At 44.5% G+C, this 72,089-nt stretch overlaps 1 protein-coding gene across 3 annotated transcripts; it reads left to right on the top strand.

The window, feature by feature from the left end:
• The first annotated feature begins 40,841 nt into the window (after nt 1–40,841).
• Nucleotides 40,842–55,697, top strand: LOC123111583 (uncharacterized). Of its 3 annotated transcripts, none has more exons than XM_044532390.1 (4): nt 40,842–41,205; nt 41,305–41,367; nt 41,730–41,784; nt 55,296–55,697. In XM_044532390.1, exons 1-4 carry the CDS (start codon nt 40,882–40,884, stop codon nt 55,553–55,555), a joined length of 702 nt encoding a protein of 233 aa, XP_044388325.1. In that variant the 5' UTR covers nt 40,842–40,881; the 3' UTR covers nt 55,556–55,697. The 3 variants fall into 3 exon arrangements, with proteins under 3 accessions (XP_044388325.1, XP_044388328.1, XP_044388326.1); XM_044532393.1 differs by lacking the exon at nt 55,296–55,697 and adding an exon at nt 42,711–43,840; XM_044532391.1 differs by lacking the exon at nt 55,296–55,697 and adding an exon at nt 42,445–43,840.
• The last annotated feature ends 16,392 nt before the right edge of the window (nt 55,698–72,089 follow it).

The raw sequence follows: 72,089 nt of genomic DNA, 5'->3' as shown, positions 1-72,089 counted from the left end.
GGCCGCACCCCTTCCTGGGAGGAAGGGGCAAGGCTGCGCCTCCCCCTCTCCCTTGCCCCTATATATAGTGGAGGGGAGGGAGGGCAGCCGCACCTGAAGCCCTGGCGCCTCCCTCCCTCCCGTGACACTTCCTCCTCTCCCGCAGGTGCTTGGCGAAGCCCTGCAGGATTGCCACGCTCCTCCATCACCACCGCGCCGTCGTGCTGCTGCTGGATGGAGTCTTCCTCAACCTCTCCCTCTCTCCTTGCTGGATCAAGGCGTGGGAGACGTCACCGGGCTGTACGTGTGTTGAACGCGGAGGTGCCGTCCATTCGGCACTAGGATCTCCGGTGATTTGAATCATGACGAGTACGACTCCTTCAACCCCGTTCTCTTGAACGCTTCCGCTTAGCGATCTACAAGGGTATGTAGATGCACTCTCCTTCCCCTCGTTGCTGGTTTCTCCATAGATACATCTTGGTGACACGTAGGAAAATTTTGAATTTCTGCTACATTCCCCAACAAAAATCTCTCAACTCATTCGTTCCCCTCCAGCATCCTTATCCATCTGCATGCACCACCTCTTCCATTAGCTGGATGATTAAGATCTCGCCGCTTGCCATCACCAAATTGATGCCCAAACCATCACGATTGATTCATTCCTTCCTATTTCTCTTCGTGTAGGTAGCGAAGTTTGCCATTGAGCAGAGTATGCGGACGCGTCCGTCGCGTTCTCGAGGATGTGGATCCTCAATGACCTCGTGGAGTCCGGTAGAGCGTTCTCAATGGTTTCGGCCAAGATGGTGACCTCTTCTTGGCCTACAGCTAGAGCCTAGAGGTCCATGGCAGAGGTGTTGTAGTTTGGCCGAGTGGAGGAGGCTGCGAGGGAAATCATTGAGTCACCTGATGAGTGAGTTATTAGATCTGACATCTGGAAAATGCAAATAGCAGTCGATGACCATGAGATGCTGGCCTCCTCATTGTTCTTGCTGTCAGGCTACCACTAACTATAAGTGCGAACTGAAGATTTTTTCTTGCGCTTTATCCATAGCAACTCTATAGTGCCATTTCTCTTAAAAAGGCTTATGCACTGGAAGTTGGTTCTTATGTGTCAATTCTTTTCTTAAACTACCTTGTGTGTGCTAATCCATCGCCTTGGATATTTATTTTTGTTATAGGTTTGTTGAGCAGCTCACTTGCGCCAGCAAGACGCCATTGATTTGCTTGTATCCAGTCTTTCTATTAAGTTATTGATGAAGCAAGGTATGTTCCTTACTATTGTGCTGGTGTCATATAGATTTGCCAAAGTATTAGTTTCTTCAAATTGTGAAGTAAATCCTAATTTGTGAAACTCTAGTATTGTAGTATGTTCCTGTCGATTGTGCTGACCTCGTAAAGATTTGCCTGAAATAACATGTGCATAAAGGAAACTACATGAAGAAAGTTATCAATCTGTTTTAGAGTAAGAACATTGGTAACATTCACACCCTTAATCTAATAAGTATCCGTCTTATCATGGTTGATGTCAATCAAATACTATACTTATCTTGGCCGATACAAATAGATGGTCGCACTATTTATTTCGTAAGCTACTGATCCACTAATTATCTAGATAATATCCTTTTTCTCCTGGCCTTTGATTTCGGTACTTCATGTTCAAGCATTGTTTTTTTGGCTTCTACTTTAACATGTTTCTTGTTCCCACAAACACCTTTTTCCTTTTGTTCAGGAATATTCGGCATATTCGTCTCAATGCATTCATCCTCTGACTCATCTGATATTACAACAGATCTCAGTCTCCTTTTAGTGCCACTGCGGAGCTCACGTGATGACGATGATATTTTGTCTCGACGCTTATCTTTGTTTAATGTAGTTCCAGTGCTATCATGTGGCTCCTCTTTCACAGGCACCAGTTCACATGAAAGTTTGCCAGGTGAAACTTTATTATTCTATGACTACAAACATATACATTTTGAGAATTAGACACATTTCCAAAATCTAAAGTGTGTATATAGTTAAAAAAACAATCACCTTTTTGTCTGGCATATTTTGCTTCTTCATTAACACGGTGTCCACCTCATCATCCATCAATTCATGTGAAACATATATAAGATGAATTAGTTAAGGAGTTATGAATATGGTAAAAAGTTAATGCAGCTTTACCACCTCGGCTTTATTGTCCAAATAGAGCATCTCAAGCCTATCATTAGGCACAAATGTTCTTTTTACTGCATAGTTTTGTGTGCCAAATGTGAGATTATTATCATTGAGCTTGAATCTAAATATAAGTTTTCTTCCACATAATTGTTGAATAATCTTTGGCGCTTCTTTCGATTTCCCATCCTGTGTGTCCAACAACTTATATGCAGATGTATTAAGCAATCTTGCAGCCTCCTCGTCAAATAAAGTGCAACTTGTAGTAGATGTATGGTCACTAATTTGGAGTCGAACACGATACCTAACATAAGATTCATGTTAGTGGAGATTAAATATATATAACAGTTCTTGTTCATATTTTAGTAATATAATATGCTTACCGAGGTGTGACCTTTTCTGCATATATACCACAACTCTTGCAATAATAATTGCCGGTTTCCTTGGTAGCCAATTTGTGACACTTATCAAATGACATGTACCACCATTGAATATTTTCTTGCAAACGATCCACTGTAGCTATTGCTGTGAACACAAAATCCTAAAAAAAACAACGTTAGCATTTGGGTGGGGTGTGGGATTAAGAGGCATATATAATCATAATATGGTTTTGTTGTAACTAATATTAAACGAATTGTCCATGCAGGTCTTATCTCGTATCACGGAGATTGATGGTATCATTTATTGGAATTCTGATGCATTACCTGGTCTGACTGGTTTCCGCGCCTCATTGTAGTAAGTTCTTGTAATGTTCTCCTCTTATAAAACATCTGTTCTTCTAGTGTTCCTTGATTACTTCTATCTATACAAATCATCTTTGGTAAGATTTCTTCTATTGAGTCCCTGCACATGTATGAAGTAAATAAGAATATACAATCTTGAATTACTAATTATGAGTGAAAAGTAAATAAATTGGTGGTGTTTCATACCTATCAAGAAGTTCTTGTGTTTCTGGTATATCCATATATATATATTCTTGTCGCACTCGTTGACTTTAGGCACAAACCTATTTAATCAATTAGTTAGAATTTGTAAATGATAAGAATTTCATGTCAGTCTATGCACTTACCATTAAATCTCTGCACCATCGTTGATGTGATAATAAGGACAGTTTGGCTGCCGATTAGATCCTCAGTCAAAAAATAAGCAAACTTTCCCCACAACGTGATTCTGATTTTATCAACCCTAACGAATTGAATCCTAGAAGTTAGTGCTAACGACATGGGGAGGTTTAGTTAAATTCGAGACATGCATATGCATATGCACTTACTCTGGCATTAGGATTTCAATCTCGCGGATATATGAAGGTTGTGGGTTCCTTTTTGTTATTCTTGTCTCCACTGGCTTCATTTGAGTTAGTAGTCAATGACATCTACATATTTGGAGATTAGTGATACAAAAATTAGAAATATCAATTCTTTGGAGGTTGTAATTACAACTATAATCATACCTGAGCATTGTGTGTCTTTTTCTGCCCTTTCTTCTAGTGTGTCCATGGTAGCAAACTCAAAGTAATAATCCGGGAAAACTTTCGAAGATCCTTTTATTTCCTTTACCTTTGTATTGTATGCAAAAAATATTTTAACTTCATTGTTCACTGGCCTATATTTTGTGGAATCCACGACCTTAAAACTGCTGAATGCATATATAGATTTTTCATTGTTCTTTGATCTAAAAGTGTCTATAAGATTCTTCCAGATAGTAGCATGGATTGTTTAACCCTGTTAAAAGAATCAAATTTGGTTAGTTACTTGCTTTATATGATAGAATAATTCTAATTTGAAATATTAGAAAATGGATCTGCTCGTCCATCAGTATCATATCTAGGCTAATAAGCTCATTGGTCGTGGGATTCACTGAATTCCACATTCTCATTACTTTCACTTGAATATTCCAATTCTGTCCCCTTGTAGTTAAAGTCGCTCAACTTCTTGTATGCCATATTCTTATGCCTTCAAAATTAACAGGGAACAATTTATCAATTGATATAGTGTTTATGTAGATTCTATACATAAAAGTAAGCTTGTGAAATAACAATTACCAAATCTGATGAATCAGGCCAGGAGTGCTTTGGCGTCAATTCTTTCGATGGTGATTTGAGCCGGCGTCGCTTCGTCGGGCATTGAGCGTGCTTTCGCATGACTTTGCCGGGTGTCGAGTCAAGTGGCTGGAGGTGGTTTTTCGTATGGATGTTGAGTCGCGTGTGGCGTTCTCAAGTCGTGGGCATCGGCTTGTAATTGTTTGGTGGGTACTGGTGCGGCCGTGTGTACTTATTTATATATGGGTTTAGGTGTCTTTGGTTGTAGTGGCCGAGACCGGCTGGAAATCAGATGCCAACACCGTGTGCAACTCAGACTTGTTTTATTTGTGTGTATTCGTTCCTGATCTGGAACTTTCCACACGTGAGGTGGTTGTCCTTGTTGGTTAATAATAGGTTCCTTATTTGTTTAGGTTTGACTAATATTCTTTTCCTTATCATTGACCCATCGATGGCAAGTTTCTTTTGTACGGGCTAGTTATAGACGCGTGATTTGGAACCTATGTGCACAACTTTTACGTGACATGTTCTACTATTTGTACATGTATTATATTCTTAGGTACCGCTTGCATCTTTTAATCTCAGCCGTTAATACATAAAATTGAGGATCATGATAATTTAGTCTATGTGACGCACGTGGTGGCTTGTTTGCCTATCGTTTTAAGTAAATAATAGATTTTTGGCGTCGGTTTCACGTCGGGGGGGTCTCCGAGTTGTCCATGAGATGGGGGGGGGGCGCCCTCCACCCTCGTGGACAGCTCGGGACTCTTCTGGTCCATCTTCGGTGCTCCGTGGGCTTCTTCTGGTCCATAAAAAATCATCAAAAATTGGCATGTCAATTGGACTCCGTTTGGTATTCCTTTTCTGTAAAACTCAAAAACAAGGAAAAAACAGAAACTGACACTGGGCTCTAGGTTAATAGGTTAGTCCCAAAAATCATATAAAATAGCATATAAAACATCTAAGATGGATAATATAATAGCATGAATACTTCATAAATTATAGATACGTTGGAGACGTATCAGTGGTAGAACTGAAATACTAAAGATTCTGGAAGCACGTATAATCTGTCCCATAGATGATAGTAGATGGGTAAGTCCCATTCATTGTGTCCCTAATAAGGGAGGTATTATTGTTGTTCCTAATGATAAACATTTACTCATTCCACAAAGAATTGTCACTGGCTATAGAATGGTAATTGATTTTAGAAAATTAAATAAAGCAACTAGAAAAGATCATTACCCTTTGCCTTTCATTGATCAAATGCTAGAAAGACTATCTAAGCACACATAGTTTTGCTTCCTTGATGGATATTCTGGTTTTTCTCAAATACCTGTTTCACAACCTGATCAAGAGAAGCCCACCTTTACTTTCCCTTTTGGAACTTATGCTTATATACATATGTCTTTTGGTTTATGCAATGCACCTGCTACCTTTCAAAGTTGTATGCCTGCTGTATTCTCTGATTTTTGTGAAAAGATTGTTGAGGTCTTCATGGATAACTTTTTCGTTTACGGAACTTCTTTTGATGATTGCTTAAGCAACCTCTGATCGAGTTTTGCACAGATGTGCTACCTCTTGAGCATTGCGTTGGGTTTCCCTTGAAGAGGAAAGGATGATGCAGCAAAGTAGTGTAAGTATTTCCCTCAGTTCTTGAGAACCAAGGTATCAATCCAGTAGGAGGCCACGCTCAAGTCCCTTGTACCTACACAAACAAATAAGAACCTTGCAACCAACGCGATAAAGGGGTTGTCAATCCCTTCACGGCCACTTGCAAAGGTGAGATCTGATAGAGATGATAAGATAATATTTTAGGTATTTTTATGATAAATATTAAAAGTAAAGATTGCAAAATAAACGGCGAAAGAAACAACTTGTTGACGGGAGATTAATATGATGGAGAATAGACCCGGGGGCCATAGGTTTCACTAGTGGCATCTCTCAAGATAGCATACGTATTACGGTGGGTGAACAAATTACTGTCGAGCAATTGATAGAATTGAGCATAGTTATGAGAATATCTAGGTATGATCATGTATATAGGCATCATGTCCGTGACAAGTAGACCGACTCCTGCCTGCATCTACTACTATTACTCCACACATCGACCGCAGTCCAGCATGCATCTAGAGTATTAAGTTCATAAGAATGGAGTAACGCTTTAAGCAAGATGACATGATGTAGAGGGATAAACTCAAGCAATATGATATAAACCCCGTCTTTTTATCCTCGATGGCAACAATACAATACGTGTCGTTTCCCCTACTGTCACTGGGATCGAGAACCTCAAGATTGAACCCAAAGCTATGCACTTCTCCCATTGCAAGAAAGATCAATCTAGTAGGCCAAACCAAACTGATAATTCGAAGAGACTTGCAAAGATAACCAATTATACATAAAAGAATTTAGAGGAGATTCAAATATTGTTCATAGGTAATCTTGATCACAAACCCACAATTCATCGGATCTCGACAAACACACCGTAAAGAAGATTACATCGAATAGATCTCCAAGAGAATCGAGGAGAACTTTGTATTGAGATCCAAAGAGAGAGAAGAAGCCATCTAGATAATAACTATGGACCCGAAGGTCTGAAGTAAACTAATCACACATCATCGGAGAGGCTATGGTGTTGATGTAGAAGCCCTCCGTGATCAATGCCCCCTCCGGCGGAGCGCCGAAAAAGGCCCCAAGATGGGATCTCACGGGTACAGAGAGTTGCGGCGGTGGGAATAGGGTTTTGGCTCATGTTCTGATGTTTCAAGGGTATATGAGTATATATAGGCGAAAGAGGTCGGCCAGGAGAGCTACAAGGGGCCCACGAGGGTGGGGGCGCACCCAGGGGGCAGGCGCGCCTCCCTGCCTCGTGGCCTCCTCGTTGATTTCTTGACGTCCACTCCAAGTCCTCTGGATCACGTTTGTTCTGAAAATCACGTTCCCAAAGGTTTCATTCCGTTTTGACTCCGTTTGATATTCCTTTCCTTCGAAACACCAAAATAGGAAAAAAATAGCAATTTGGGATAGGCCTCCAGTTAATAGGTTAGTCCCAATAATAATATAAAAGTGTATAATAAAGCCCATTGAACATCCAAAACAGATAATATAATAGCATGGAACAATCAAAAATTATAGATATATTGGAGACGTATCAAACATCCCCAAGCTTAATTCCTGCTCGTCCTCGAGTAGGTAAATGATAAAAACAGAATTTTTGATGTGGAATGCTTCTTAGCATAATTTTCAATGTAATTCTTTTATTGTGGCATGAATATTTAGATCCGAAAGATTCAAGAAAAAGTTTAATGTTGACGTAAAAACAATAATACTTCAAACATGCTAACCAAGCAATTATGTCTTATCAAAATAACATAGCCAAAGAAAGCTTATCCCTACAAAATCATATAGTTTGGCCATGCTTCAATTTCGTCACACAAAACGTTCTCATCATGCATAACCCCAATGACAATCTGAGTAATTGGTTCATACTTTTTAACGCGCTTCAGCCTTTTCAACCCTTACGCAATACATGAGCGCAAGCCATGGATATAGCACTATGGGTGGAATAAAGTATAATGATGGGGGTTATGTGAGAAGACAAAAAGGTAGAAAGTCTCACATTGACGCGGCTAATCAATAGGCTATGGAGATGCCCATCAATTGATGTCAATGAGAGGAGTAGGGATTGCCATGCAACGGATGCACTAGAGCTATAAATATATGAAAGCTCAACAAAAGAAACTAAGTGGGTGTGCATCCAACTTGCTTGCTCACGAAGACCTAGGACATTTTGAGGAAGCCCATCATTGGAATATACAAGCCAAGTTCTATAGTGAAAAATTCCCACTAGTATATGAAAATGACAACATAGGAGACTCTCTATCATGAAGATCACGGTGCTACTTTGAAGCACAAGTGTGGAAAAAGGATAGTAACATTGTCCCTTCTCTCTTTTTCTCTCATTTTTTTATATATTTTTTCTTTTCTCTTTTTTCTTTTTTCTTTTTTCTTTCTCTTTTTTGGGCCTTTTTTTTCTTTGGCCTCTTTTTTTTAGTCTGGAATCTCATCCCGACTTGTGGTGGAATCATAGTCTCCATCATCCTTTCCTCACATGGGACAATGCTCTAATAATGATGATCATCACACTTTTATTAATTACAACTCAAGAATTACAACTCAATACTTAGAACAAAATATGACTCTATGTGAATGCCTCCGGCGGTGTACCGGGATATGCACTGAATCAAGAGTGACATGTATGAAAAATTATGAATGGTGGCTTTGCCACAAATACGATGTCAACTACATGATCATGCAAAGCAATATGACAATGTTGGAGCATGTCATAATAAACGGAACGGTGGAAAGTTGCATGGCAATATATCTCGGAATGGCTATGGAAATGCCATGATAGGTAGGTATGGTGGCTGTTTTGAGGAAGATATATGGAGGTTTATGTGTGATAGAGCGTATCATATCACGGGGTTTGGATGCACCGGCGAAGTTTGCACCAACTCTCAAGGCGAGAAAGGGCAATGCACGGTACAGTAGAGGCTAGAAAATTGTGGAAGGTTGAGAGTGCATATAATCCATGGATTCACATTAGTCATAAAGAACTCATATACTTGTTGCTTTACTAGCCCTCGAAGCAAAGTACTACTACACATGCCCCTAGAGGGATAGATTGGTAGGAAAAAACCACCGCTCGTCCCCGACCGCCACTCATAAGGAAAGCAATAAAAGAACACCTTATGAGTCAAAATTGTCACACAACTTTTACCATACGTGCATGCTATGGGACTTGCCAACCTTAACACAAGTATTTCTCAATTTCACAATTACTCAACTAGCACACTCTAATATTACCACATTTATATCTCAAAACACTTATCAAGTATCAAACTTCTCATGATATTCAATGAACTCAATATGGAAGTTTTTATTATGCTCATCTTGGATGCCTGTCACATTCAGATTAATTTCACAATTAAAGCAAATTACCATGCTGTTTAAGACTCTCAAAATAATATAAGTGAAGAATGAGAGATCAATAATTTCTATAAAATAAAACCACCACCATGCTCTAAAAGATATAAGTGAAGCACTAGAGCAAAAACTATATAGCTCAAAAGATATAAGTGAAGCACATAGAGTATCCTAACAAATTCCGAATCATGTGTGTCTATCTCAAAAGGTGTATTCAGCGAGGATGATTGTGATAAACTATAAAGCAAAGACTCAAACCATACAAGTGTTGGAAATATGCCCTAGAGGCAATAATAAAAGTATTATTATTATATTTCCTTGTTCATGATAATTGTCTTTTATTCATGCTATAACTGTATTATCCGGAAATCGTAATACACGTGTGAATACATAGACCACAATATGTCCCTAGTGAGCCTCTAGTTGACTAGCTCGTTGTGATCAACAGATAGTCATGGTTTCCTGGCTATGGACATTGGATGTCGTTGATAACGGGATCACATCATTAGGAGAATGATGTGATGGACAAGACCCAATCCTAAGACTAGCACAAAAGATCGTGTAGTTCATTTGCTAGAGCTTTGCCAATGTCAAGTATCTCTTCCTTCGACCATGAGAGCGTGTAACTCCTGGATACCGTAGGAGTGCTTTGGGTGTATCAAACGTCACAACGTAACTGGGTGACTATAAAGGTGCACTACAGGTATCTCCGAAAGTATCTATTGTTTTATGCGGATCGAGACTGGGATTTGTCACTCCGTGTAAACGGAGAGGTATCTCTGGGCACACTCGGTAGGACATCATCATATGCGCAATGTGACCAAGGAGTTGATCACAGGATGATGTGTTACGGAACGAGTAAAGTGACTTGCCGGTAACGAGATTGAACAAGGTATTGGATACCGACGATCGAATCTCGGGCAAGTAACATACCGATAGACAAAGGGAATTGAATACGGGATTGATTAAGTCCTTGACATCGTGGTTCATCCGATGAGATCATCGTGGAACATGTGGGAGCCATCATGGGTATCCAGATCCCGCTGTTGGTTATTGACCGGAGAACGTCTCGGTCATGTCTGCATGTCTCCCGAACCCGTAGGGTCTACACACTTAAGGTTCGATGACGCTAGGGTTATAAAGGAAGTTTGTATGTGGTTACGAATGTTGTTCGGAGTCCCGGATGAGATCCCGGACGTCACGAGGAGTTCCGGAATGGTCCGGAGGTAAAGATTTATATATGGGAAGTCCTATTTTGGCCACCGGAAAATGTTCGGGATTTTTCGGTATTGTACCGGGAAGGTTCTAGAAGGTTCCGGAGTGGGGCCCACCTGCATGGGGGGACCCACATGAACGTGGGTAGTGGGGGCAAGGCCCCACACCCCTGGTCAAGGCGCACCAAGATACCCCCTTAGAAGGAATAAGATCATATCCCGAAGGGATAAGATCAAGATCCCTAAAAAGGGGGGATAACAATCGGTGGGGAAGGAAATGATGGGATTTCTTTCCTCCCACCTTGGCCAACGCCCCAATGGACTTGGAGGGCAAGAAACCAGCCCCTCCACCCCTATATATAGTGGGGAGACGCATGGGAGCTAGAGACGAAGTTCTGGCACAGCCCTACCTCTCTTCCTACTCCTCCTCTCCCATGGTGCTTGGCGAAGCCCTGCAGGATTGCCACGCTCCTCCACCACCACCACGCCGTTGTGCTGCTGTTGGATGGAGTCTTCCTCAACCTCTCCCTCTCTCCTTGCTGGATCAAGGCGTGGGAGACGTCACCGGGCTGTACGTGTGTTGAACGCGGAGGTGCCGTCCGTTCGGCACTAGGATCATCGGTGATTTGAATCACGACAAGTACAACTCCATCAACCCCGTTCACTTGAACGCTTCCGCTTAGCGATCTACAAGGGTATGTAGATGCACTCTCTTTCTACTCATTGCTGGTCTCTCCATAGATAGATCTTGGTGACACGTAGGAAAATTTTGAATTTCTGCTACGTTCCCCAACAGTGGCATCATGAGCTAGGTCTATTGCGTAGATTCTTTGCACGAGTAGAACACAAAGTAGTTGTGGACGTTGATGTTGTTCAATATGCTTACCGTTACTAGTCCAATCTTGTTTCGACGGTATTGTGGGATGAAGCGGCCCGGACCGACCTTACACGTACTCTTACGTGAGACAGGTTCCATTGATTGACATGCACTTGGTGCATAAGGTGGCTAGCGGGTGCCAGTCTCTCCCACTTTAGTCGGAACGGATTCGATGAAAAGGGTCCTTATGAAGGGTAAATAGCAATTGGCATATCACGTTGTGGTTTTGCGTAGGTAAGAAACGTTCTTGCTAGAAACCCATAGCAGCCACGTAAAACATGCAAACAACAATTAGAGGACGTCTAACTTGTTTTTGCAGGGTATGCTATGTGATGTGATATGGCCAAAAGGATGTGATGAATGATATATGTGATGTATGAGATTGATCATGTTCTTGTAATAGGATTCACGACTTGCATGTCGATGAGTATGACAACCGGCAGGAGCCATAGGAGTTGTCTTTATTTATTGTATGACCTGCGTGTCATTGAAGAACGCCATGTAAACTACTTTACTTTATTGCTAAACGTGTTAGTCATAGAAGTAGAAGTAGTCGTTGGCGTGACAACTTCATGAAGACACGATGATGGAGATCATGATGATGGAGATCATGGTGTCATGCCGGTGACAAGATGATCATGGAGCCCCGAAGATGAAGATCAAAGGAGCTATATGATATTGGCCATATCATGTCACTACTCTATTTGATCAGCACCACGTGATGATCGGGTGTGATGGATTCTTACGTTCACATACAACGGGTGTAAGACAGTTTTACACAGCGAAAACACTTAGGGTTAACTTGACGAGCCTAGCATGTACAGACATGGCCTCGGAACACGGAGACCGAAAGGTCGAGCATGAGTCGTATAGTAGATACGATCAACATGAAGATGTTCACCGATGATGACTAGTCCGTCTCACGTGATGATCGGACACGGCCTAGTTGACTCGGATCATGTAATCACTTAGATGACCAGAGGGATGTCTATCTGAGTGGGAGTTCATAAGATGAACTTAATTATCCTGAACATAGTCAAAAGACCTTTTGCAAATTATGTCGTAGTTCACGCTATAGTTCTACTGTTTTAGTTATGTTCCTAGAGAAAATACAGTTGAAAGTTGACAGTAGCGATTATGCGGACACTAGAACGCTTATGTCCTTAATGCACTACTTAGTGTGCTGAACCCCAAACGTCGTTTGTGGATGTTTCGAACATCGAACATACATGTTTTGATAACTACGTGATAGTTCAGTTAAATGGTTTAAGTAGAGGCACCAAAGACGTTTTCGAAACGTCGCGGAACATATGAGATGTTTCGAGGGCTGAAATTGGGATTTCAGGCTCGTGCCCACGTCAAGAGGTATGAGACCTCTGACAATTTTCTTAGCCTACAAACTAAGGGAGAAAAGCTCAATCGTTGAGCTTGTGCTCAGATTGTCTGAGTGCAACAATCACTTGAATCGAGTGGGAGTTGATCTTCCAAATGAGATAGTGATGTTTCTCCAAAGTCATTGCCACCAAGCTGCTAGAGCTTCGTGATGAACTATAACATATCAGGGATAGATATGATGATCCTTGAAATATTCATGATGTTTGACACCGCGAAAGTAGAAATCAAGAAGGAGCATCAATTGTTGATGGTTGGTGAAACCACTAGTTTCAAGAAGGGCAAGGGAACAAAGGGATACTTCATGAAACGGCAATTCAGCTGCTGCTCAAGTGAAGAAACCCAAGGTTGAACCCAAACCCGAGAATAAGTGCTTCTGTAATAAGGGGAATAACCACTGGAGCAGCATTACCCTAGATACTTGGTAGATGAGAAGGCTGGCAAGGTCGATAGAAGTATATTGGATATACATTATGTTAATGTGTACTTTACTAGTACTCCTAGTAGCACCAGGGTATTGGATACCTGTTCGGTTGCTAAGTGTTAGTAACTCGAAATAAAAGCTACGGAATAAACGGAGACTAGCTAAAGGTGAGCTGACGATATATGTTGGAAGTGTTTCCAAGGTTGATATGATCAAGCATCGCACGCTCCCTCTACCACCGAGATTGGTGTTTGCGTTGAGCATAGACATGATTGGATTATGTCTATCGCAATACGGTTATTCATTTAAGGAGAATAATGGTTACTCTATTTTTTGAATAATACCTTCAATGGTCTTGCACCTAAAGGAATGGTTTATTGAATCTCGGTCGTAGTGATACACATTTTCATGCCAAAAGATATAAGATAGTAATGATAGTACCACTTACTTGTGGCACTGCCATGTAAGTCATAATGGTATAAAACGCATGAAGAAGCTCCATGTTGATGGATCTTTGGACTCACTCGTTTTTGAAAAGTTTGAGACGTGCAAACCATGTCTATTGGTGTATATGCATGAAGAAACTCCATGCAAATGGACCGTTCGGACTCACTTGATTTTGAATCACTTGAGATATGCAAATCATACCACATAGGCAAGATGACTGAAAAGCCTCGGTTTCAATAAAATGGAACAAGATAGCAACTTGTTGGAAGTAACACATTTTGATGTGTGCAGTCCAATAAATGTTGAGGCATGCAGTGAATATCGTTATGTTCTTACTTCACAGATGATTCGAGTAGATGTTGAGAATATTTACTTGATGAAACACAACTCTGAATTATTGAATGGTTCAAGTAATTTCAGAGTAAAGTAGAAGATCATTGTGACAAGAGGATAAAATGTCTATGATACGATCATAGAGATGAATATCTGAGTTACGAGTTTTGGCACACAATTAAGACATTGTGGAAATTGTTTCATAATTAATACCGCCTGGAACACCATAGTGTGATGGTGTGTCCGAACATCATAGTTGCACCCTATTGGATATGGTGCGTACCATGATGTCTCTTATCGAATTACCACTATCGTTCATGGGTTAGGCATTAGAGACAACCACATTCACTTTAAATAGGGCACCACGTAATTCCGATGAGATGACACTGTATGAATTATGGTTTAGAGAAACCTAAGTTGTCGTTTCCTAAAGGTTTGGGGCTGCGACGCTTATGTGAAAAAGTTTCAGGATTAAGCTTGAACCCAAAGCGGATAAAATACATCTTCATAGGACACCCAAAGCAGTTGGGTATACCTCCTAATTCAGATCCGAAAGCAATATGAATTGTTTCTAGAATCGGGTCCTTTCTCGAGGAAAGGTTTCTCTCAAAAGAGTTGAGTGGGAGGATGGTGGAGACTTGATGAGGTTATTGAACCGTCTCTTCAACTAGTGTGTGGCAGGGCACAGGAAGTTGTTCCTGTGGCACCTACACCAATTGTAGTGGAAGCTTATGATATTGATCATGAAACTTCGAATCAAGTCACTACCAAACCTCGTGGGATGACAAGGATGCGTACTACTTCAGAGTGGTACGTAATCCTGTCTTGGAAGTCATGTTGCTGGACAACAATGAACCTACGAGCTATGGAGAAGCGATGGTGGGCCCGGATTTCGATAAATGGCTCGAGGACATAAAATCCAAGAATGGATCCATGGACTTTGGTGGACTTGCCCGATGATCGACAAGCCATTAAGATAAATGGATCTTTAAGAAGAAGACGGACGTGGATGGTAATGTCACCGTCCATGAAGCTCGACTTGTGGCGAAAAGTTTTTCACAAGTTCAAGGAGTTGACTATGATGAGATTTTCTCATCCGTAGCGATGCTTAAAGTCCGTCGGATTCATGTTAGCATTAGCTGTATTTATGAAATCTGGCAGATGGATATCAAAACGAGTTTCCTTACCAGTTTTCGTGAGGAAAGGTTGTATGTAATACAATCAGAAAGTTTTTGTCGATCCTAAGGATGCTAAAAGGTATGCTAGCTCCAGCGATCCTTCTAAGGACTGGAGTGAGCATCTCGGAGTTGGAATGTATGCTTTGATGATGATCAAAGATTTTGGGTTTGTACAAAGTTTATGAGAAACTTGTATTTCCAAAGAAGTGAGTGGGAGCACTATAGAATTTCTGATGAATACATGTTGATCAGAAATGATGTAGAATTTCTGGAAAGCATATACGGTTATTTTGAAAGTGTTTTTCAATAGAAAGCCTGGATTAAGCTACTTGAACATTGAGCATCAAGATCTATAAGGATAGATCAAAATGCTTAATAATACTTTCAAATGAGCACATACCTTGACATGATCTTGAAGGTGTTCAAGATGGACCAGTCAAAGAAGGAGTTCTTGCCTGAGTTGTAAGGTACGAAGTTAAGACTTAAAGCTCGACCACGGCAGAATAGAGAGAAAGGACGAAGGTTGTCCCCTATGCTTAAGACATAGGCTCTTCAGTATGCTATGCTGTGTACCGCACCTGAAGTGTGCCTTGCCATGAGTCAGTCAAGGGGTACAAGAGTGATCCAAGAATGGCTCACAGGACAGTGGTCAAAGTTATCCTTAGTAACTAGTGGACTAAGGAATTTTCTCGATTATGGAGGTGGTAAAAGAGTTCGTCGTAAAGGTTACGTCGATGCAAGCTTAACACCTATCCGGATAGCTCTGAGTAGAGAGACCGGATACATATAATGGAGCAATAATTTAGAATAGCTCAAAGTAGAACAGTTATTTGGAATAGCTCCAAATAGAGCGTGGTAGCTGCATCTAGGAGATGACATAGAGATTTGTAAAGCACACACGGATCTGAAAGGTTCAGACCCATTGACTAAAACCTCTCTCACAAGCAACATGATCAAACATAAAACTCATTGAGTGTTAATCAGACTACTGACTCTAGTAAACTCTTGGGTATTAGTCACATGGCGATGTGACCTGTGAGTGTTAATCACATGGCGATGTGAACTGGATTATTGACTCTAGTGCAAGTGGGAGACTGTTGGAAATATGCCCTAGAGGCAATAATAAAAGTATTATTATTATATTTCCTTGTTCATGATAATTGTCTTTCATTCATGCTATAACTGTATTATCCGGAAATCGTAATACACGTGTGAATACATAGACCACAATATGTCCCTAGTGAGCCTCTAGTTGACTAGCTCGTTGTGATCAACAGATAGTCATGGTTTCCTGGCTATGGACATTGGATGTCGTTGATAACGGGATCACATCATTAGGAGAATGATGTGATGGACAAGACCCAATCCTAAGACTAGCACAAAAGATCGTGTAGTTCATTTGCTAGAGCTTTGCCAATGTCAAGTATCTCTTCCTTCGACCATGAGAGCGTGTAACTCCTGGATACCGTAGGAGTGCTTTGGGTGTATCAAACGTCACAACATAACTGGGTGACTATAAAGGTGCACTACAGGTATCTCCGAAAGTATCTATTGTTTTATGCGGATCGAGACTGGGATTTGTCACTCCGTGTAAACGAAGAGGTATCTCTGGGCCCACTCGGTAGGACATCATCATATGCGCAATGTGACCAAGGAGTTGATCACGGGATGATGTGTTACGGAACGAGTATAGTGACTTGCCGGTAACGAGATTGAACAAGGTATTGGATACCGACGATCGAATCTCGGGCAAGTAACATACCGATAGACAAAGGGAATTGAATACGGGATTGATTAAGTCCTTGACATCGTGGTTCATCCGATGAGATCATCGTGGAACATGTGGGAGCCATCATGGGTATCCATATCCCGCTGTTGGTTATTGACCGGAGAACGTCTCGGTCATGTCTGCATGTCTCCCGAACCCGTAGGGTCTACACACTTAATGTTCGATGACGCTAGGGTTATAAAGGAAGTTTGTATGTGGTTACGAATGTTGTTCGGAGTCCCGGATGAGATCCCGGACGTCACGAGGAGTTCCGGAATGGTCCGGAGGTAAAGATTTATATATGGGAAGTCCTATTTTGGCCACCGGAAAATGTTCGGGATTTTTCGGTATTGTACCGGGAAGGTTCTAGAAGGTTGCGGAGTGGGGCCCACCTGCATGGGGGGACCCACATGAACGTGGGTAGTGGGGGCAAGGCCCCACACCCCTGGTCAAGGCGCACCAAGATCCCCCCTTAGAAGGAATAAGATCATATCCCGAAGGGATAAGATCAAGATCCCTAAAAAGGGGGGATAACAATCGGTGGGGAAGGAAATGATGGGATTTCTTTCCTCCCACCTTGGCCAACACCCCAATGGACTTGGAGGGCAAGAAACCAGCCCCTCCACCCCTATATATAGTGGGGAGACGCATGGGAGCTACAGACGAAGTTCTGGCACAGCCCTACCTCTCTTCCTACTCCTCCTCTCCCATGGTGCTTGGCGAAGCCCTGCAGGATTGCCATGCTCCTCCACCACCACCACGATGTTGTGCTGCTGTTGGATGGAGTCTTCCTCAACCTCTCCCTCTCTCCTTGCTGGATCAAGGCGTGGGAGACGTCACCGGGCTGTACGTGTGTTGAACGCAGAGGTGCCGTCCGTTCGGCACTAGGATCATCGGTGATTTGAATCATGACGAGTACGACTCCATCAACCCCTCTTTCGTCTTCGTCTATCGGTAACTTTACTTGGAGCTATATTTTATTCCCCAAGCTTAGGCTCTTGCCAATCCTTGTTCCATAATCCATCAAATCTATACCCAAAACTTGAAAACTTCACGACACAAAACTTAACAGAAAATCTCGTGAGCTCCGTTAGTGAAAAAAAAACAAAACACCACTCAAGGTACTGTAATGAACTCATTCTTTATTTATATTGGTGTTAAAACTACTGTATTCCAACTTTTCTATGGTTCATAAACTCCATTACTAGCCATAGATTCATCAAAATAAGCAAACAACACGCGAAAAACAGAATCTGTCAAAAAAACATAACAGTCTGTAGTAATATGTAACTAACGCAAACTTCTGGAACTCCAAAAATTCTAAAATAAATTGCCAGACGTGAGGAATTTATCTATTAATCATCTGCAAAAAGAATCAACTAAATAGCACTCTCCAGTAAAAAGTTGTAGCTAATCTCGTGAGCGCTAAAGTTTCTATTTTGTACAGCAAGATCGCAAAGACTTTCCCCAAGTCTTCCCAAAGGTTCTACTTGGCACAAACACTAATTAAAATAGAAAACCACGTCTAAACAGAAGCTAGATGGATTATTTATTCCTAAACAGAACCAAAAGGCAAAAAACTAAAATAAAATTGGGTTGCCTCCCAACAAGCGCTATCGTTTAACGCCCCTAGCTAGGCATAAAAGCCAGGATAGATCTAGGTATTGAAGGAAATATGCCCTAGAGGCAATAATAAAGTTATTGTTTATTTCCTTATATCATGATAAATGTTTATTATTCATGCTAGAATTTTATTAACCGGAAACATAATACTTGTGTGAATACATAGACAAACTAAACGTCACTAGTATGCCTCTACTTGACTAGCTCGTTGATCGAAGATGGTTATGTTTCCTAACCATAGACATGTATTGTCATTTCATTAACAGGGTCACATCATTAGGAGAATGATGTGATTGACATGACCCATTCCATTAGCTTAGCACCCGATCGTTTAGTATGTTGCTATTACTTTCTTCATGACTTATACATGTTCCTATGACTATGAGATTATGCAACTCCCGTTTGCCGGAGGAACACTTTGTGTGCTACCAAACGTCACAACATAACTGGGTGATTATAAAGGTGCTCTACAAGTGTCTCCAAAGGTACATGTTGGGTTGGCGTATTTCGAGATTAGGATTTGTCACTCCGATTGTCGGAGAGGTATCTCTGGGCCCTCTCGGTAATGCACATCACTTAAGCCTTGCAAGCATTGCAACTAATGAGTTAGTTGGGAGATGATGTATTACAGAACGAGTAAAGAGACTTGCCGGTAACGAGATTGAACTAGGTATTGAGATACCGACGATCGAATCTCGGGCAAGTAACATACCGATGACAAAGGGAACAACGTATGTTGTTCTGCGGTCTGACCGATAAAGATCTTCGTAGAATATGTAGGAGCCAATATGAGCATCCAGGTTCCGCTATTGGTTATTGACCGGAGACGTGTCTCGGTCATGTCTACATTGTTCTCGAACCCGTAGGGTCAGCACGCTTAACGTTATGATGACAGTTTCATTATGAGTTTATATATTTTGATGTACCAAAGGTTGTTGGGAGTCCCGGATGTGATCACGGACATGACGAGGAGTCTCGAAATGGTTGAGAAATGAAGATTGATATATTGGAAGCCTATGTTTGGACATCGGAAGTGTTCCGGGTGAAATCGGCATTTTACCGGAGTACCGGGAGGTTACCGGAACCCCCCAGTAACCTAATGGGCCTTAATGGGCCTAGTGGAGGAAGAGGAGAGGAGGCCTAGGGGCTGCCGCGCGCCCCTCCCCCCAAGTCCGAATTGGACAAGGAGGGGGGGCGGCGCCCCCCTTTCCTTTCCCTCTCTCCTCCTTCCCCCCAAGTCCTAATCCAACTAGGGAAAGGGGGGAGTCCTACTCCCAGTAGGAGTAGGACTCCTCCGGTGCGCCTCCTCCTAGGGCCAGCTGTACCCCCCTTGCTCCTTTATATACGGGGGCAGGGGGGCACCTCTAGACACAAAAGTTGATCTTCGTGATTGTTCTCTTAGCCGTGTTCGGTTCCCCCCTCCACCATAATCCTCGATAATATTGTAGCGGTGCTTAGGCGAAGCCCTGCGACGGTAGAACATCAAGATCGTCACCACGCCGTCGTGCTGACGGAACTCTTCCCCGACACTTTGCTGGATCGGAGTCCGGGGATCGTCATCGAGCTGAACGTGTGCTAGAACTCGGAGGTGCCGTAGTTTCAGTGCTTGATCGGTCGGGCCGTGAAGACGTATGACTACATCAACCGTGTTGCCATAACGCTTCCGCTTTCGGTCTATGAGGGTACGTGGACAACACTCTCCCCTCTCGTTGCTATGCATCACCATGATCTTGCGTGTGCGTAGGAATTTTTTCGAAATTACTACGTTCCCCAACAGTGGCATCCGAGCCTAGGTTTTATGTGTTGATGTTATATGCACGAGTAGAACACAAGTGAGTTGTGGGCGATATAAGTCATACTGCTTACCAGCATGTCATACTTTGGTTCGGCGTTATTGTTGGATGAAGCGGCCCGGACCGACATTACGCGTACGCTTACGCGAGACTGGTTCTACCGACGTGCTTTGCATACAGGTGGCTGGCGGGTGTCAGTTTCTCCAACTTTAGTTGAACCGAGTGTGGCTACACCCTAGAGGCAATAATAAAGTTATTATTTATTTCCTTATATCATGATAAATGTTTATTATTCATGCTAGAATTGTATTAACCAGAAACATAATACTTGTGTGAATACATAGAAAAACTAAACGTCACTAGTATGCCTCTACTTGACTAGCTCGTTGATCGAAGATGGTTATGTTTCCTAACCATAGACATGTGTTGTCATTTGATTAACGGGATCACATCATTAGGAGAATGATGTGATTGACATGACCCATTCCATTAGCTTAGCACCCGATCGTTTAGTATGTTGCTATTGCTTTCTTCATGACTTATACACGTTCCTATGACTATGAGATTATGCAACTCCCGTTTGCCGGAGGAACACTTTGTGTGCTACCAAATGCCACAAGTAACTGGGTGATTATAAATGTGCTCTACAGGTATCTCTAAAGGTACATGTTGGGTTGGTGTATTTCGAGATTAGGATTTGTCACTCCGATTGTTGGAGAGGTATCTCTGGGCCCTCTCGGTAATGCACATCACTTAAGCCTTGCAAGCATTGCAACTAATGAGTTAGTTGCAAGATGATGTATTACAGAACGAGTAAAGAGACTTGCCGGTAAGGAGATTGAACTAGGTAGAACATGTAGAAGGGAACAAAGGGAACAACGTATGTTGTTATGCGGTCTGACCGATAAAGATCTTCGTAGAATATGTAGGAGCCAATATGAGCATCCAGGTTCCGCTATTGGTTATTGACCGGAGACGTGTCTCGGTCATGTCTACATTGTTCTCAAACCCATAGGGTCAGCACGCTTAACGTTATGATGACAGTTTCATTATGATTTTATATATTTTGATGTACCGAAGTTTGTTCGGAGTCCCGGATGTGATCACGGACATGACGAGGAGTCTCGAAATGGTCGAGAGATGAAGATTGATATATTGGAAGCCTATGTTTGGACATCGGAAGTGTTCCGGGTGAAATCGGCATTTTACCGGAGTACCGGGAGGTTCCTGGAACCCCCCGGTAACCTAATGGGCCTTAATGGGCCTAGTGGAGGAAGAGGACAGGAGGCCTAGGGGCTGCCGCGCACCCCTCCCCCCCCCCATGTCCGAATTGGACAAGGAGGGGGGGCGGCGCCCCCCTTTCCTTTCCCTCTCTCCTCCTTCCCCCCAAGTCCTAATCCAACTAGGGAAAGGGGGGAGTCCTACTCCCGGTAGGAGTAGGACTCCTCCGGCGCGCCTCCTCCTAGGGCCGGCTGTACCCCCCCTTGCTCCTTTATATACGAGGGCAGGGGGGCACCTCTAGACACAAAAGTTGATCTTCGTGATCGTTCTCTTAGCCGTGTTCGGTGCCCCCCTCCACCATAATCCTTGATAATATTGTAGCGGTTCTTAGGCGAAGCCCTACGACGGTAGAACATCAAGATCGTCACCACGCCGTCGTGCTGACGGAACTCTTCCCCGACACTTTGCTGGATCGGAGTCCGGGGTTCGTCATCGAGCTGAACGTGTGATAGAACTCGGAGGTGCCGTAGTTTCAGTGCTTGATCGGTCGGGCCGTGAAGACGTATGACTACATCAACCGTGTTGTCATAACGCTTCCGCTTTCGGTCTATGAGGGTACATGGACAACACTCTCCCCTCTCGTTGCTATGCATCACCATGATCTTGCGTGTGCGTAGGAATTTTCTTGAAATTACTACGTTCCCCAACAGTGGCATCCGAGCCTAGGTTTTATGTGTTGATGTTATATGCACGAGTAGAACACAAGTGAGTTGTGGGCGATATAAGTCATACTGCTTACCAGCATGTCATACTTTGGTTCGGCGTTATTGTTGGATGAAGCGGCCCGGACCGACATTACGCGTACGCTTACGCGAGACTGGTTCTACCGATGTGCTTTGCACACAGGTGGCTGGCGGGTGTCAGTTTCTCCAACTTTAGTTGAACCGAGTGTGGCTACGCCCGGTCCTTGCGAAGGTTAAAACAGCACCAACTTGACAAACTATCGTTGTGGTTTTGATGCGTAGGTAAGATTGGTTCTTGCTAAGCCCGTAGAAGCCACGTAAAACTTGCAACAAACAAAGTAGAGGACGTCTAACTTGTTTTTGTAGGGCATGTTGTGATGTGATATGGTCAAGACATGATGCTAAATTTTATTGTATGAGATGATCATGTTTTGTAACCGAGTTATCGGCAACTGGCAGGAGCCATATGGTTGTCACTTTATTGTATGCAATGCAATCGCCCTATAATGCTTTACTTTATCACTAAGCGATAGCGATAGTCGTAGAAGAATAAGATTGGCGAGACGACAACGATGCTACGATGGAGATCAAGGTGTCGTGCCGGTGACGATGGTGATCATGACGATGCTTCGGAGATGGAGATCACAAGCACAAGATTATGATGGCCATATCATATCACTTATATTGATTGCATGTGATGTTTATCTTTTATGCATATTATCTTGCTTTGATTGACGGTAGCATTATAAGATGATCTCTCAATAAATTTCAAGATAAAAGTGTTCTCCCTTAGTATGCACTGTTGCCAAAGTTCGTCGTACCCAGACACCACGTGATGATCGGGTGTGATAAGCTCTACGTCCATGTACAACGGGTGCAAGCCAGTTTTGCACACGCAAAATACTCAGGTTAAACTTGACGAGCCTAGCATATGCAGATATGGCCTCGGAACACTGAGACCGAAAGGTCGAGCGTGAATTATATAGTAGATATGATCAACATAGTGATGTTCACCATTGAAAACTACTCCATTTCACGTGATGATCGGTTATGGTTTAGTTGATTTGGATCATGTGATCACTTAGAAGATTAGAGGGATGTCTTTCTAAGTGGGAGTTCTTAAGTAATATGATTAATTGAACTTAAATTTATCATGAACTTAGTACCTGATAGTATCTTGCTTGTTTATGTTTGATTGTAGATAGATGGCCTGTGCTGTTGTTCCGTTGAATTTTAATGCGTTCCTTGAGAAAGCAAAGTTGAAAGATGATGGTAGCAATTACACGGACTGGGTTCGTAACTTGAGGATTATCCTCATTGCTGCACAAAAGAATTACGTCCTGGAAGCACCGCTGGGTGCCAGGCCTGCTGCTGATGCAACTGACGACGTTAAGAACGTCTGGCAGAGCAAAGCTGATGACTACTCGATAGTTCAATGTGCCATACTTTACGGCTTATAACCGGGACTTCAACGACGTTTTGAACGTCATGGAGCATATGAGATGTTCCAGGAGTTGAAGTTAATATTTCAAGCAAATGCCCGGATTGAGATATATGAAGTCTCCAATAAGTTCTATAGCTGCAAGATGGAGGAGAACAGTTCTGCCAGTGAGCATATACTCAAAATGTCTGGGTATAATAATCACTTGATTCAACTGGGAGTTAATCTTCCGGATGATTGCGTCATTGACAGAATTCTCCAATCACTTCCACCTAGCTACAAGAGCTTCGTGATGAACTACAATATGCAAGGGATGGATAAGACAATTCCCGAGCTCTTCGCAATGCTAAAACCTGCGGAGGTAGAAATCAAGAAGGAGCATCAAGTTTCAATAAGAAGGGCGAAGGGAAGAAGAAGGGGAACTTCAAGAAGAACAACAAGCAAGTTGCTGCTCAGGAGAAGAAACCCAAGTCTAGACCTAAGCCTGAAACTTAGTGCTTCTACTGCAAGCAGACTGGTCACTAGAAGCGGAACTGCCCAAGTATTTGGCGGATAAGAAGGATGGCAAGGTGAACAAAGGTATATGTGATATACATGTTATTGATGTGTACCTTACTAGAGCTCGTAGTAGCACCTGGGTATTTGATACTGGTTCTGTTGCTAATATTTGCAACTCGAAACAGGGACTACGGATTAAGCGAACACTGGCGAAGGACGAGGTGACGATGTGCGTGGGAAATGGTTCCAAAGTCGATGTGATCGCGGTCGGCACGCTACCTCTACATCTACCATGGGATTAGTATTAGACCTAAATAATTGTTATTTGGTGCCAGCGTTGAGCATGAACATTATATCTAGATCTTGTTTGATGCGAGACGGTTATTCATTTAAATCAGAGAATAATGGTTGTTCTATTTATATGAGTAATATCTTTTATGGTCATGCACCCTTGAAGAGTGGTCTATTTTTGATGAATCTCGATAGTAGTGATACACATATTCATAATGTTGAAGCCAAAAGATGCAGAGTTGATAATGATAGTGCAACATATTTGTGGCACCGCCGTTTAGGTCATATCGGTGTAAAGCGCATGAAGAAACTCCATACTGATGGACTTTTGGAATCACTTGATTATGAATCACTTGGTACTTGAGAACCGTGCCTCATGGGCAAGATGACTAAAACGCCGTTCTCCGATACTATCGAGAGAGCAACAGATTTGTTGGAAATCATACATACAGATGTATGTGGTCCAATGAATGTTGAAGCTCGTGGCGGATATCGTTATTTTCTCACCTTCACAGATGATTTAAGCAGATATGGGTATATCTACTTAATGAAACATAAGTCTGAAACATTTGAAAAGTTCAAAGAATTTCAGAGTGAAGTTGAAAATCATCATAACAAGAAAATAAAGTTTCTACGATCTGATAATGGAGGAGAATATTTGAGTTATGAGTTTGGTCTACATTTGAAACAATGCGGAATAGTTTCGCAACCCACACCACCCGGAACACCACAACGTAATGGTGTGTCCGAACGTCATAATCGTACTTTACTTGATATGGTGCGATCTATGATGTCTCTTACAGATTTACCGCTATCATTTTGGGGTTATTCTTTAGAGACGACCGCATTCACGTTAAATAGGGCACCATCAAAATCCGTTGAGACGACACCTTACGAACTGTGGTTTGGCAAGAAACCAAAGTTGTCGTTTCTAAAAGTTTGGGGCTGCGATGCTTATGTGAAAAAACTTCAAGCTGATAAGCTCGAACCCAAATCGGAGAAATGTGTCTTCATAGGATACCCAAAGGAGACTATTGGGTACACCTTCTATCATAGATCCGAAGGCAAGACATTTTTTGCTAAGAATGGATCCCTTCTAGAGAAGGAGTTTCTCTCGAAAGAAGTGAGTGGGAGGAAAGTAGAACTTGATGAGGTAACTGTACCTGCTCCCTTATTGGAAAGTAGTACATCACAGAAACCGGTTTCTGTGACACCTGCACCAATTAGTGAGGAAGCTAATGATGATGATCATGAAACTTCACAACAAGTTACTACTGAACCTCGTAGATCAACCAGAGTAAGATCCGCACCAGAGTGGTACTGTAATCCTGTTCTGGAAGTCATGCTACCAGATCATGATGAACCTATGAACTATGAAGAAGCGATGGTGAGCCCAGATTCTGCAAAATGGCTTGAAGCCATGAAATCTGAGATGGGATCCATGTATGAGAATAAAGTATGGACTTTGGTTGACTTGCCCAATGATTGGCAAGCAATTGAGAATAAATGGATCTTCAAGAAGAAGACTGACGCTGACGGTAATGTTACTGTCTACAAAGCTCAACTTGTCGCAAAGGGTTTTTGACAAGTTCAAGGGATTGACTACGATGAGACCTTCTCACTCGTAGCGATGCTTAAGTCTATCCGAATCATGTTAGCAATTGCCGCATTTTATGATTATGAAATTTGGCAGATGGATGTCAAGACTGCATTCCTGAATGGATTTCTGGAAGAAGAGTTGTATATGATGCAGCCGAAAGGTTTTGTCGATCCAAAGGGAGCTAACAAAGTGTGCAAGCTCCAGCGATCCATTTACGGACTGGTGCAAGCCTCTCGGAGTTGGAATAAACGCTTTGATAGTGTGATCAAAGCATTTGGTTTTGTACAGACTTTTGGAGAAGCATGTATTTACAAGAAAGTGAGTGGGAGCTCTGTAGCATTTCTGATATTATATGTGGATGACATATTGCTAATCAGAAATGATATAGAATTTCTGGATAGCATAAAGGGATACTTGAATAAGAGTTTTTCAATGAAAGACCTTGATGAAGCTGCTTATATATTGGGCATTAAGATCTATAGAGATAGATCAAGACGCTTAATTGGACTTTCACAAAGCACATACCTTGACAAAGTTTTGAAGAAGTTCAAAATGGATCAAGCAAAGAAAGGATTCTTGCCTGTGTTACAAGGTGTGAAGTTGAGTAAGACTCAATGCCCGACCACTTCAGAAGATAGAGAGAAAATGAAAGATGTTCCCTATGCTTCAGCCATAGGCTCTATCATGTATGCAATGCTGTGTACCAGACCTGATGTGTGTCTTGCTATAAGTCTAGCAGGGAGGTACCAAGGTAATCCAGGAGTGGATCACTGGACAGCGGTCAAGAACATCCTGAAATACCTGAAAAGGACTAAGGATATGTTTCTCGTATATGGAGGTGACAAAGAGCTCATCATAAATGGTTACGTTGATGCAAGCTTTGACACTGATCCGGACGATTCTAAATCACAAACCGGATACGTATTTACATTAAACGGTGGAGCTGTCAGTTGGTGCAGTTCTAAACAAAGCGTCGTGGCGGGATCTACATGTGAAGTGGAGTACATAGCTGCTTCGGAAGCAGCAAACGAAGGAGTCTGGATGAAGGAGTTCATATCCGATCTAGGTGTCATACCTAGTGCATCGGGTCCAATGAAAATCTTTTGTGACAATACTGGTGCAATTGCCTTGGCAAAGGAATCCAGATTTCACAAGAGAACCAAGCACATCAAGAGACGCTTCAATTCTGTCCGGGATCTAGTCCAGGTGGGAGACATAGAGATTTGCAAGATACATACGGATCTGAATGTAGCAGACCCGTTGACTAAGCCTCTTCCACGAGCAAAACATGATCAGCACCAAGGCTCCATGGGTGTTAGAATCATTACTGTGTAATCTAGATTATTGACTCTAGTGCAAGTGGGAGACTGAAGGAAATATGCCCTAGAGGCAATAATAAAGTTATTATTTATTTCCTTATATCATGATAAATGTTTATTATTCATGCTAGAATTGTATTAACCAGAAACATAATACTTGTGTGAATACATAGAAAAACTAAACGTCACTAGTATGCCTCTACTTGACTAGCTCGTTGATCGAAGATGGTTATGTTTCCTAACCATAGACATGTGTTGTCATTTGATTAACGGGATCACATCATTAGGAGAATGATGTGATTGACATGACCCATTCCATTAGCTTAGCACCCGATCGTTTAGTATGTTGCTATTGCTTTCTTCATGACTTATACATGTTCCTATGACTATGAGATTATGCAACTCCCGTTTGTCGGAGGAACACTTTGTGTGCTACCAAATGTCACAAGTAACTGGGTGATTATAAATGTGCTCTACAGGTATCTCCAAAGGTACATGTTGGGTTGGTGTATTTCGAGATTAGGATTTGTCACTCTGATTGTCGGAGAGGTATCTCTGGGCCCTCTCGGTAAAGCACATCACTTAAGCCTTGCAAGCATTGCAACTAATGAGTTAGTTGCGAGATGATGTATTACAGAACGAGTAAAGAGACTTGCCGGTAAGGAGATTGAACTAGGTAGAACATGTAGAAGGGAACAAAGGGAACAACGTATGTTGTTATGCGGTCTGACCGATAAAGATCTTCGTAGAATATGTAGGAGCCAATATGAGCATCCAGGTTCCGCTATTGGTTATTGACCGGAGACGTGTCTCGGTCATGTCTACATTGTTCTCGAACCCATAGGGTCAGCACGCTTAACGTTACGATGACAGTTTCATTATGATTTTATATATTTTGATGTATCGAAGGTTGTTCGGAGTCCCGGATGTGATCACGGACATGACGAGGAGTCTCGAAATGGTCGAGAGATGAAGATTGATATATTGGAAGCCTATGTTTGGACATCGGAAGTGTTCCGTGTGAAATCGGCATTTTACCGGAGTACCGGGAGGTTACTGGAACCCCCCGGTAACCTAATGGGCCTTAATGGGCCTAGTGGAGGCAGAGGAGAGGAGGCCTAGGGGCTGCCGCGCACCCCTCCCCCCCCCCAAGTCCGAATTGGACAAGGAGGGGGGGGGGCGGCACCCCCCTTTCCTTTCCCTCTCTCCTCCTTCCCCCCAAGTCCTAATCCAACTAGGGAAAGGGGGGAGTCCTACTCCCGGTAGGAGTAGGACTCCTCCGGCGCGCCTCCTCCTAGGGCTGGCTACACCCCCCTTGCTCCTTTATATACGGGGGCAGGGGGGCACCTCTAGACACACAAGTTGATCTTCGTGATCGTTTTCTTAGCCGTGTGCGGTGCCCCCCTCCGCCATAATCCTCGATAATATTGTAGCGTTGCTTAGGCGAAGCCCTGCGACGGTAGAACATCAAGATCATCATCATGCCGTCGTGCTGACAGAACTCTTCCCCAACACTTTGCGGGATCGGAGTCTGGGGATCGTCATTGAGCTGAACGTGTGCTAGAACTCGGAGGTGCCGTAGTTTCGGTGCTTGATCGGTGGGGCCATGAAGACGTACGACTACATCAACCGCGTTGTCATAACGCTTCCACTTTCGGTCTACGAGGGTACGTGGACAACATTCTCCCCTCGTGTTGCTATGCATCACCATGATCTTGCATGTGCGTAGGATTTTTTTTGGAATTACTACATTCCCCAACAGGTATTGCCATCTTTGGTATGCAATCCATAAGTGGCCCTCATAATAGAATCATATGGTAATTTCATTTTCTTTCTAGGGAAGTGTTCCATGCCTTTCCGTAACGGAAATTGGAATCTAATATTCCCTTCCTTCATATCAATAATTGCACCAATCGTTCTAAGGAAAGGTCTACCAAGAATAATAGGACATGACAGATTGCAATCTATATGAAGAACAATGAAATCTACGAGCACATAGTTCCTATTTGCAACAATAAGAACATCATTAATTCTTCCTATAGGTTTCTTGATAGTAGAATCCGCAAGATGCAAGTTTAAAGACCAATCATCAAATTCACGGAAACCTAGCAAATCACACAATGTTTTTGGGATCATGGAAACACTAGCACCCAATTCACACAAAGCATAGCATTCATGATCTTTAATTTTAATTTTAATTGTAGGTTCCCACTCATCATAAAGTTTTCTAGGGATAGAAACTTCCAACTCAAGTTTTTCCTCATAAGATTGCATCAAAGCATCAACGATATGTTTAGTAAAGAATTTATTTTGACTATAAGCATGAGGAGAATTTAGCACAGCTTGCAACAAGGAAATACAATTTATCAAAGATAAATTATCATAATTAAATTCCTTGAAATCCAAAATAGTGGTGTCGGTGAGAACGACACCTATGGGGTCACTGGGATCCCTTCTACGGTCGACAGGCGCGGAGTTGTGCAAAGAGCAGGTCTGATAGGAAGCACATGAGTCGTTTACCCAGGTTCGGGCCGCGAGGATGCGTAAAACCCTAGTCCTGCTTTGGTGGATGTATTGAGTGTTCTTGAGCTCTCTAACTAGCTACGGTGGCTGCGTAGTTCAAAAAGCCGAATCCCTCTCCTGGTCGCCTCGAGCCTCCTTTTATAGGGGAAAAGGGGTTGCCACAGTGGCACACAGGAGGTGGAAAAGCCTACAGTGCGCGAGCCTATCACACGGCATTACGGGACAAAGTGCATTAAATGCGCTACTTAGGTGTCCATTAGCTTTATCGGGGACGGGAACGAGGCCCGTGCCGCTCCACCTCGCTTCGACACGCGCCCAGGCCAACGATGCATGCAACGCCATGTAGGCAGGCAGGCAGCTGGGGTGGTGCGGTGGCAGGACCTTCACGAAGATCTGTATGCCTCCACGCAGGCGCTTGCTGAGTTGGCCTGGAAGCCGCATGTTGCCACGCAGGCGCCTGCCCAGCTGGTTGGGCTGGCAGCTACATGCGAACGGCGGCGGAGTCTTGACTGGTGCAGGCCTGGCAGTGGCTGTTGGGTTTCGTAGTAATTTCAAAAAAAATCCTACGCACACACAAGATCATGTGATGCATAGCAACGAGGGGGAGAGTGTTGTCTACATATCCAACGAAGACCGACTGCAGAAGCGATGACACGACGTAGAGGAAGTAGTCGTACGTCTTCACGATCCAACCGATCAAGCACCAAAACTACGACACCTCCGAGTTCGAGCACACGTTCAGCTCGATGACGATCCCCGGACTCCGATCCAGCAAAGTGTCGGGGAAGAGTTCCGTCAGCAAGACGGCGTGGTGACGATCTTGATGAACTACAGCAGCAGGGCTTCGCCTAAACTCCGCTACAGTATTATCGAGGAATATGGTGGCAGGGGGCACCGCACACGGCTAAGAAATAGATCACGTGGATCAACTTGTGTGTTTCTGGGGTGCCTTTGCCTCAGTATATAAAGGAGCCAAGGGGGGAGGGGGCGCCGGCCAGGAGGAGAGGGCGCAGGAGGAGTCCTACTCCTTCCGGGAGTAGGACTCCCCCCTAATCCTATTCCAACTAGGATTCCCCAAAGGGGGAAAGAGGGAGAGGGGTGGCCGGCCACCTCTCCTAGTACTAATAGGACTAGGGGAAGGGGGGAGGCGCGCAGCCCCCTTGGGCTGCCCCTTTCTCCTTTCCACTAAGGCCCATGAAGGCCCATATGGCTCCCGGGGGGTTCCGGTAACCTCCCGGTAACCCGGTAAAATCCCGATTTCACCCGGAACACTTCCGATATCCAAACATAGGCTTCCAGTATATCAATCTTTACGTCTCGACCATTTCGAGACTCCTCGTCATGTCCGTGATCACATCCGGGACTCCGAACAACCTTCGGTACATCAAAATGCATAAACTCATAATGTAACTGTCATCATAACCTTAAGCGTCCGGACCCTACGGGTTCGAGAACAATGTAGACATGACCGAGACAGGTCTCCAGTCAATAACCAATAGCGGGACCTGGATGCCCATATTGGCTCCTACATATTCTACGAAGATCTTTATCGGTCAGACCGCATAACAACATACGTTGTTCCCTTTGTCATCGGTATGTTACTTGCCCGAGATTCGATCGTCGGTATCCAATACCTAGTTCAATCTCGTTACCGGCAAGTCTCTTTACTCGTTCTATAATACATCATCTCACAACTAACATATTAGTTATAATGCTTGCAAGGCTTATGTGATGTGTATTACCGAGAGGGCCCAGAGATACCTCTCCGACAATCGGAGTGACAAATCCTAATCTCGAAATACGCCAACCCAACATCTACCTTTGGAGACACCTATAATGCTCCTTTATAATCACCCAGTTACGTTGTGACATTTGGTAGCACCCAAAGTGTTCCTCCGGCAAACGAGAGTTGCATAATCTCATAGTCATAGGAACATGTATAAGTCATGAAGAAAGCAATAGCAACATACTAAACGATCGGGTGCTAAGCTAATGGAATGGGTCATGTCAATCAGATCATTCTACTAATGATGTGACCTCGTTAATCAAATAACAACTCTTTGTTCATGGTCAGGAAACATAACCATCTTTGATTAACGAGCTAGTCAAGTAGAGGCATACTGGTGACACTTTGTTTGTCTATGTATTCACACATGTATTATGTTTCCGGTCAATACAAATCTAGCATGAATAATAAACATTTATCATGATTATGAGGAAATAAATAATAACTTTATTATTGCCTCTAGGGCATATTTCCTTCAGTCTCCCACTTGTACTAGAGTCAATAATCTAGTTCACATCGCCATGTGATTTAACAGCAATAGTTCACATCACCATGTGATTAACACCCATAGTTCACATCGATATGTGATCAACACCCAAAGGGTTTACTAGAGTCAATAATCTAGTTGACATCATTTATGTGATTAACACCCAAAGAGTACTAAGGTGTGATCATGTTTTGCTTGTGAGATAATTTAGTCAACGGGTCTGTCACATTCAGATCCGTAAGTATTTTGCGAATTTCTATGTCAACAATGCTCTGCATGGAGCTACTCTAGCTTATTGCTCCCACTTTCAATATGTATCTAGATCGAGGCTTAGAGTCATCCAGATCTGTGTCAAAACTTGCATCGACGTAACTTTTTACGACGAACCTTTTGTCACCTCCATAATCGAGAAATATTTCCTTATTTCACTAAGGATAATTTTGACCAATGTCCAGTGATCTACTCTTAGATCACTATTGTACTCCCTTTCTTAACACAGTGTAGGGTATACAATAGATCTGGTACACATCATGGCATACTTTATAGAACCTATGGCTGAGGCATAGGGAATGACTTTCATTCTCTTTCTATCTTCTGCCGTGGTCAGGCTTTGAGTCTTACTCAACTTCACACCTTGTAACACAGGCAAGAAACCTTTCTTTGCTTGATCCATCTTGAACTTCTTCAAAATTTTATCAAGGTATGTGCTTTGTGAAAGTCCAATTAAGCGTCTTGATCTATCTCTATAGATCTTAATGCCTAATATGTAAGCAGCTTCACCGTCGTCTTTCATTGAAAAACTTTTATTCAAGTATCCCTTTATGCTATCCAGAAATTCTATGTCATTTCCAATCAACAATATGTCATCCACATATAATATCAGAAATGCTACAGAGCTCCCACTCACTTTCTTGTAAATACAGGCTTCTCTGAAAGTCTGTATAAAACCAAATGCTTTGATCACACTATCAAAGCGTTTATTCCAACTCCAAGATGCTTGCACCGGTCCATAAATGGATCGCTGGAGCTTGCACACTTTGTTAGCTCCCTTTGGATCGACAAAACCTTCCGGTTGCATCATATACAACTCTTCTTCCAGAAATCCATTCAGGAATGCAGTTTTGACATCCATCTGCCAAATTTCATAATCATAAAATGCGGCAATCACTAACATGATTCGGACGGACTTAAGCATCGCTACGGGTGAGAAGGTCTCATCGTAGTCAATCCCTTGAACTTGCCAAAAACCTTTTGCGACAAGTCGAGCTTTGTAGACAGTAACATTACCATCAGCGTCAGTCTTCTTCTTAAAGATCCATTTATTCTCAATTGCTTGCCGATCATCGGGCAAGTCAACCAAAGTCCATACTTTGTTCTCATACATGGATCCCATCTCAGATTTCATGGCTTCAAACCACTTTGCGGAATCTGGGCTCATCATCGCTTCTTCATAGTTCGTAGGTTCATCATGATCTAGTAGCATGACTTTCAGAACAGGATTACCGTACCACTCTAGCGCGGATCTTACTCTGGTTGATCTACGAGGTTCAGTAGTATCTTGTTCTGAAGTTTCATGATCATCATCATTAGCTTCCTCACTAACTGGTGTAGGTGTTACAGAAACATTTTTCTGTGATGTACTACTTTCCAATAAGGGAGCAGGTACTATTACCTTGTCAAGTTCTACTTTCTTCCCACTCACTTCTTTCGAGAGAAACTCCTTCTCTAGAAAGGATCCATTCTTAGCAACGAATGTCTTGCCTTCGGATCTATGATAGAAGGTGTACCCAATAGTTTTCTTTGGGTATCCTATGAAGACACATTTCTCCGATTTGGGTTCGAGCTTATCAGCTTGAAGTTTTTTCACATAAGCATCGCAGTCCCAAACTTTAAGAAACGACAACTTTGGTTTCTTGCCAAACCACAGTTCATAAGGCATCGTCTCAACGGATTTTGATGGTGCCCTATTTAACGTGAATGCAGCTGTCTCTAATGCATAACCCCAAAATGATAGTGGTAGATCGGTAAGAGACATCATAGATTGCACTATATCCAATAAAGTACGGTTATGACGTTCGGACACACCATTATGTTGTGGTGTTCCATGTGGCATGAGTTTGTGAAACTATTCCACATTGTTTTAACTGAAGACCAAACTCGTAACTCAAATACTCTTCTCTACGATCAGATCGTAGAAATTTTATTTTCTTGTTACGATGATTTTTCACTTCACTCTGAAATTCTTTGAACTGTTCAAATGTTTCAGACTTATGTTTCATCAAGTAGATATCCCCATATCTGCTCAAATCATCTGTGAAGGTCAGAAAATAATGATACCTGCTGCAAGCCTTAATATTCATCGAACCACATACATCAGTATGTATGATTTTCAACAAATCTGTTGCTTGCTTCATTGTTCCGGAGAACGGTGTTTTAGTCATCTTTCCCAAAAGGCATGGTTCGCAAGCATCAAGTGATTCATAATCAAGTGATTCCAAAATCCCATCAGCATGGAGTTTCTTCATGCGCTTTACACCAATATGACCTAAACGGCAGTGCTACAAATAAGTTGCACTATCATTATTAACTTTGCATCTTTTGGTTTCAATATTATGATTATGTGTATCACTACGATCGAGATCCAACGAACTATTTTCATTGGGTGTGTAACCATATAAGGTTTTATTCATGTAAACAGAACAACAATTTATTCTCTTACTTAAATGAATAACCGTATTACAATAAACATGATCAAATCATATTCATGCTTAACGCAAACACCAAATAACACTTATTCAGGTTCAACACTAATCCCGAAAGTATAGGGAGTGTGCGATGATGATCATATCAATCTTGGAACCACTTCCAACACACATCGTCACTTCACCCTTAACTAGTCTCTGTTTATTCTGCAACTCCCGTTTCGAGTTACTAATCTTAGCAACTGAACTAGTATCAAATGCTGAGGGGTTGCTATAAACACTAGTAAAGTACACATCAATAACATGTATATCAAATATACTTATGTTCACTTTGCCATCTTTCTTATCCGCCAATCACTTGGGGTAGATCCGCTTCCAGTGACCAGTCCCTTTGCAGTAGAAGCACTTAGTCTCAGGCTTAGGACCAGACTTGGGCTTCTTCACTTGAGCAGCAACTTGCTTGCTGTTCTTCTTGAAGTTCCCCTTCTTCCCTCTGCCCTTTTCTTGAAACTAGTGATCTTGTCAACCATCAACACTTGATGTTTTTCTTGATTTCTACCTTTCGTTGATTTCAGCATCACAAAGAGCTTGGGAGTTGTTTCCGTTATCCCTTGCATATTATAGTTCATCACGAAGTTCTACTAACTTGGTGATGGTGATTTAGAGAATTCTGTCAATCACTATCTTATCTGGAAGATTAACTCCCACTTGATTCAAGCGATTGTAGTACCTAGACAATCTGAGCACATGCTCACTAGTTGAGCGATTCTCCTCCATCTTTTAGCTATAGAACTTGTCGGAGACTTCATATCTCTCAACTCGGGTATTTGCTTGAAATATTAACTTCAACTCCTGGAACATCTCATATGGTCCATGACGTTCAAAACGTCTTTGAATTCCCGATTCTAAGCCATTAAGCATGGTGCACTAAACTATCAAGTAGTCATCATATTGAGCTAGCCAAACGTTCATAACGTCTGCATCTGCTCCTGCAATAGGTCTGTCACCTAGTGGTGCATCAAGGACATAATTCTTCTGTGCAGCAATGAGGATAAACCTCAGATCATGGATCCAATCCGCATCATTGCTACTAACATCTTTCAACACAATTTTCTCTAGGAACATATCAAAATAAACACAAGGAAGCAACAACGCGAGCTATTGATCTACAACATAATTTGAAAAATACTATCAGGACTAAGTTCATGATAAATTAAAGTTCAATTAATCATATTACTTAAAGAACTCCCACTTAGATAGACATCCCTCTAATCCTCTAAGTGATTACGTGATCCAAATCAACTAAACCATAACCGATCATCACGTGAGATGGAGTAGTTTTCAATGGTGAACATCATTATGTTGATCATATCTACTATATGATTCATGCTCGACCTTTCGGTCTCCGTGTTCCGAGGCCATATCTGCATATGCTAGGCTCGTCAAGTTTAACCTGAGTATTCTGCTTGTGCAAAACTGGCTTGCACCCATTGTAGATGGACGTAGAGCTTATCACACCCGATCATCATATGGTGTCTGGGCATGACGAACTTTGGCAACGGTGCATACTTAGGGAGAACACTTCTTGATAATTTAGTGAGAGATCATCTTATAATGCTACCGTCAATCAAAGCAAGATAAGATGCATAAAAAGATAAACATCACATGCAATCAATATAAGTGATATGATATGGCCATCATCATCTTGTGCTTGTGATCTCCATCTCCGAAGCACCTTCATGATCACCATCATCACCGGCGCGACACCTTGATCTCCATCGTAGCATCGTTGTCGTCTCTCCAATCTTATGCTTCCACGACTATCACTACCGTTTAGTAATAAAGTAAAGCATTACATCGCGATTGCATTGCATACAATAAAGCGACAACTATATGGCTCCTGCCAGTTGCCGATAACTCGGTTAAAAAACATGATCATCTCATACAATAAAATTTAGCATCATGCCTTGACCATATCACATCACAACATGCCCTGCAAAAACAAGTTAGACGTCCTCTACTTTGTTGTTGCAAGTTTTACGTGGCTGCTACGGGCTTAAGTAAGAACCAATCTCACCTACGCATCAAAACCACAATGATAGTTTGTCAAATAGACTCCGTTTTAACCTTCGCAAGGACCGGGCGTAGCCATATTTGGTTCAACTAAAGTTGGAGAGACAGTCGCCCGCAAGCCATCTCTGTGCAAAGCACGTCGAGGGAACCGGTCTCGCGTAAGCGTACGCGTAAGTTTGGTCCGGGTCGTCTAGTCCAACAATACCGCCGAACCAAAGTATGACATGCTGGTAGGCAGTATGACATGTATCGTCCACAACTCACTTGTGTTCTACTCGTGCATATAACATCAACATAAATAACCTAGGCTCTGATACCACTGTTGGGTTTCGTAGTAATTTCAAAAAATTTCCTACGCACACGCAAGATCATGTGATGCATAGCAACGAGGGGGAGAGTGTTGTCTACGTACCCAACGCAGACCGACTGCGGAAGCGATGACACGACGTAGAGGAAGTAGTCGTACGTCTTCACGATCCAACCGATCAAGCACCGAAACTACGACACCTCAGAGTTCGAGCACACATTTAGCTCGATGACGATCCCCGGACTCCGATCCAGCAAACTGTCGGGGAAGAGTTCCGTCAGCATGACGGCGTGGTGACGATCTTGATGAACTACAGCAGCAGGGCTTCGCCTAAACTCCGCTACAGTATTATCGAGGAATATGGTGGCAGGGGGCACCGCACACGGCTAAGGAATAGATCACGTGGATCAACTTGTGTGTTTTTGGGGTGCCTTTGCCTCAGTATATAAAGGAGCCAAGGGGGGAGGGGGCGCCGGCCAGGAGGAGAGGGCGCAGGAGGAGTCCTACTCCTTCCGGGAGTAGGACTCCCCCCTAATCCTATTCCAACTAGGATTCCCCAAAGGGGGAAAGAGGGAGAGGGGTGGCCGGCCACCTCTCCTAGTACTAATAGGACTAGGGGAAGGGGGGAGGCGCGCAGCCCCCTTGGGCTGCCCCTTTCTCCTTTCCACTAAGGCCCATGAAGGCCCATATGGCTCCCGGGGGGTTCCGGTAACCTCCCGGTAACCCGGTAAAATCCCGATTTCACCCGGAACACTTCCGATATCCAAACATAGGCTTCCAATATATCAATCTTTACGTCTCGACCATTTCGAGACTCCTCGTCATGTCCGTGATCACATCCGGGACTCCGAACAACCTTCGGTACATCAAAATGCATAAACTCATAATGTAACTGTCATCGTAACCTTAAGCGTGCGGACCCTACGGGTTCGAGAACAATGTAGACATGACCGAGACACGTCTCCAGTCAATAACCAATAGCGGGACCTGGATGCCCATATTGGCTCCTACATATTCTACGAAGATCTTTATCGGTCAGACCGCATAACAACATACGTTGTTCCCTTTGTCATCGGTATGTTACTTGCCCGAGATTCGATTGTCGGTATCCAATACCTAGTTCAATCTCGTTACCAGCAAGTCTCTTTACTCGTTCTGTAATACATCATCTCACAACTAACATATTAGTTGTAATGCTTGCAAGGCTTATGTGATGTGTATTACCGAGAGGGCCCAGAGATACCTCTCCGACAATCGGAGTGACAAATCCTAATCTCGAAATACGCCAACCCAACATCTACCTTTGGAGACACCTGTAATGCTCCTTTATAATCACCCAGTTACGTTGTGACGTTTGGTAGCACCCAAAGTGTTCCTCCGGCAAACGGGAGTTGCGTAATCGCATAGTCATAGGAACATGTATAAGTCATGAAGAAAGCAATAGCAACATACTAAACGATCGGGTGCTAAGCTAATGGAATGGGTCATGTCAATCAGATCATTCTACTAATGATGTGACCTCGTTAATCAAATAACAACTCCTTGTTCATGGTCAGGAAACATAACCATCTTTGATTAACGAGCTAGTCAAGTAGAGGCATACTAGTGACACTTTGTTTGTCTATGTATTCACACATGTATTATGTTTCCGGTTAATATAATTCTAGCATGAATAATAAACATTTATCATGATTATAAGGAAATAAATAATAACTTTATTATTGCCTCTAGGGCATATTTCCTTCAGTGGACCTGCTGATGCCTTCGGCAAGGGTCTTGCCGGGGGCCCGGCAAGGGTCTTGCCGTGGCGTTGCAGTTGTCCCCGACAAGGCTCTTGCCAGGGGTCTTGTGAATTCCCTCGGCTGGAATCCTGCCGAGGGTCGCCGTCTTCTGGTCCTCATCTGATCACACATGTTCATGATCTTGACGAAGATCTGCATGCCACTACGGAGGTGCCTCCCGAGCCCTGGTTCCAATGAAGTTATTGGCGGTGTTGGAACCCTTGGGCTCACGGGTGGCTCACTCCGTTGGCGTCAGGCAAGCTGCCCCGACAAGGCTCTTGTCGGGGCTGCGGAGGTCGCCCCGGCAAGGGTCTTGCCGGGGGAGCCCACCTCGCCCTCTTGCTCTTCGCGTCTCTGGTTTTGGCGTTGCCTTGGTTGTCTTGTGCTTCGGCTTTTCTCCGGCCTCCCTCCTCTGCCTTGCTAAGTGTGGCCGCGGCGCGTGGCTCTGACAGCCCGTGCACAAGTAAAGGGATCAAAAGGAGAGCCCCTACTTTTGTACACCGACAAGTGAGTTCATTGCTATCTAAAGTTTTAACTTCTTCAATCCCACTTTTACCAATTTTTGCATCAAGATCTAAAAACTCCAATTTTTTGGGATGCCTTCTAACTAAAGTTGACTCATCTCCAGTCCCATCGTTACCAAGATTCATATTGCAAAACCAGGATTTAATAGGAGACACATCAATAACTTTTAGATCTTCATCTTTATTTTAACATATAATGAGGCTAGCCAACTTGTCTCCACGGTTGTCCCTCGATTTGCTTTAGTTTTGGTCGTTGGATGTTGGTCAAACAGTAGTTTTCTTCATTCGTTGACGTTGGATCTTCGGCTGTTTTTGTTTTGACCGCGGGGTGAGTTCATGATGCCCATGACCTGTGAGCTCGGTCTCTCAGGGCATGTACAATGCATAGCCTTAAGGTGATGCCTCGCATGCCATGTAGGATCAGATATGACATAAAGTAGGTTCGGATACAGAAGTTGGATCCTCTCCAGGAGGCGGGTGCTTGAAGAGAAAAAGTGTGGTCCGGTGACAAAAGCTGAAAAGGTTGGAGTGAAAAGTAGAGATGCATGTGTACAAAAGTCTATATTTTCTATTTCTTAATGAGGCCCACTAGTGGTAGCTTGCATCGGGAAAAAATGTAGGTATCTCAAATAACTTTTTGTTATGGGGCATATGTATCCATATGCCACCATTGTACATGCCGTCATTAGATTGGCTGGGTGAGCCTTTTTCGGGTGCTGGGCGGCCGATCCTGCCGCGTCGCGTGTGTGATCGTCACGGGCGGACGTGCGTTGTGGGCGTTGCGCGTTTCCCGGTTGCCCCGTCTGTGGTTCCTGCTCGCCCGCTGTAGGTGGGCCTGCTTTCTCCTTGGTCCTGCGTGTCAGTATCGTGGCTGTGGTTTTTTGTGTGCGAGCGGCCACCCGTGTCTGGATCGGCTCACGTATGGGATTCTGCTGACCGTGGCGCGCGTATGGAGCGGGCGCCATCGCCATGCCGCGTCGCTTCGTGATACTGGTCAAACTGCTTTTCCTTTGGGTCGTTTGTTACCCTTTGTGGGCGTGTTCCTCTCTATCGGTGGGTCACTTAGCCGCTGCTTCTTGGGTCCCGCTTCGCTTGACCCCGCTCGTCATTGGGAATCAACTTTTTATTTTCCCTGTGTTCGCTTTGACCCGTCGCCCATCTCGGGTGGGTGGTTTTTCTGTTTGGGTTGGTGGCTCGATTGGGTTTGCACTCTGCTGATTGTGGGCACCGAGCCAGCATGGGCCCGCTGGTCTGTGATTCGCCCGCGTATTCTGGGTTGTGGCTTGCTGGGTACCATGCTACTATATCCGATGCGCAGCCGGGGCGCGGTGGGCGTGCGTGTGTCACTCCGTGGGGCCGCTGCCGCGTCGCGTACGCCTGCCATGGCCAGGCTGCTGCGTGCCCTACGCCTGTTCGCCGCTGTCACTGACGGTGGGCTCTGGACCCACGCATGCTGCGTGTCGGTGTCTGCTTCGTGGGTTCCAGTGCCGCTCTGTGCGAGTTGGGCGTGTCGTTGCGGTGGGCAAGGGCCTCCTTTTCTCCTCGATTTCCCCCATTTCTTCTTCTTCTGCTTCTCATTCTGTGCACGCTCGCTTCGCCCACTCGCTGCACGCTCTCTTCGTCGCCTCGCTCCGTCTTGTTCGAACGCCCTGTCCTCCAGCTCTGTACCATGGCCATCCGTTCCTCCATTGGTGCTGTTGGTTGAGGTTCTTTCTATTCTGCTCCTCCGGTTCTTTCCTGCCGTTGTTCGTTGTTTCAACGATTTGCTGATCTGGTCTGTTTCTATTTGCTCCCTTCATGCGCAGCTTTGTTGGATTTCGCGTTGGCTCCTTCGTAGGAGCCTGGGTCATTCTGTCCTTGCTGTCCAGGTTAGTGCGCGCCTCCTCTGCTTCTCTATCGGTGCATGCCTGTTAGGTGTTTGATGAAATGCACGAGGATTGAGGATATGCTGACGCTGATGCTTTTGTTTCGATCGTTGCGCCTCTTTTGGAATACCGTTGCAGCACAGTGTGCTTTCAGTGCTCGTTGCTTTCTCCTGTGTTCTGATCTCTTATGTACTAATGATCTTTATGGACTGGTTATTTGACGATGGCGTGTGATCTTTTTATCTTTCGGTACACTTGGTTTGTTTTTTATAGTTCCTATATAGTTGCATTTGCATGCCGTTGTTCTATATTGATTGTTTCCCTTTCTATTTTACATGTTGTTCCATCTTGCTGATTTGGTGCAGAATCTCCGTTTAGCTCATCGCCGCATCTTCATTCTGCTTGTTGGGCCGCGTCAAGGTTTGCTGTTGTGATCTCTGTCTGTCTTGCTGCTCTACTTTCTGTGTGTGCTTTCATGTTCTATAGCCTCCTAATCGTTTTAGTGTATGTTCTGGACATGGCCGGGTGTCGTGTACTTTATTATATATTTCGTTCTTGCATGCCAGCAAGATGTGTGCGTTTGTTTGGGTTGTATTCCCATTTTGGAGGCTGTGGTGGCCGAGTGCGCTTTGCCATCCGTTTTGCACCTGTGTGAGGTCGTAGAAGATGGCTCTGCCCTTGCTGGGTGGAGCTTGAGCATCCTGGGGATGGTTCTGGTCGAGTGCCTCGGCGAGAGTTTTTTGGAGCTCGGCCTAGTGTGGGTTCATGAACGCTTTCCTGTAACTGAATGCTTCTTATTATGCATGCTTTAAAACTATAGTCTTTGACTGCTCGAGTGGCTGTGTTAAAGCAAAACAAAAAAAAAACTCCCCTATATTATGAAGTGAACCCTACCTTATTATATGTGTGTATATTGTTCAGTTATTGTTTGCTCTCCGCGGGATCAGTTATTGTTTGCTCTTCTATGTGTGATATACTGCTTTGTGACATGCAGTCATTTTTCTCCTTTTGGATTGCCTATTTTTGTTTCCTTTTTGAAGTTCTTTTCCCTCTGCTAACCGTCTTATTTTTTGATACGAGTGTGGCCTCTGGGTTGCTTGTGTCTCCTTGGCCCATTTATTCGTGATGCAAGGAAATGGTGTCTGTGTTGTCCCCTCCTGCAGCCGTTAGATCTAGCCCCTTGCCTGAAACATGATACCATTATACAGCAGTGCAAGTGTCTTGCCTGATGGTCATTAAAAAATCCATATACACGAATGGTTGGACTGAATTTTTCAACATAATAAGTACTTGTTTTCTACAGTTGGTAGCATATATATATAACTTACGGAGATCTCATGTAACAGGAACAGACATCTAAGTTGAAACTTGGGGATCATCTTATAGCCTCATGTTCACTTCTCTCCCTTTTATTTCATCTCATTCCATCGTTTAAGCATAAGCTCAGTTTCATTTGCTCAAGTTGGAGCTGTGGTGTACCTCTGGATGAGTATGCTACTGAGAGGGTTTAGATCAGAGAACTAAACAAGTTGTGGGTCAGTGGCTAACCAAATGCCACTGACCATACATCTCTTTGTTACTTGGATACTAACAGCAAATCAAAATGAGCAGGGAGGAAACAACACTAGTTTTTAGTAGATATATGTTTGTGATTTACATGCAATGTTGTTCCTTGCAAAACTGTTCCTTGCAAAAGTTTCCTGGCTAAGCAACATTGAGAAAAGGATTACTGAAGCGGTGACTGGGTGGGTACACCTCAGGCGATTGATGTCAAGATCCTGAGCATGTGGAATTTCGTTTGTCGAGTCCTGGCACCAGTATTGTTGGTTGTTTTGTTAACTTTTCCCCCCTGTTTATGGGAGATCCTGTAGAATGAGGGGAGAGAGGGGTGGCGGCTGGGATAGAAAGATGGCCTGGTATTGTATTCTATTGGAGTTAGGGTTTCCTGTACAAGGGGGCAGCATATATATAGGCTGCAGGGTTACATGGGCCACATGGGCCACACACACACACACACACACACACACACACACACACACTGAAATACAGATAAGACACAACCCAACACTCCCCCTCAAGAGGGATGATAGATATCTATCATGCCCATCTTGTCACAAGCAAGATTGCTCTCCCTGGTTCCCAAACTTTTTGTTAGACAATCGGCGACTTGTTGTCCAGAGCTCACATGAGTTATCCTGATGATTCCTGCATCCAGTTTCTCTTTGATAAAGAATTTGTCTATCTCCACATGTTTTGTTCAGTCATGTTGCACTGGATTATTAGCAATGCTGATTGCAGATTTGTTGTCACACCACACATTCAGAGGATCTTGTCTGAGCACTTTCAGCTCAAGCAGAAGGCCTCTTACCCATACCATCTCACTCAGCCCTTGAGACATTGCCCTATACTCAGCTTCTGCAGTTGATTTTGACACCACCGGTTGTTTTTTGCTTCTCCATGATACCAAATTTCCACCGACAAACACACAATAGCCAGAGGTTGATCGTCTATCATCAAGACAGCTAGCCCAATCAGCATCGCTATAACCGTCAACATTCAAATGGCCATTACTCTTGAACCAGAGTCCCATACCAGGGCTGCCCTTTAGATACCTCATGATTCTATAGACTGCATCAAGGTGTCCACTTCTGGGGTCATGCATATATCTACTTACTACACTTAGTGCATATGTAATATCTGGTCTAGTGTGACACAAGTACAGAAGTTTGCCAACCAATTGTTGATATTTTGCTTTGTTAACTTGTTCACCCATTTGTGCTGTCAATTTGTGATTTTGTTCAATGGGAGTTGGGGCTGCTCTACATCCAAGCATTCCCATATCACTTAGGAGCTCTAAGGCATACTTCCGCTGAGAGAGCGCTATTCCCCTCTTTGATCTTGCAACTTTGATACCCAGGAAATATTTTAGCTGACCAAGATCCTTAACTTCAAATGCTTTGCCTAGGCATTTCTTTAGTCTTCCAATCTCCTCTTCATTGTCTCCCATTATTATGATGTCATCCACATATACTGCAAGAATAGTAATCTGTTGCTTGGAATGTTTATAGAAAACAGTGTGATCTCCATTGCATTGTTTATACTCCATACTGCAAACTGCTTGCCTGAACCGGTCAAACCAAGCCCTTGGCGATTGCTTCAAACCGTAAAGAGATTTTCTCAATCTACAAACCTTCCCAACAGCCCCAGGTGTAGAAAGTCCAGGAGGAATTTCCATGTAGACTTCCTCTTGTAGATCTCCATGTAAAAAGGCATTTTTTACATCAAGTTGGTCTAGTGGCCATCCAAAGTTAGCTACACATGAGATTAGAATCCTCACTGTATTCATCTTTGCAACTGGGGCAAATGTTTCGTCATAATCAATACCATACGTTTGGCTGTACCCTCTGGCTACTAGTCTTGCCTTGTAACGCTCAACCTTACCCTCAGGATTCTGCTTCACTGTGAAGATCCACTTACAACTGACTGCCTTCTTCCCATATGGAAGGTTCGCTAGCTCCCATGTTTTGTTCTTTCTCAGGGCCTCCAACTCTTCCCTCATGGCTTCACACCACTTTGGATCTTGTCTTGCTTCTTTCCAGTCTTTAGGAACAATCATGGCTTGAAGTGACGCGACAAATGCTCTAAATGAAGGTGATAGGGCTTCATAGGTGACATAATTACTGATGTCATGCTCAAGATTGCCCTTGCTCAAAGTTTTCCTTGCTACTTCCTTCTTGAGAGCAATTGGCAGGTTAGGTGATGCTTCTTCAGTACTTGAATTCTCATATGACTCCACTTCAGATGAGCTTCCTGTCGCTTGAGTTTCTTCTGACTGCACCCCATGTTCCATAGTTTCTTTTGACTGCTCCTCATGCACTTGTTCCTCCACAACTCTCTTCCTTCTTGTATACACCTGAGGATTCCTTTCCTCATTTGGTCTCTGCCACCTCTGCTGTTCAGCCCCATCAACTACAACTGGAATGAAGGATCCCACTATTTTCGGGGTTGCTATAGGCTGCTCCTTGTCGCCATTGGTGCTGCACTCACCACTCAAGTTGCACCCCCCCTCTTGACTACCCTGCATAGATTGTGAGTGGTCAAGTTCTTCGAATAAAGTGTTGAGATCTGTCTTCTCACCATAGAAAGGCTCAGATTCTCGAAAGGTGACATCCATACTTACAAATGTGTGCCTTTCAGCAGGACTCCAACACTTATAGCCTCGCTGCCCTGCAGGATATCCAACAAATATGCATTTTACAACTCGTGGATCCAGCTTTCCCACTGGTGGTCTGTGATCTCTAACGAAGCAGGTGCACCCAAATAACTTCGGAGGAACTGAGAATTTGTTCTCCCAAAATAGCATCTCACATGGGGACTTCATACCAAGCATTTTTGAAGGCATCCGGTTGATCAGGAACGTTGCAGTCATGACAACTTCACTCCACAAGAATTTTGGCACATTCATGGTGAACATAAGTGATCGAGCCACTTCTAAAATGTGTCAGTTTTTCCTTTCTGCAACACCATTCTGAGCAGGGGTATCTGGACATGATGTTTGGTGCATTATGCCTTGTGCTGACAGGAAACCTCCAAATTGCTTGTTTACATATTCAGTTCCATTGTCAGATCTGATCACCTGCACCTGCACATTAAATTGGTTTCGCACATAGGCATAAAACTCCTGAAAACATTGGAATACCTCATCTTTATGTCATATGAGGTACACCCAAGTCATGCGAGTGTGGCAATCTATAAATGTCACAAAATATTTCATTCCACTAACAGAAACAACAGGACATGTCCACACATCAGAGTGAATCGGCATAAACGGGGATATACTCGTTAGCCCCTTACTCAAATATGAGATTCTTGTGTGCTTTGCATATTCACATGCATCACACACAAGCTTACTCTTGTCTACTCCACGCATTACATCAGGAAACATCTTACTCATCTTATCAAAAGCCATATGCCCCATGCGACAGTGATGGATCATCGCCATTGTCTCACTTACTCCAACTAGTACAGCCAAAGTAGGACTAGCACCAGACCTAGACACATCACGATCCATATACCACAATCCACTACGCCTGGTTCCTGTCCCAAGTTTCCTTCCAGTCATCCTCTCCTGAATCAAACATATTTTCTTATCAAGAGTTATTCGGCAATCTATCTGATCAATCAAAGCACTTAGAGAAAGCAAGTTCACAGGAAAAGCTGGAACATGCAATACATCAGATAATTTAATAGTGGGTGTACATTGAACTGATCCAACTCCTTTAATCGGTTGTGAGGTGCCATCAGCAGTTTGTATTGTTTCACAATGTGTAATTGGGTACTGAGTATATGATTCAAACTCAGTTGAGGTACCCGCAACATGCTTGGATGCTCCAGAATCTAATATCCAATCTGGAAGGAAATCATGTGTGGATATAGACGCATTTGCAAAGTTACCTTCCCCTGTGTAGACAAAGTGGGCAAAGTTCCCAAAGGTGTTGTCCTCCTGGCTTCTACTCTCCGACTCCCCTTGAGAGGTTGTTGATGTCCCTTCTTCTTGCGTTGCCAAGTTAGCCAAGTTTGCTTTGAAGCCACTGGAATAATTCGAACCCCTCGAGTTACCTCTGCCTCTAACTCCCCGGTATCCACCTCGGCTGTAACCTCTTCCCCTACCACGTATTTCTCTGCGTTGTGCTGTGCAATTGATGCTTATGTGACCTTTCTCTCCACAGTTGAAGCACTCTCTTGTCTCCTTCCATTCAAACACAGTAAATGCTGAGCGTGATGCATTCGCTTCTCCAGTCCTGGTCAACTTCAACCTGACCTCCTCCTGTGCCATTGCTGCAACTGCCTCCTCAAGCGAGGGGAGCTTTGGCTGATGAAACAACCCAGCAAGCCTTCCTTCAAATTCTGAGCTAAGTCCCTTCAAGAATTTCATCACTCTCTTACGCTCTACCCACTTCTTAGTAGCAACTATACATTCTGAATGTGGTAACTCCAGTGGATCATAGTGGTCTAAGTCAGCCCACAAATGCTGCAATTCTGCTACATACTCCATCACCGACTTATCCCCTTGTTTTAGCTCATTTACTCTATCCTCAATCTGTGCCATAAGCATTATGTTCCCTTTCCTGGAGTACAATGTTTCCAGGGTTTTCCATACCTCTGCTGCATGGGGAAGAGTCTCCACGGCTGCTGCAATGGATGGGGTCAAGGAGTTCAGCAGCCATGCCACCACCAGAGAGTCAATGACACTCCACTTCTTCCACTCCTCACTTGCCCTGTTCACCGGTTCATCTACTTCCCCTCTGACATAGCCTTCCAGCCCCTTTGTCCTCAATATTAGCAATGCCCTTCCGGACCAGATTAGGTAGTTTGTGACCCCTTCCATCTTGATTTCATTTGGCATCAGTTCTATTTTCTGTATCACCTCAGGCTGAAGAACAAGCGCACCTGGGGAAGCCACACCCTCTGCCTTGACAGTGATGAGCTCAGCTAGCTTCTCCAACGCCTTTACCAACCCCTGGTTGTCCCCCATCTTTCCAATCTTGAATCACACCACTAGCAACCTCCAGCAACCACTGCTCCCCACTTTCACCTCTCTACTACCTCCTCCCCTCAGATCTGGGATTCCACCTCTCCTTCTTCCACACAAGCCTTCTCCTCTCAGACAATCACAACCAGCCAACCACCATCACCACTGCTAGGATTGGGAACCCAAGCTCTGACACCATGTAGAATCAGGGGAGAGAGGGGTGGCGGCTGGGATAGAAAGATGGCCTGGTATTGTATTCTATTGGAGTTAGGGTTTCCTGTACAAGGGGGCAGCACATATATAGGCTGCAGGGTTACATGGGCCACATGGGCCACATGGGCCATAAGCACACACACGCACACACACTGAAATATAGATAAGACACAGCCCAACAGATCCTTTAGTAGTTGTAGGCGCTAAACAACACCTAAGTTTCATTCATGCAACCACAAAGGTTTTGGGGGATGACACTCTTGCTCTAAGAAAAGTTCTATACTCAATTTTATTCCATAGGTTCTGGGAGATCCTTTGTGTAAATGATAGCTTGCAAAAACATCGTACATTGTGTGACGGAGGAGTATTACTTATCCATGTTAACATTGTGAATGATAAGTTACATAAGGGAGAAACATTAGCACCAAATAATGGCTTTGATACGCAAATAATTCTATGTACAATGTCAAGATCATATACCCCTAAGTTGAGAAAAATAATGGCTTTAAGTTCTTAGTTTAATTGGGCTTTTGCTCCATTTTGCTTCAAGTTCTCAACCGTTTAAATAAATAGAAGATAATTACAATCACATTTTCTCTCGCCTTACTACATCTTGATGTTAGTAGGCTGAAAATGACATTACATATTTTAAAAGAATCATTCTTATCTTTAAGAACTACAGAGATACAAATAATTACTACATTGGAAAACATTTTTTTGTAGATAACTCTGGGTTTGAACTGGGACCTTGTGCTATTTGGCGCAACGGGTAATTTTGTTCACGATAATTGCTTTTGATGTTTAAGTTGTCATACATGCTTGCCCATGAACAAGTCTATTGATACATGGATTTTTTTTCAAAGCACACATGGTGTTAGTGGGTCTCTATGCCATCTACGAACATGATTTCAAATGGGTCTCTGCAAACATGGTAGCATGTATTTTGTACTATCAAATTGAAATGTGTGTCTATATATATATATATATATATATATATAGAGAGAGAGAGAGAGAGAGAGAGAGAGAGTAACACTATTCTGATCATGGGATCAGAATAGTTATTTGGATCACAATGACCCTATATATAGTCCCGAAGTGGATCTTCCCGAGCTCCCCCAAACCGCACACACTATCCCCGACGCCCTCCCGAACCGCCGCCGCCACCCCTCCCAAATCGCCCCGCCACCGAAGCCGGCCTCCCAGGATCGCGCCGCCACCACCACCCCGCCCCACCGCTGCCGCCACCCCTCCCAAATCGCCCCGCCACCGCAGCCGCCCTCCCCGGATCGCGCCGCATCCAGGCCTCCTAGCGCGCCCCACCCCGCCCCGCGGCGCACAACCTCCCATCCTCCCAGCGCGCCGTCGTCCTACCCGCGGCGCATAGCTGCCCCGTCAGGTCTCCCGACAACCACCGGCCAACGCTGCTCCATCATCCCCATGTTGCACCGCTCCTCCCCTAGTTCTTCCCCAACGAGGATCTGGATCGGGGTCATCCAGGTGCTTGCCGTGGACGAGGAAGGCCGCCAACTGCTATGGGCGCGACCTCTCGACTCTGCCCCACCTGTGCCTCCTCGCTGTTTTGCATCTGGCCATGCTTGCGCCGACGGCCCGACAATCTATCTCGAGCGAGTAGTCCAACGCCTCACGCGCGAGAAGTCCATCCAGGTGGTGGCCGTGGGTCTCCTACAGCACACTCGGCGACCTGCCCAAGCCTAACCGACGACCTTCCCTAGGCCTATGATGTGACCTTCATGCCTGTATCTTCTCTAGGTTGTTGCCATGGCCGTCGGCAGTGGATCCCTTGTGCCGTCGCCGAGCTCTAGATGGCGCACCAGGCCATGTTCCACACCTGCTCGCCAGCGCTACTATGCACATGCTCGTGGATTCACTGTGTCCTGTGCACCCATGAGCCCCAACCCCACCGCCTCTGACCTCTCGATGCTGCACTAGTCGCCCCACTACTGCAGGTAGCTCTTGCACCGCCCGTCCTCGAGCGGCTGCTCCAGCAGAAGAAGAAACCCAACAGTCCAAAGGGGATTTTAGTTTAGGGAGATGTTGCAAAGACAGTGCAATTTTTAATTCAGGTGTATGTTCTGCTGCCCGCATGATTTGTGCATTGTCACTCCCGGTGCTCCAGTCCCCATCATAGAGGCTTCCATGTCGCCGTAGCTTCGGCCTCCCGCAGCGACTTGGACCTGGCAGCAGGAAGGAGATGGCTCTAGTCACCTGGGACCTATACTACTAATCCATATTCTCTCTCCACCAGCGACCTTCCCTTGGTCCACTCTCCGACCTTCCGTCTATACCGTGCACAGCGCTCGGCGGCTTCCCTGGCGCATCTCCAAAATAGTTGTGCGCCATGCTCCCTTTTTATAGTTTTCTTTTTCTGAACTTGCTACCAATTAGGGTGTGCCAAGAAAAGATGGCAAAAGACAGAAAATAAGAAGAACGTAAAAGGGTCAAAGAGCCTCGTGTTGTGGATAAGAAATGTGTGGTGTACGAGAGGATAAGGACACATGTTACTACAGGGTGAATAAATAAACATTTGGTTCGCAGAAAAGAGATACATTTTATTATCATGTGACACGGACCAGTTCTAAACTTACATCTTTCAATTCTATTGTTCATAACAAAAAAAGGCTAAGAGGAGCCCGGTTCATATTGTTTCATTTTTTTGTATCTGAAGTTGCGCGAGGAAGTTACATGAATAGAAGAAAAGAAAGAAAACGATGTTTATTGTGCTACAGTAGATGGGTGGAATTTGCGGCACTTGGGTGTTGTTTGTCTATGTACGTGTCAACATGTTATTTAAAGAAGTTCTAGTGCATACATTTGCATAGTTGAGATGACAATAAAAACATAAGTTCATTATATGGATGCGACAGATGGTGCTTCGGTCAGATGATTGTGGTTTTCTACTAAAAAAATTGGACAAATAAATGACATATGTTTGCAACCCAGTTTTGTTCTCGAATGCATGCAGGATGTACAAGCAAGCGCAAAAGTGTGTGCGGTGTGATTTTGTTGCCTTTAATTTTACATAAAATGAGAAAAACAAATTCCAATTGGGCGGTTTGGTGTTTTTCACATAACTAAGACTTGAACTGTTACTAATGAATAACACCAAGAAAATCCAAATTGAAAAAACCAAGAAGTTCAATTTTAAAAAAATAAAATAGTACAATGTACATGAAAAACCAAGAAGATATATTTAAAAGTACAGAGCAGTTCAATATTTATTGCAAAAACTCAAAATTTTCCTGTTACTAATGAATAAACCAAGAAGTTCGGTTTAAAATAACGAAGAAGTTTGACATTTATTAAAAAAAACTCCCATTTTTCACGTTTCTAGAAAATACACAAAAGAGGTTCAAAAAGTTGAAAAAACTCAGATATTCTCACGTAACCGAGAGAAGTTCAGGTTGATAACTGCCAGAAGTTCACGTACTACATAGTGTGCATTTTGTATGGAAAAAAGAATAAAAAAGCAAAGGCTAAAAAGTTTTTTTGCTAGAAGTTCAAGTGCTCAGCCCGAGAAAGTTCAAAAATTCTTGTGAGAGGTTGAATAAAAATACGTTAAAGAAGTTCAAGGTGAAAACAACGAGAAGTTCAACTACTGCAAGGGATGCATTTCAAATGAGAATAAAAGTATAGAAAATTAAAAGCTTAAATGGTTTGTTGAAAGAAGTTCAAGTGCTCTAGCCGGGGAGGTTCAAAAATTCTTGTGAGAGAGGTTCACCTTGTATTTCCATGCTCGATTTTTTTCATATAAAAATCGAATACAATTCTTTAATCAAAATATAAAAAGGCGAAGTTCAAATTGAAATAACACAGAAGTTCGGAGTTTATTAAAACCTAGGATTTACCTTTTCAAAAATAAAAAACACAACGCCATTTTTGCAGTTTTGAAAACAACTCATAAACGAAAAAAAGGTTGCTAGAAGTTCAAGTGCTCGGCGAGGAAAAATTCAAAAAATTCTTGTGTGAGAATTTTACCGTGTATTTAGATGTCCAAAATACATAATTTTTTTTTGTTTTTTATGTTTTAAAATAACTATCTCAAACCAGAGAGAAGTTCAAAGTGATAACAACCAGAAGTTCACGTGCTACATGGTGCGTATTTCATATAAGAAAAATACAATAAATTGAAACGGAGTGAAGTTCAAACAGACATGCCCAGAAGTTCAACTACTTCAAGCAGTGCAAAAAACAACACGTCAAAATAGAGTGAAGTTCAAACAGACATGCCCGAGAAGTCCAGTTACTTCACTCAGTGCTTTCCATTCACGATGAAAGCAGAAATCATGATCTCGTCATTTTATAATTTACTTCAAAACAGCAGGAATATTATTTGTGTAATTTCAAGTCCTCGGTTGGAGAAAGTTAAAAAAATTATTATGAGAGAGATTTCTACAAAAGGAATATCATTTGTGTAACACTGACGAATGGATGAGAAAATTACAAACAAAAATACGTCACATAAGTTCAACGTGAAAACAGCAGGAAGTTCGACTATTATAGTGAATGAATTTGAGATGAAGAACTTTTAAAATAGTCGCGAGTATGAAAAAATGATCAACACGGGAAAGTTGCGTGTTTACATCAGCTTTCCGCCGGTATAATATTTGCTCAATTCCGGTGAGTGGATGGAGAGCTACGAGCAGTGGATGTAGAGCTGCGGGCAAAAAAAGCACGTGAAAAACAGAGTGAAGTTCAGGTACACATGCCGAGAAGGTCAGGTTCTTCACGCGGTGCATTTTCGAAGAATCTGTTTCGAAATAAATGCAGAACGAGTGATCTCTCTGTTTTCGAAATTACATAAAAACGGCTAGGAATCACAGAAAACTATAAACATGAAAAAGTTTCGCATTTTCCATAGCTTTTCAGCAGTATATTATTTGCCCCATTCTGATACAGTTTGTAGAAATTACGGCAAAAATACATTTTTAGCCATTTTCAAAACTGACATAAAACAGTAATGGATTAGAAGAAACAATATATACAAAAAAGTTTTGCATTTCTTCAAGATTTTCAACGCCATATCATTTGTTGCATTTGGATGTACGGTTAAAAAATTAGCTCGAAAATATGAACTCGGTGGAACTTGTACTGTTTTCTAAATTACTTTTAAACGGTTCAAAATTAGAAACAACTTTTAACATGAAAAAGTAGCGCATTTTCATAAGCTTTCCAACGCCGTATTATTTGCCTCAATTGGATTGGCCGTTTAGAAATGACATCGAAAATACCAACTCGGGTGTTCCGTTTGTGAAATTCTACGATTTTCCAAATTACGCTTTAACCATAAGCAATTATATAAAACTTTCAACATGTGGAAGGAGCGATTTTGCAGCAGCTTTCCAACGTCATATTATTTGCTTCATTCCGATAAACAAAATGCGATCGAAAATACGATTCACGTTTTTTGAAAGAAGAAAAAACGGTTTTCAAAACTGCTCTTAAACCGCTTACATTTTGCCAAAAAATTAACTTGGATCATGATACTGGTGTTCATAGCTTTCCAACGGTATATCGCAAGCCCCATTTTGACACCTTTTAGCTGAAGTTCAACCTAGTACTCGGGGAAGGTCAGGCGCGTTACTCGGGAAGTTCGGGTTGTGATCGGAATATTATTCTGATCCCGTGATCAGAATAGTGTTTATGAATATATATATATATATATATATATATATATATATATATATATATATATATAGAGTAACACTATTCTGATCCCAGGATCAGAATAGTTATTCTGATCACAACGTCGCTATATAGGGCGCGATATGATTTCCTGAGATCGCAAACAGAGGAAAAACTGGCCCGTTGAACACACCCCGGACGGCCCACTACCACACCCACGACCTTCTCCTCTCCCTCGACGACGCCTCACCATCCCCCGATCCCCATCGACCAAACCACCGTGCCGCCCTCCCCTGCCTGCCGTGCCGCGCCGCCCTGCCCGCCGGCATCTCGTAGCCCCTCCTCGCCGGCCTTGCGCGCTGCCGCCCACCGGCTAACCCCCACCGCCGCCCATCGGCGATGCGCGCCGCGCCGCTGCCCCAAACCTCCACCGCCCACAGGCCTTGAGTGTCGCCGCGAGCCGTGGATCCGGGGCGCCGACGCTTGGCTCTGGATCCCGCGCACCGCCGCCAGTCCTCGACTGAAGACGAGCAAGCCTGCGCCCCCTCACTTACGTAGCCTCCTCCCGATGGGGATCCACCGTCGCAGCGCTCATGGATGTTCACCACATTAGCGCCCAAATCCCAGCCATCCAGGGGTCTCCGACACAACTCCACCCCTCTCCGCCCCTGCATCACCTCCTCCACCCGCGTTGAAGACATCGTCGGCCCTGTGGAACAAACACCAGCGCCGCCCTCCAAGAACCCGAGCCGCCGCCTGCCACCAAGATCCTACGCCGCCCCTAGTGGCTCCTCCCAAACCCAACACCCTGCACCCCCATCTCCTCCACGCCCTGGTCGTCCCTCGCACGCACACGAGGATGGTGCTGGCCCGGCTCCATGCTTCGGACCTTGAGAGGAGGTGGCTGGCTCACACCTAGGACGGCTTCACATCAGTCCAACTACACTGCTAGTCCCTGTCCAGGTTCTGCCATTTCTGTGCATCCACTCATGTGATTGCTGCATCTAGAGAGAACGGCTAGTCCCCTAGTCCCTTGTTTCTTTGGATAAATTTTTTGTACAAGTTTCGTGAAAGTTATGCTGATTTGATGCCCTCAATTGTTTGTGGTTATGTCTCTGATAACTAGCAACAACTTTTGTCCTTTGCCCAAATTTTTGTGAGCAACAAATATTCATACATGTGCATTATATCAGTTCTTGTGGGAAAACCTCTACATCAAGTTCGTTTTTGCAACTCTTTCGCGAAAAAATCATATTGTACAATTCTAGTGTATCTTCTTGAAGTTCATATTGTCAAGACCTCGAAGCTCACATAATATAGTTCAGGATAGTTCAGAAGTTTGGATGACTCATGTCTGATAATTTTTTTGTGATACATACACGCGAGCCTGTTCGTATTTGTATATTTGTTAATTTCATTATCCGTTAGGATCTGGTATTAGTAGTCTATTTTTTATGAGCAGTCTTGTTCGACAGATGCTTTATTATAGTGTGTGTTTGAAGTTCATATTGTCAAGGTCATGAAATTCACAACCTGTCACCAGAGATCCTGAAGAAAATACATGTGGGTTTGGCATGTCTCACATCCTACAGCAACGAGCCCCTGCAAGCACCGAGCCACTGGTGTTCCATCCACAAATCTGCGAGGAATGTAAAAGCGGCTGTGTCATATTGTCAGCTGCCCATCAAATATAAGCCTATTATGTTGTCCTTCAGTAGCAGTTCAACAAAAAAACTACAACTATTCTACATTGGAAACTATGATATTTCAGGTCTGCTACTATGTACATGGTTGTTGGTATGACTATGAGTACATACATTTTGTCTTGGTTCTTTCCCCCGTCGGCTTTCTCTGCCATGGATGTGTGCATGCGTGCTATGTGTGTGAGTGTGCTACAGCAATTTGTGTAAAAGAAGCATTTTCAATTGGGCAAAATTAGTTGATGGTTGTCGAAGTTCAGACATTTCTATTGGTGACGTTCAGTAATTATAGAATGAGAAGTAGTGCGTGCTGTCTTGTGCCCACAAGGTGCCACTGGCTACTACACACCCTGTGCTGCTGATATTGCTGCTTTAACTTTTACATGACTTGCAAAAAAGTTTTTTCCTTTGGATATATGCGATCCAGTACACTTGTTCTACGAAGTAGCAGGGTACGTGCTTCTTACCGGCCACACATGTGAAATCTGTTTGTTGATTTCATTTGATGGCATGTACATAAGTTCAAAATAGAAAAAACGGGAGATCACAAGGGAAAATGTGACAAATCCATGGAACAAACTTGAGTAATTCATGTGGAAATTGCAAAAAGATAAAAATAGAAAAACAAGCAGTTGAAATTAAAAAAAACAAGCAATTCAAAAGTTTCTAGAAATAGGATTTACCCCATTTCTAAAAAGCCTATAAGTTCAAATTAAAGTTACAAAGTGGTTCAACATGTGCATAATTAAAAATGAGGAAGTCTAGCCTTATCCTTGTGAAGGTTCAGTGTGTGCGCCAATTGCAGAAATTCACAAATTTCAAAAAAGATATATTTCAATTGTGTGTGCAGTATGTGTGGGGTGTACTAAAAACGTTTTGTGGGTGAGAAGTTCATTGTTTTTGTCGCTGATAGTTCAAAAAATCGCTTTTGAAAAAACAAAACACCTTGGGTGTCCAAGAAAAGAGAGTTAAAGACATGAAAAAAATCAATTGACAAGTGAACCGTGTGAATCCAGGGTTTTATAAAAAATGTTCCATTGTAAAACATTATCTAACTAAAGTGAACAGTAAAAAATATATGAGAAAAGGCAAAAATTGAACATCTGTTTCAAAAAATAGAAGTTCAAAATTAAAATAGCGGAGAAGTTCTTTGTTAATTATAAAACTGGGATTTTCACCCTTAGTAAAAAAAATAAACCAAGAATTTCAAATAAAAAAGCAAATTGTTTCAAAAATTATACAAAAAAAAAGACATTTTCCCCATTTCTAGGAAAAAACTAGAGGTTCAATATTTATTACATTATCAAGAAGGTCAAATTGAAAAAACTGAGCAGTTCAAAAAGTTTATAAAAACATATTTTCCTTCTTTTAAAAATAAGACCTAGAAGGTCAACTTTAAATAATTCAGTAGTTCGATATTTATTACATAACTAGGACGTTTCCCGTTACTAATGAATAAAAAGAAGAAGTCCAAACTTAAAAAAATATGAAGTTGTTTAATGTTCATATAAACTCGGATTTTCCCAAATGTTAAAGATTAAAACCAAGAAGTTCAATTTCAAAAAATGAGGTAGTTCAATGTATATAAAAACCTCAGGTTTTCGAGTTACTAAAGAATAAACCAAGAAGTTCGATTGAAAAAAGTGGAGTAGTTTGATATTGATTTGAAAAATCGGATTTTTCTTATTACTAAAGAATAAAACTAATAAGTTCAATTTGAAATAACGAAGAAGTTGGATATTTCTAAAAAATCCTCCAATTTTCACATTTCTAAAAAAACACAATGAAGTGCAAATAAAAAAAGTAGAGCGGTTCAATGTCTATAAAAACGTAGATATTTTCGCGTAACCAAGAGAAGTTCGGATTGATAACTGCCAGAAGTTCATGTACTAAATGCATTTTTTTTAAAATAATAAAAAAAGAAAAGGCTAAAAAGTTTTTTTGCTAGAAGTTCAAGTGCTCGGCTCAAGAAAGTTCAAAAATTCTTGTGAGAAGTTCACCTTGTATTTCCATGTTTGATTTTTTCCGTATAAAAATCGAATACAATTCTTTACTCAAAATATAAAAAGGTGAAGTTTAAATTGAAATAACAGAGAAGTTCAGAGTTTATTAATACCTAGGATTTACCTGTTCAAAAAATAACTCATAATCGAAAAAAATGGTTGTTAGAAGTTCAAGTGCTCGGCGAGGAAAAGTTCAAAAAAAATCTTGTGAGAGAGGTTCACCGTGTATTTAGATGTCCAAAATACATTAAAAAATATGTTGTTCTTTGTGTTTTACAATAATTCTCTCAAACCAGAGAGAAGTTCACAGTGATAACAATCGGAAGTTCATGTACTACATGGTGTGTATTTCATATAAGAAAAATACAATAAAGTGAAACAGAGTGAAGCTCAAACATACATGTCCTAGAAGTTCAACTACTTCACGCAGTGCAGGAAACAACACATCAAAAAACAACATGTTAAAAATAGAGTGAAGTTCAAACAGACATGTCCTAGAAGTTCAACTACTTCACGCAGTGCAAAAAACAGCACGTCAAAAAAGAACACGTCAAAAAGTAGTGTGAAGTTCAAACAGACATGCCCGAGAAGTGCAACTACTTCACGTAGTGCATTTCCATTCGCGATGAAGGCAGAAATCATGATCTCGTCATTTTCTAAATTACTTCAAAACTGTAGAAATATCATTTGTGTAAGTTCAAACAAAAATTATTGTGAGAGATGTTGTACAAAAGGAATATTATTTGTGTGACACTAATGAATGGATGAGAAAATTCCAAACATAAATACGTCACAGAAGTTCCACATTAAAACAGCAGGAAGTTCAACTACTACGCTGAATGAATTTTAGATGAAAAACTTTTAAAATAGTTGCAAGTATGAAAGGATGATCAACACGGGAAACTTGCGTGTTTACAGCACCTTTTCATCGGTACATCACCTGCTCAATTCCGGTGAATGGATGGAGAGCTACTTGCAGTGGATGGAGATCTACGAGAGAAAAAAACACGTGAAAAACAGAGTGAAGTTCAAGCACACACGCTGAGAAGTTCAAGTTCTTCACGTGGTGCATATTTGAATAATCTATTTTGCGATAAAGGCAGAATACATGATCTGGCCGTTTTCGAAATTAATTGAAATTGGCCAGGATTCAGAGAATACCATCAACATGAAAAAATTTCGAATTTTCCGTAGCTTCTCAGCAGTATATTATTTGCCCCATTCCAATAAAGTTTGTAGAAATTACGGAAAAAATACGTTTTTAACCATTTTCAAAACTGACATAAAACCGTAATGAATAGGAGAAACAATATATACAAAAAAGTTTTGCATTTCTTCAAGATTTCCAACGCCATATCATTTGCTGCATTTGGATGTAGGTTAAAAAATTAGCTCGAAAATACGAACTCGGTGGAACTTCTACCGTTTTCTAAATTACTTTTAAACCGTTCAAAATGTGAAAAAACTTTTAACATGAAAAAGTAGAGCATTTTCATAAGCTTTCCAACGCCATACTATTTGCCTCAATTGGATTAGCCGTTTAGAAATGGCATCGAAAATACAAACTCGGGTGCTCCGTTTGCAAAATTCTATGATTTTCCGAATTACTCTTTAACCATAGGTAATTAGAGAAAACTTTCAACATGTGGAAGGAGCGGTTTTGCAGCAGCTTTGCAACGCCATATTATTTACCTCATTCTAATAAACGGTTTAAAAATGCGATCGAAAATACGATTCACGTTTCTTGTATGAAGAAAAAACGGTTTTCAAAACTGCTCTTAAACCGCTTACATTTTGCCAAAAAATTAATTTGGGTCATGATACTGATGTCAATAGCTATCCAGCGGTATATCACAAGCCCCATTTGGACACCTTTTAGCTGAAGTTCAACCTAGTACTCGGGGAAGGTCAGACGCGTTACTCGGGAAGTTCATGTTGTGATCAGAATATTATTCTGATCCCGTGATCAGAATAGTGTTTATGTATATATATATATATATATATATATATATATATATATATATATATATATACATACATATCATTGTAGACAACAATCCACCATGTTTCCTATTCAAGGGGATTAAACCATGGATATTTTTTCATCGCGCACATGGATTTAGCGTGCCTCTGTGCCATTTGGCGCAACGGGTCCACTAGTTCTCATAAAAACTAGAAGAACACGCCTTCACAAAGCAATCTTTCTTAGCACGCATCCTAGTGGTTCTTTATTTGCACCCATCAATGGAAATTCTCATGACTTTGAGAGACTCATTGATATCATGCTTAGGTGGAATAGATCTAAGTTTCAAAGAATCAACATCAAGAGAAATTCTATCCACGTTCCTAGCCAATTCATCAACTTTAAGCAAATTTTCCTCAAGCAAGGCGTTGAGATTATTTTGTGAATTCATAAACTCTTTAACACTACTTTCAAATTCAGAGGGCACCTTATTAAAATTTCCATAAGAATTATTGCAGGAATTACCATAATTATTAGAGGAATTACTAGGGAACGGCCTAGGATTGAAGTTTCCTCTATAAGCGTTGTTACCAAAATTACTCCAAGCAACAAAATTCACATCCATAGATTCATTATTATTCTCAATCAAAGTAGACAAAGGCATATCATTAGGATCAGAAAAACACTCTTATTAGCAAACAATTTCATAAGTTCATCCATCTTTCCACTCAAAACATTGATTTCTTCAATCCCATGAACCTTTTTACTAGTAGATCTTTCAGTGTGCCATTGAGAATAATTAACCATAGTATTATCTAGGAGTTTAGTAGATTCTCCTAAAGTGATTTCCATAAAAGTGCCTCCCGCGGCCGAATTTGAAAGGTTTCTAGAAGCAAAATTCAATCCGGCATAAATTTTTTGTATAATCATCCACAAATTCAAACCATGAGTAGGACAATTACGTATCATTAATTTCATCCTCTCCCAAGCTTGTGCAACATGTTCATGATTAAGTTGCTTAAAATTCATAATATCGTTCTAAGAGAGATGACCTTAGCGGGAGGAAAATACTTAGAGATAAAAGCATCTTTGCACTTATTCCAAGAATCAATACTATTTTTAGGCAAAGACAAAAACCAAGTTTTAGCACGATCTCTAAGAGAAAACGGAAATAGCTTCAATTTAACAATATCATTATCCACATCTTTCTTCTTTTGCATATCACACAAATCAACAAAGCTATTTAGATGGGTTGCGACATCTTCATTAGGAAGGCTGGCGAATTGATCTTTCATGACAAGATTCAACAAAGCAACATTAATTTCACAAGATTCGGCTTCGGTAAGAGGAGCAATCAGAGTGCTAAGAAAATCATTGTTGTTGGTATTGGTAAAGTCACACAATTTAGTATTGTCTTGAGCCATCGTGACAAGCAAGCAATCCAACACACGAGCAAACAAGAAGCAAGCGGAAAAAAAGGCGAACGGAAAAGAGGGCAAATAAAACAGCAAGGGTGACATGGGGGAGAGGAAAACAAGAGGCAAATGGCAAATAATGTAATGCGAGGGATAAGAGTTTGTGATGGGTACTTGGTATATCTTGACTTGTGCGTAGACTCCCCGACAACGGTGCCAGAAATCCTTCTCGCTACCTCTTGAGCACCGCGTTGGGTTTCCCTAGAAGAGGAAAGGGTGATGCAGCAAAGTAGCATAAGTATTTCCCTCAGTTTATGAGAACCAAGGTATCAATCCAGTAGGAGGCCACGCTCAAGTCCCTTGTACCTACACAAACAAATAAGAACCTTGCAACCAACGCGATAAAGGGGTTGTCAATCCCTTCTCGGCCACATGCAAAAGTGAGATCTGATAGAGATGATAAGATAATATTTTTGGTATTTTGTGATAAAGATTAAAAGTAAAGATTGCAAAATAAACGGCAAAAGAAATAACTTGTTGACGGGAGATTAATATGATGGAGAATAGACCAGGGGACATAGGTTTCACTAGTGGCTTCTCTCAAGATAGCATAAGTATTACGGTGGGTGAACAAATTACTGTCGAGCAATTGATATAATTGAGCATAGTTATGAGAATATCTAGGTATGATCATGTATATATGCATCACGTCCGTGACAAGTAGACCGACTCCTGTCTGCACCTACTACTATTACTCCACACATCGACCGCTATCCAACATGCATCTAGAGTATTAAGTTCATAAGAACGGAGTAATGCTTTAAGCAAGATGACATGATGTAGAGGGATAAACTCAAGCAATTTGATATAAACCCCATCTTTTTATCCTCGATGGAAACAATACAATACGTGTCGTTTCCCCTACTGTCACTGGGATCGAGCACCGCAAGATTGAACCCAAAGCTAAGCACTTATCCCATTGCAAGAAAGATCAATCTAGTAGGCCAAACCAAACTGATAATTTGAAGAGACTTGCAAAGATAACCAATCATACATAAAAGAATTCAGAGGAGATTCAAATATTGTTCATAAATAATCTTGATCATAAACCCACAATTCATCGGATCTCGACAAATACACCGCAAAAGAAGATTACATCGAATAGATCTCCAAGAGAATCAAGGAGAACTTTGTATTGAGATCCAAAGAGAGAGAATAAGCCATCTAGCTAATAACTATGGACCCGAAGGTCTGACGTAAACTACTCACACATCATCGGAGAGCTCTGGTGTTGATGTAGATGCCCTCCGTGATCAATGCCCCCTCCGGCGAAGCACCGGAAAAGGCCCCAAGATGGGATCTCATGGGTATAGAGAGTTGCGGCGGTGGGAATAGGGTTTTGGCTCCTGTTTTAATGTTTCCAGGGTATATGAGTATATATAGGCGAAAGAGGTTGGTCAGGAGAGCTACGAGGGGCCCACGAGGGTGGGGGCGTGCCCTGGGGGCAAGCGCGCCTCCCTGCCTCGTGGCCTCCTTGTTGATTGCTTGGCGTCCACTCCAAGTCCTCTGGATCACGTTTGTTCTGAAAATCATGTTCCCGAAGGTTTCATTCCGTTTGGACTCCGTTTGATATTCCTTTCTTCGAAACACTGAAATAGGCAAAAAACAGCAATTTGGGCTGGGCCTCTAGTTAATAGGTTAGTCCCAAAAATAATACAAAAGTGTATAATAAAGCCCATTGAACATCCAAAACAGATAATATAAAAGCATGGAACAATCAAAAATTATAGATACATTGGAGACGTATCAAGATGCGAGCAAACTAATCTTGTCTTGAATTGAGAAAAGTGCGACTTTGTGGTTAATGAAGGTATTGTCTTGGGGCATAAAATTTCTGAACAAGGTATTGAGGTGGATAATGCTAAAGTTGATGCAATTGAGAAAATGCCATGTGCTTGTCGGGGGAAATCGTCCTCCACGAGCACCTATGGGGTCGGAGCCCCTTCTCGGTTCGGCGGGGGGCGGAGGCTGCACGAAGAGCGGATCGAGGCGAGGCACACGAGGGGTTTTACCCAGCTTCGGGCCGCACGGATGCGTAAAACCCTACTGCTGCTTTGTGGCTTGTATTGCGTTCTTGCTCGGAGCGCTGAGTGCTACAGTACACACCAGCAGCTGACGAGGCCGAGCGTGAGTGAGTCCTCCTTCTCTACGTTGCACATGGGGCCTCCTTTTATATGCTCAAGGGGTTACCCACAGGTGGCAACATAAAAAATGGAAGAGCGCTGTAGTGGGTACAGCTGTATGTACAGTGGCTGTACAGTGTATCATACCTAACTCTGACGGCAGGGGACAAGGGCATTAAATGCCCGTCTGGGTCGCCCAAACAGTGCAAAAAGGGACCGTTAGGAGCGCCACCGTTTGCCACGACGGCTATCTTGTCAGCACCTGCTCGCCACCGCACACCCCTGGCTGTATAGCCTCCCGCCACGTGCGCCTGGAAGAGCCCCAGGGCGACACGTTGGTGGGTGAGCTGGAGCGCAGCCACGAGGTGGTAGCTTGCCGCGGCAAGCGCCTTGCCGCGGTTGTTGTCTTGCCACGTCCGGAAGCTTGTCGCTCACCGGGGTCTTGTCGGGACACAGGGCGTGCCGCGGCAAGTTCCTTGGTTGGTCTTCCCGGCAAGCTCCTCTTGCCGGGGTCTTTGTGCTTCGAGTGGCCTTCCCGGCAAGCTCCTCTCACCGGGGCCTTGTGCCTTGAGCGGCCTTCCCGGCAAGCTCCTCTTGCCGGGGCCTTGTCTTCTTAGCTTAAATACTTTGTTCTTGAATGGCTCCAAAGGAACCACGGAGAATCTTGTCGTTCACCTGGCAAGCCTTGCCGTGGGGTGCTACGACTGCTCGTGCACAAGTTCGGGGTACTAAGGTACCCCTATTTTAGTACACCGACAGGAGCCCCCGGGCCTGGGCCATACACGGTGCCGAGCGCTGTTGGGCCAGGCCCAAAACAGTGCACGGGCACGCGCGGCCTGGGTCACGTTGTATTTAACTCCGTAATCATCGCGCCCTCCCCAAACGGCACGCGTTGAACGCGGCATCGTGGGGAGAGACGTGCATGACGTGGGTGGCGTGCGCGGGGCTGAGCCCCGCATGCATGCGTCACGTCGCAGTTAAAGGGACGGTTTGTGCCTTCCCCATAAACGGAGGGAGGCGTGGAGGCGTGGGCCATTTACTGAACGGGGCCGAGGCGCGGTTTTCGAGGCGTCTGCTCCCCACGATCACGGGGTGGGGGAGAGGTCGCCTCATCCGTCGCCTCGGTTCTGCACGCCCGCCACGCGGCTCCCATGCGCTTGGGGTCGCGAACGGTGGAGGCGGGAAACCGAGCCGTCGCGGGTCGGGCCCAGTCCCCTGCGCCTTGATTCGCTGAGCGGGGCGGCCGAGCCCCCACTCCGCTCCTTTATAAGGAGCGAGAGGGGGAGGACGGAAACCTGCATTCCTTCATCTTCTCTCTTCTTCAACTTCTGGTCCCCTCTCCCATTCGCCATGGAGAAAGGGAACCCTGGTCCTTCATCGGTGGCGGCGAGGGTCGCCGCTAGGCAACGCGCCCCTCCTCCCCTCGCACCCGTGGTGGCGGAGCCAGCCGTAAGGGGAAGAGGGAGGGAGCGAGGCCGTGGGCAAGGTCGAGGACGAGGCCGAGGCGCTCGGGGGAGAGGCGGACGGGGCGGTGCGCCGACTTCGCCTCCGCCAGCGGCTCCTCTTCTCGCGGCGGTCCATATCGGGGACGACCCTTGCGAGTTCTTTGTCAGGCTGCGCCGGGCGCCTCGCCGTCGCCTCCGACTTCCGGCCCCATTCGCAAGCGTGATGGAGTCAAATCCGCCCGAGACGCTGAATCTGCGCATGAGGGGCTGTGGAATCAGCGGCACACGGGTCCACGTTGAATTTCCAGCCCCCAGCGTGATGTATCTTGGTCGAGGGTGGAAGTCGTTCGCCCGTATCCACAGCTTGATGGAGGGGTTCACCCTCCATTTGAAGCTGATGGAGGGCGACCTCCTCTCCGTCAAGGTCTTCGGGGACTTCGGCACTCGGGCAAGGTGCTGCGTGGATAGCTCCTCCGATAGCAAAGACTCCTCCTCAAGCGAGAGTGACGAGGAGGGGAGCGACAGCGACGACGAGGGTAGCGGGCGGCAGGATGACGGGTCCGACTAGGTGTCGGGCGCCGTTCCGTGCGGCACCGGCGACCCCATCATCCGCGTCGCCGGCTCCTTGAACTTCCCGGGGTCGTCTCCTTGGGCGGCTGGCGTAGGGAGGCTGCGAAAGAGGAAGAGGGCGGGCGGCAAGGCCGCGAAGTGGGAGTACGTGGGCACGTCCTCCACAGCGTGCTGACGTTCCGCCGCCTCATCTTCCAGCTCTGCTTCCAGCGCCGCCTCACCATCCAGCCTTTGGACGGCCCCGAGATGTTCTGTTGGTGCCTTCTGCCACCCGTAGCTCGCCTAGGCGCTCCTTTTGCCCTTTTCGCCTCCTTGACCTACCTCCTGAAGAGAGGGACAAGAAAAGGATTATGGGCATCTTATCTCTTTTTAATTTGTAAGCCCTCGGGCCTTAGTTGCATCTAAAGCTTGTAATCCCTTTATTCATGTTTTTCATTCTCTCTGAATTGTACCTTAGTGGAATGTTTTTAATGAAAAAGGGGATGCTTGCCGGGTCACTTGTCTCGCGGGCGGAACCCACGTCAAGGAGCAAATCCTTGATATCTTTCAGACAGACACTTCTTCGCCCGGCAACAGGCCCTGCCGTCTTCCCACGTCACTCGACCTTTCTCACGCTCTCGGCGGAGGCAGGGATGAGGCGGGTTCAGGCTCCTCGTTTCGTCCCTTTGCTGCCGCGGCTACGACCAAGTCTGGCCCAAAGGAACGAGCCCTAGGGCCTAGAGTTAGGGAGCACAGTAGCTTTTAGGAAGAAACGAGGTTTCGTATTCCTCAGTCCATAAGAGAATGCATGACAAGGGATGAAAAACTTATCTGAGATTGCAGCCCCCGGCAACTCCGGTTTGCCGTGGACGAATCTTTGTACTGGCAGCCCCCGACAACACTGGCTTGCCGGGATCCAGATGCTGGTCCGTCCTTCTCCTCTTTTTCGTCCTTAAGCGGTCCGGTCAGGATATGCAAGCCCTGCGAACCAAAGGAAACGAAAGAACGGAAAAAGGACGCACACCCGACCTCTAAGCTAGGGGTTAGCTGCTGCTAAGCACTATCGACCCTAACCAAGGACGAGACTCGACACAGCATGCATGCTATAACTCAGGGCGCCAGCGCTTCAACTGATGCTCAGGGTCTGCGCCTGGCTTTGTACGAAGGATTACATGCAACAGCGGCAAGACTTGTACAAAAAGGTGGTTGCCGGACGGGGTCCGACAACCGCGCCTTACGGGTAAAACCTTCGAAGATGCTCTATGTTCCAGGAGTTTCTCCCGGAACGCCATCCTCGGTCTCAAGGCGGACAGCGCCAGGCCTAGTGACTCGTTTCACCCGGTAAGGGCCTTCCCACTTCGGCGTCAACTTGTTAGAATTCTTGGCGGATTGAACGCACCGAAGAACAAGGTCGCCTTCCTCGAAGCTTCTGGCTTTAACTTTGCGGGTATGGTAGCGGCGCAAAGCTTGCTGGTAGCGAGCGGCTCGCACAGCAGCCTGAAGACGATCTTCCTCAAGGAGCAGCGCGTCATCTTCACGCAGCCGCTCTTGCTCAAGCTCATCATAAGCGAGCACTCGAGGTGACCCGTATACGAGTTCCATGGGGATAACTGCTTTTGCTCCATAGACTAGAGCAAATGGTGTCTGGCCGGTGGCTCGATTTGGCGTCGTCCTGATCGACCAAAGAGCCGCCGATAGCTCCTCGATCCAGTTTCTTCCGCACTTGTGCAGCCTGTCAAAAGTCCTGGTCTTGAGCCCGCGCAACACTTCAGCATTTGCCCGCTCCACTTGACCGTTGCTTCTGGGGTGAGCAACAGAAGCGAAGCAGACCTTGGCGCCAAGATCTTGGACGTACTGCATGAAGGTGCGGCTCGTAAACTGCATACCATTGTCGGTGATGATCCTGATAGGGATCCCGAAGCGGCAAACAATCGACCTGAAGAACTTGACTGCTGACTGTGCTGTCACCTTCCTCACTGGTTCCACTTCCGGCCACTTTGTGAACTTGTCGATTGCGACGTACAAGTACTCAAAGCCCCCGACAGCTTGGGGGAAGGGGCCGAGGATGTCGAGCCCCCAGACCGAAAATGGCCAGGATAAAGGGATCGTCTGGAGAGCTTGAGCTGGCTGGTGTATCTGCTTGGAATGGAACTGGCATGCTTCACACTTGGTTACTTGTGCAGTTGCATCCTGGAGGGCTGTCGGCCAAAAAAACCTTGCCGGAACGCTTTGCCGGCAAGTGCTCTTGCGCCAATGTGGTGACCACATATGCCTCCATGTATCTCTGCCAACAGCTCTTGTCTGTCTTCCCGGGGAATGCACTTCAATTTCACACCATTGCGTCCTCTTTTGTACAGTGTGTCGTCGACAAACTGGTACATACTTGACTGCCGGGCTACTCTTTCCGCTTCTTCTTGCTCTTCGGGAAGTTCTCCTGTCTGAAGGAAAAGGACAATCTGCTGCGCCCATGCTGGAGCTTGCGGCTCGACAACGAGGACCAAAGGCACATCCGCTGCTACGGGAACACCTGCTTCTACGGCGAGAACTTGCGGCTCGGCCAGAGCTTGATGTTCCCCGGCAAGCTTGTCGGGGCAAAACTTGTCGGGAGCGTTTGCATCAACGGAACAAACCCTAGGGCTTGCCGGAGCAAGCTGCTCCTCAGCACTCTTGGCGTTGATCTTGGGGACCCTCTTGGCGGCGGCTCCGGGAAGCTCTGCCAGAAGATAGTCGCCAGAAATCAACTTCCTTTTCTTGCTCTGTCCAGTTGATGGTGTTACGGATGGTTGAGTCAGCTTGAGCACGAAGATTCCTGGTTCCACAAGTAACTTAAGTCCCGCGCATTTTGACAGGCCATCAGCAATGTCATTCTCAGCTCTTGGAACATGTTCCATTTGCAGGCCGTCAAAGCGCTCTTCCAGCTTCCTCACTTCATCAATGTACGCTTCCATCAACGGACTCTGGTAATCCTTGTTCACTTGTCGGATGACAAGCTGCGAGTCTCCCCTGACAACGAGCTTCTTGACCCCAAGCTCTGCCGCGATCCTGAGGCCGGCAAGCAAACCTTCATACTCTGCAGTATTGTTTGTTGCTTGCTCCTTGGGGAATTGCATCTGGACTATGTACTTGAGGTGCTCTCCGGTGGGTGCGATGAGCAGCACACCAGCACCGGCGCCTTGCAGCGAGAAGGCACCATCAAAGTACATCAGCCACTCTTTGCTTGCTTCTTCGACGGGGACGCTCGTCTCTGCAATTTCTTCATCTGGTGTTGGCGTCCACTCTGCTATGAACTCTGCCAATGCTCTGCTTTGGATAGTCGAAGTGCTTTCAAACTTGAGGCCAAAGCTTGACAGTTCCAGTGCCCACTCAACAATCCTGCCTGTTGCTTCGGGATTCTGCAGTATCCTCTTTAGCGGAAAGCGAGTGACAACTCTGATCTCATGTGCTTGGAAGAAATGGCGCAGCTTTCTCGAGGCCATGAGAAGGCCGAAAAGCAATTTCTGCACACCAGAGTACCTCGACCTAGCCCCCTGCAGAAGGGAGCTGACGAAGTAAACTGGGCACTGCGCCATTTTCTTCTGCACCTCCACACACGCCTGCGCGGATCCATCCTTGTCGGGACCAGAGCTTGTTGGGGAAGCCCCCTGCTTGTTGCTGGATGCGCTTGCCCTGGTTGCTGGCTCTTCATATGCCTCTCTCTTCGCTACTAACGCAACACTAACCACTTGATTGGTTGCTGCCAGATACAGCAACAACTTCTCTTGTGGCTTAGGCGCGACAAGTATTGGAGTGGAGGACAGGTATCTCTTCAAGTCTTGCAGCGCAGCCTCCACTTCCGGAGTCCATTGCATAGGACCTGCCTTTTTCAATATTTTGAAAAATGGCAGGGTGCGCTCATCAGACTTAGAAATAAACCTGCTAAGAGCTGCCATGCAACCGCCAAGCCTTCGTACATCCTTGATGCGCCTTGGTGCTTCGATCTGCTCGATGGCCTTGATCTTGTCGGGGATGGCTTCAATTCCCCACTGAGACACGAAGAACCCGAGAAGCTTGCCGGAGGGGACCCCAAACACACACTTCTCCAGGTTAAGCTTGAGGCTGATCTTGCATAGATTTGCAAATGTCTCATCTAAATCTGGAATCAGAGTAGCCCTGTCTTTGCTCTTGACCACTATGTCATCCATGTAGGCTTCCACATTTCTGTGTATCTATGGCTCAAAAGCGGTATGGACTACCCTTGCAAATGTTGAACCAGCATTCTTCAAACCGAAAGGCATCCGTACGAAACAGTACGTGCCACATGGCGTGATGAATGCGGTCTTCTCCTCATCCTCTTCTGCCATAAAGATCTGATGGTATCCTGAGTACGCGTCAAGAAATGAAAGCAAATCACATCCGGCCGTGGAGTCAACAATCTGGTCAATGCGCGGCAAGGGAAATGGGTCTTTGGGACAAGCTTTATTGACATCGGTGAAGTCGATACAAAGCCTCCATTTCCCGTTTGCCTTGCGCACGACTACAGGATTAGCCAACCACGTAGGATGGAGCACTCCTCTGACAAGGCCTGCTGCTTCCAACTTCTTGATTTCCTCTGCGATGAACTCTTGGCGCTCCACTGCCTGCTTCCTGACTTTCTGCTTGACGGGCCGCGCGTGAGGACAGACGGCAAGGTGGTGCTCAATCACTTTCCTGGGAACACCGGGGATGTCAGATGGTTGCCACGCAAACACATCGACATTTGCCCGCAGGAAAGCAACGAGCGCGCTTTCCTATTTAGGGTCAAGCATGGCACTGATGGTGAAGGTACCACCAGTGCCGTCCTCCTTGGCGGGCACTTTCTTGGTCACCGGCTGAGCTGCCATTGCCTTCTTACACTTGCCGGTGGAGCTCGTTGGTGCATCCTCGACGGTAGCGCAGCACTCCGAAGAGGCGCGCTTGCCGGAGTGGGCATCAGAGCTCTTGCCGGACTTGGTCTTCTTCCCCCCGGGAGCTTCAGCGGCAAGTGGCTTGTGATCTGTTGCGGCTGCCGCTTCCCGGTAAATCTTGTCGGCGCAGATAAGAGCATCTTTCTTGTCGCCAGGGATAGAAATGACGCTTATCGGGCCGGGCATCTTCAGCATGTTGTACGCGTAGTGAAAGGCCGCCATGAACTTGGCGAGCACTGGACGGCCGAGGATCCCATTGTAAGGCAATGGAAAATCGGCAACGTCAAAAGTGACCCTCTAAGTTCTGAAGTTCAGCTCGCTGCCAAATGTTACTGGCAACGTGATCTTCCCCTTCGGCTTGCTCTTTCCCGGGTTGATTCCTTGGAATGTGCCGGTCTCTTCGAGCTCGCTGTCGGGGACTTGGAGTTTCTGGAGCACAGCGGAGGAGATCAGGTTCAAGCCGGCCCCGCCGTCAACCAGCATCTTAGTGACCTTGAGGTTGCGGATTGTTGGTGAAACCAACATCGGCAAGCATCCGATCGCAGTTGTGCGATCAGGGTGGTCCTCAATATCAAAGATGATAGGCGAGCTGGACCACTTCAGAGGCTTGCGTGACTCGACGGGTGGTTCTGCCGCATTGACTTCCCGCACCCACTGCTTGAGTTGGCGGTGGGAAGCATGCACAGAAGCACCGCCGTCAACGCATAAGACCTCCGTGGCTTTTTGAAACTCCTGCTCGCTAGTCTCGACATCATCCATGTCCTCGTCATTGTCGTCGTCTTCATCCTTGTCGCGGCTGCGGGGAGGTCTATCTGCTTGCCGGTGCTTGTCCTTGCCGCGACGTCCTCCTTGGCCGGGGCGCTTCGTGCCGGATCCTCCGCCACCTCCTTGGGCCTTCTCCTTGTCGCGTCGCTCATATTCGGCCTTTTGTAGCTCGACAAGCCGCTCGACCTGCTTGCAGCTCTGGAGGTCATGGCCCTTGGTGTGGTGGATCTTGCAGTACTGTTTGTTGGTGCTGTCCTGCTTGTTGGCGACCGCCACGGCCTGGCAGTTGGTGCATCCGGCAACCTGCTTGCCGGAGCTACCAGCCTGGGCCTTCTTGGCGCCACCCTCATCGCCGGACTGCTCAACAACTAGCACTTCTTGGTTTTTTTCTTTTTATTGTTCCGCCGCCGATTTTTCTTTGCCGGGGCGGTATCCTCACTGTCAGATTCTCCTGCTCCAGTGGTCTCTCCGGGGAGTTTCCTCCCTTCCTCAGCACGCACACACTTGTCGGCCAGGGCGTACAGCTCACTGACGTCTTTGATCTTGCACATCGCCATCTCCTCCCGCATCCTGCGGTTACGCATGTTCTGCTGGAACGCGCTGATGACCGCGGCGGGGTGGACGTCTGGGATGTTATAGTGCACACGGCTGAATCTCTGAATGAACTTGCGCAGGGGCTCTCCTTCCTTCTGGACGAGCAGATGAAGGTCGCTCGCTTGGCCATGAGGTTTGTGGCCGCCAGTAAAGGCGCCGACAAACTGATGGCATAGGTCTGGCCAGGAGGATATGGAGTTGTCCGGCAAGTGCATGAGCCAGGATCTGACGTTGGGCTTGAGTACCAGCGGGAAGTAGTTGGCAAGGATCTTGTCGTCTCGCCCCCCGGCAGCCTGCACCGCAATGGTGTAGATGCTGAGGAACTCCGACGGATGCGAATTGCCGTCATACTTCTCGGGTACATCTGGCTTGAAATTCTTCATGCTGGGCCACTGGACTTGCCGCAGCTCACGGGTAAACGCAGGGCAGCCTACCGAATACGGCAGGTCGCCTGGTTCCCCCGGTGCATGCGTGTCGACAGAGGGCTCAGCGCGCTGGTCTGATCGATGCCGCGCTTCTCTTTGACGCTCGATGCGGGTACGAGCGTCTTCTTGCTTTCGTTCGTGAAGAACTTAGCGCTGATCGCGACGAGTTCGCGGATCCGATGACGCGGTGGAGTCATTGTCGTGGTGGGTCCGGCGAGTCGGTGATCTTGGCCTTTGGTGTGGAGAGTGTACGGTGGTTGCACCCCCACCGGTCTTGTCGCCATCGGCTCGTGTCTGGCCGGCTTGCCGCAGCTGCGACGCACTAGGCTGCCGCGGGGTATCGCCGTTGGCAAAGCCGATGAGACTCTGAATG

This window comes from Triticum aestivum, chromosome 5B (assembly GCF_018294505.1).
Source record: "Triticum aestivum cultivar Chinese Spring chromosome 5B, IWGSC CS RefSeq v2.1, whole genome shotgun sequence".
NCBI classification, from domain to species: domain Eukaryota; kingdom Viridiplantae; phylum Streptophyta; class Magnoliopsida; order Poales; family Poaceae; genus Triticum; species Triticum aestivum.
This window is presented reverse-complemented; position numbering and strand designations above follow the sequence as displayed.

Coding starts and splice junctions, on each gene's coding strand:
- LOC123111583 (XM_044532390.1), top strand. CDS start 40,882: ATGGCCAGGCTGCTGCGTGCCCTACGCCTGTTCGCCGCTGTCACTGAC. Junction 41,206..41,304: donor CATTGGTGCTGTTGGTTGAG/GTTCTTTCTATT, acceptor CTTCATGCGCAG/CTTTGTTGGATTTCGCGTTG. Junction 41,368..41,729: donor ATTCTGTCCTTGCTGTCCAG/GTTAGTGCGCGC, acceptor GATTTGGTGCAG/AATCTCCGTTTAGCTCATCG.